This window comes from Salarias fasciatus, chromosome 2 (assembly GCF_902148845.1).
Source record: "Salarias fasciatus chromosome 2, fSalaFa1.1, whole genome shotgun sequence".
Classification (NCBI taxonomy): domain Eukaryota; kingdom Metazoa; phylum Chordata; class Actinopteri; order Blenniiformes; family Blenniidae; genus Salarias; species Salarias fasciatus.
The window spans coordinates 30,729,754-30,795,316 of record NC_043746.1 but is presented as its reverse complement, the minus strand read 5'-3'; the positions used below and the strand labels follow the sequence as shown (position 1 = coordinate 30,795,316).

General features: G+C 46.4%; 2 protein-coding genes across 6 annotated transcripts; both read left to right on the top strand.

Moving 5' to 3' along the window:
• Nucleotides 1-5,999: 5,999 nt before the first annotated feature.
• Nucleotides 6,000-18,191, top strand: LOC115399639 (T-cell leukemia homeobox protein 1-like). Of its 3 annotated transcripts, XM_030107164.1 has the most exons (5): nt 6,001-7,158; nt 13,341-13,553; nt 13,762-13,999; nt 17,469-17,649; nt 17,858-18,191. In XM_030107164.1, the coding sequence occupies exons 1-5, from the start codon at nt 6,651-6,653 to the stop codon at nt 17,867-17,869; spliced, it is 1,152 nt and encodes a 383-aa protein (XP_029963024.1). In that variant the 5' UTR covers nt 6,001-6,650; the 3' UTR covers nt 17,870-18,191. The 3 variants fall into 3 exon arrangements, with proteins under 3 accessions (XP_029963017.1, XP_029963034.1, XP_029963024.1); XM_030107157.1 differs by having other exon boundaries at nt 6,000-7,158; nt 17,469-18,191; XM_030107174.1 differs by lacking the exon at nt 13,341-13,553 and having other exon boundaries at nt 6,000-7,158; nt 17,469-18,191.
• A 3,867-nt stretch (nt 18,192-22,058) lies between these two features.
• LOC115405122 (nucleophosmin-like) lies at nt 22,059-36,463 on the top strand. 3 transcript variants are annotated; one of them, XM_030114597.1, is made up of 11 exons: nt 22,059-22,133; nt 22,877-22,959; nt 23,836-23,955; nt 24,049-24,142; nt 24,325-24,416; nt 25,263-25,315; nt 25,421-25,484; nt 29,649-29,747; nt 34,362-34,451; nt 34,525-34,599; nt 34,800-36,463. In XM_030114597.1, the coding sequence occupies exons 1-11, from the start codon at nt 22,085-22,087 to the stop codon at nt 34,851-34,853; spliced, it is 873 nt and encodes a 290-aa protein (XP_029970457.1). In that variant the 5' UTR covers nt 22,059-22,084; the 3' UTR covers nt 34,854-36,463. The 3 variants fall into 3 exon arrangements, with proteins under 3 accessions (XP_029970457.1, XP_029970450.1, XP_029970466.1); XM_030114590.1 differs by having other exon boundaries at nt 25,260-25,315; XM_030114606.1 differs by lacking the exon at nt 29,649-29,747 and having other exon boundaries at nt 25,260-25,315.
• Nucleotides 36,464-65,563: the final 29,100 nt, after the last annotated feature.

The following is a 65,563-nucleotide window of genomic DNA, read 5'->3' as shown; positions in this document are numbered from 1 at the left end:
CATGAAGTGGAGCTGGTGAATCTTCATCTGGTCCTCGTCGTGGTGGCAGAGGAATTCCCCTCTCCCCTCCTCATGGCTCAATCTGGGGCCTTTTCTCAAGATTTCTAGAGAATCCAGATGTGTGACCACTGTCGTCCTGCAGGTTCCTCCTCACACATCAGGCCAGAATCACTCATTGTGATCATATCTGATATTGTTAATACCTCACTGAAACTCGTCTGCTCTACAGTGCTGCGCTTCGGTCTGGACTCATCTAAATGATTTTGCACTTTGTATTTAATTTTGTAATTTTTCTGATTTTGCATTTTCCTTCATCTATGCTTTTATTTTGTCCTCTTTGTAAACCTGGACTGATGAGTGAGGACTAGGGTCCCTGTGGTTCATCTGTGTTCACCTGTACCCAAAAGGCTCGATAAATATAAGTCTGAAAATAAAAACTTGTATGTTGTTTTACTGAAACATTCAAACTGTGATCGATTACAAAGAAGCTCACAAATATTGTCACATATTTTCATAGACATTAAACAAATTTCTCTCTGGGATTAAAAAGAACCCTTCTTTTTCTATTCTATTCTATTCTATTCTATTCTATTCTATTCTATTCTATTCCAGTCTAGTCTTTTATATTTATCCACCCCATCAGGATAATGATAAAATTGTAAAAAAAAAAAAAAAAAAAAAGAAAAACCTTTCAGCATCATATTGAGGATACACATTTTCTAATATTCTGACTCTGGGGAAAAGTAGATTTGTTTTTCTTTTTTTCATAAGACTTGATTTCATTCTAAATTAAAAAAAATGTGTGGAGGATCTTTAAGTGGTTTCAGCCATATTTTATTTTTCACATCCACAGGAAAAAAAAAATAGAAACGTTTAACTGGTGCAAAAATCCCAGATAAAGAAAGGTGAAGCAAACAATGATAGTATTGAATCAAGCTGTGAAACTCAGATTTTAAAAAGAAAATAGATTAATCTTGAAATTGTTTCCGTTTTAACTTCATTAAAAACCAACAAGAGCCCCGTTAAAAGCTCTTCAATCACAAGCTACAGCAGCAGTCATAGTGAAAAATACAATAAACACAAATAAATAAATAAATAAATAAATAAATAAATAAATAAATAAATAAATAAATAAATGTGTAATCACACTGTATTTCAGGTTGTTGTTTGTGTCACATGTCACCTGACATCACTCTGTGTGTGTTTGTATGTGTGTGTGTGTGTGTGTGGGGGTGGGGGGGGGGGGGGTGGGGGGGGTCTGTCCTCGGGTATTATTTCACTCATCAATTTGAGTGATTCCTTTATCAGACTCCGCTGTCAGAGAAATCATTGAAAAACACAAAGAAGTGACTGAAACTAAGAAAAGCTTTAAAATAGAGATAGAAAATATTAAAATGACTTAAAACTAGGTAGTGGTCTGGATATGAATAAATTATTATTATTATTATTATTATTATTATTATTATTATTATTATTATTATCATCATTATTATTATTATTATTACTATTATTATCATCATCATAATTGTTTTAATTGTCATAATGTTCATTCCTCTCAGTAACTAAACACCTGAACTCTCTTTAAAATGAGAATCATGTAAGTGGAATGTATGCTTTTGCTAAATAGTGCATGTTAAATTTCTTAAACTGAGAAGAAGAAATCCAGATGTTTCCAGGTTATTGTTCCAGGGTCTGGTGGTTTTGGTTTCCGGTCCCGGTGGTCGGTGCGTTCTGCCTCGCTCTGTTTCTTCGCGGGCTTCAGGAACCGGGTCCGCTCAGTTGACTCAAAGCTCTTCCAATAGTTCCGTAATTGGAGTAACGCGCACCCGGGATCGTGCGTAAAACGCGGTTCGTCCTTGAGCGCGCGCCGCGCAGGGTTGGTCGTGGTGGTGTTTAATATTCGCGGGCTCGGAAGGTGGTCCGGGTTATTGTTATTTTCAGTTTCCAGTGCGGACAGATGAATCGTGCTGCTCGGTGCGCGTTTGGCCTTCCGCTTCCTCGTTTTTCCTTTTATTTTAATTCGGTGTCCAGCCCTCCCCCCGCCCCCCGGCGCCCCCCTCAAATAAAAGCTAAATCGGCCGGTAGGTCACTAATATATCGAGGAGGCAACTGTGACAAATTCCTTTTGTCTCCGCTTTGCTGGTACTTTATTACCCAGACGAGCAGCATGGCCTGGAGATAACGATTCATCACGCACAGCCGGCGACCATAGACAACGCCTCTGGGCAAAGTCAGCGAGGGGCTTCATATTGAGAGGGGGAGGAGGGCGTGTGTGTGTGTGTGTGTGTGTGTGTGTGTGTGTGTGTGTGTGTGTGTGTGTGTGTGTGTGTGTGTGTGTGTGTGTGTGTGTGTGTGTGTGTGTGTGCACCTTAATTGGCTGTGCAGTTTTTATTGCATTAGTAAGATTGCTGATTACAACGCTGCACATGAGCATCGACTTACATTCAGAACCTAAACACAAGCCTCCTATTGGCCTAATTTATAACTGGCTTTGTGATGGCGAAGCCATAATGAGTCAGGGATCTTTATTCCAAAAAATTAAACAATTTCAAACCCCTCATGTTCTGCGGCTATAGCTTATTATTAGATGAACTTACTTAATGGTCCTGAGTCGTTACAGCCGTGGATGGAGTAATGCACAGGAAGAAAACAACGAATAACCCCAGAGAAGATCCTTCACAAAGCTTTCAGAGCTCTCAGGCAGCTGATGGTTCCAGCAAATCATCTGTTTGTGCTGAAAAATAGTTTTTAAAGTGAGAAAACGCGAGTGTGTACTCCGGCATTCATGCTGGATATTATGGCGATTAATTACATTCAGGGCTCAATCTGATGGGCTGCAGAAAATTAACTGTCATTAAAAAACAAATTAGTAGCCTATTGATGATTTGGCTGGATAGTAATTTAACCAAGGTGTATTATTCTCCCTCCGCGATGCTAAATGTCATATAACACAATATAATAACCATAAAGCGGCTATATGGAAGGATGGATGGATGGATGGATGAATGGAGGAGGGGAGAGGCTTCAAAAACACAAACCTACACGAAAACACAAACAAGATCACGTGACAGCAGCGGCCCAAAGCCCCACATTGCCTCTTGGAAGCCAGACAAAATAAGAAAACAAATAAATAAATAAAAATCCCTCAAAAATCCCGAAGCCCCCTGAGCTTCATCACAGCGGAGCGGACTGCTGACTGCTGACTGAGCTCTGGCTGTCAGGCTGGATCAGCAGTCCCTGATAATGCTTCTGATTCACACGGTTCCGTTTCACACCTTCATTCATTATCAATAATAAAAATTCTGAATATTTAAATCGAGTTTTTGGTGAAAGTGACCGAACGACCGACTTAGGATTTACGCAAATTTTACGCAAATTCAAAAGAAAAGGAGACAAACGAGGCCGCCTCCCGCTCCTGCTCCACCAGGTCAGGTTTCGGGACATGCTGCTTTAAAACAATGGAGTTTAATACGGATGTTTGATCCTTGGCTGCTCGGATCATGTAATCCATATGTTTGATTTGGCACAGATTGAACGCCGGATGCGTAAAACCTGCTTCCCCAAACCTCTGGGAGATCCCTCCTCCTCCCAATTAAATACCAGAAAACATCCTTCATATGATAGATCCCCAAAAACCTGTCAGATTTAGCCACTATTGATGAGCACGTGGCTGATTGGACTCGATCATTACCAGCAATTTGATATTTTAATGCGTTCCTCGGTATTGATTTGATCTGCAGGGCGAAGTTTGTGCACAAAACAAAAACAGTTGTTTGGCACTGGAGGTGACGCACGAGCGGACACGGCGTCTGTGCAGGGGACAGCACCGACAGAGAGAGATGTGTTCCCCCCAAAGAGCCCCGCGGACATTATTTCCCGTCTTCCTGCCCGTAGATCTCCCCGGTTTTGCATAAACGGCCAATTACCTTGTCAGTAAGCTGATCCGAGGCTGCGCGCATCATCTCCTCTCTATTCATTTGATTGTAACGCGCAAATATAAACAGGCCTAATAGCAGCTCCACGCGCGCCGATCTCGTCCCCGCACCGTTATTGATATGGCCTTGAATTCACACAATTGATTTTTATGCTTCCCTCTAGCCACCTTGTGCAGTTGAGAGATATCTTTATTCGCACGGAAAGTGAAATAAGTGCGTAATAAAACGGTGATATATTAAATTCGTTTTTCCCCGTGTCGCGGTTTTATTATGAGCCATTTTTCATTTTTATTGAATTGAGACCTTCACGATCCGCATCGTGGCTCCGGGCGGAGAAAGGTTAAATAATCTGTGCAAATCAGCAAGGCCACTCTTCACGTTTCCCCCAGCACGTGACTCCAGCAGCTATTTATTTCTTTAATTATCTATCTATCTATCTATCTATCTATCTATCTATCTATCTATCTATCTATTATAGATATATTTGTTGTGGGGTTTTTGTGGATTTTATGAAGGTTTTTTTTGATTTTTTTGATTTTTGTTCACTTTGTTGACCATCATGAGACAGGTTAGTTTCACCCTACTGATGTTTAGCTCCAACAGTAGTCCTTGTCAGGGGTTTTGTTTATTTTTTGTTTACTTCTGAGGATTTTTTTGTTGTTGTTTTTTTTATTGGATTTTTGTTGCTGTTGTTGTTGTTGATTTTTATGTTTTTTGTTTTATTTCTGAGGATGTTTTGTTGATTTTTGTGTGAATTTTTGTGGATTTTTAAAAAGATAAATTGTGTCGTTTATTGTGAGGAGTTTTGTTGATTTGGGGTATTTTTTGTGAATTTTTGTGGATTTTTTGTTGACTTTTTGTCATTTTTGAAGATGGTGTTTGTTGTTTATTAAGAATTGTTTTGTTGGTTTTTATTGATTTTTCGTGTATTTTCAGGATGTTTTTCTTGATTATTGAGGATGCTTTTTGTTGCTGTTTTGTGTATTTTGAGGATGTTTTTCTTGATTATTGAGGATGGTTTTAGTTGCTGTTTTGTGTATTTTTTAGGATTCTCGAGCTCCAGCAGGCCGGACCTCAGCACACTTGTCGTCAGCAGCAGTGGATTTACTGCTTCATCCAGCAGATCATTGCTTCAGAGCTGCTCTCACATTAATCTGGCTCAGCACGTCGTGCACGACACCAGGTATTGATGAAGCCTTTAAATATAAAGGGGTCACGCGCACTCCTGCTGTCCAGCCGGTTAACCCTCATATTGAGAGCTGGTCCGACACTGGGAGCTCCAGGTTTGGGTTGATTGAGCCCAGTGTGTTCATGAAATGCTCCTCTCAGATGTTCATTCTGGAGGCTTTTGGGTTTTTTTTTTTTTTTTTTTTGCATTAAACGTCCAATTCATTCAAAACATGTGTTGATGTATGGTTTCAAAGTATATTTTTGTCCTTGTGTTTTCAGTTTTTTGTTTGTTTTTTTTTTAGTTAAAATTGCAGATTTGCTTTATTTGAAGCAAATGCTCCGTTTTTTTTCCAGTGAAGGAGGGTCTGTCTGCTGAGGAGGCCTTTCAGCAAAAATCCTGATTATCATGCAGAATTTAACAAGTTCGTTGGTGTAAATTTGGATTATAGCAGGAAAATAAAGGAACATGAGAAGATCACTCTCCTAACTCAATTAACGAGTTATTTCAGGAATGTTTTCTTTAAATTTTTTTTTTTTCAAACCTACATTTCTGATATAAATCAGAATAGTTTCATACTCTTTATTGAAGCAACATTAAAATAAAATGCTCAATTTACATGACAGTATAATGTATATAAATGCAAACTGTTGGGAATTCAGCGTGCTTCCGGTCCCATTGGAAGTGTTTTCATGGAGATGAGGCTGCTGGTCACTCCTGACTCAGAACATTAAAAAGCACAAAAAAAACACACAGTTTAGCTCCAGAAGATGTGAAAGCTGCGGCTTCTTTAAGACATCCGAGCAAAACAAGTGTCCTGTAGTGGTGGAGGGAGGGGGCGGGGGGAGGAGGAGGAGGGGAGGGAGGCTGTCTGGAGGACCGAATGGCAGCTTTTACGCAGAGGGTTGTCTCACCTGCTGAAACGCGCTTCGCCATTCAGCGCAGCGGAGCCCGTTTCGCTCTCAGCTCCGGTTGATATCCGCGCCCGCGAGCTGCGCTCCGTTTGTTTGGGTTTGTTTGTTTTTTTTTATTTTTTGCCTCCTGCTTCCTGATGCGACAGGCTCGGCTCTCCCACCATGCCTCCTGCCTGTGGACCGTCTCTGCCAGAGTAGGCGAACAAAGCGCATCAAGTCTCTCCAGAGAGCTGCCTCCCCCCGAAACGGCGGATCTGTGTCAGTAAGTAGGCTGCTGGATAACCACCGGGCCACGGCGGCCGTCCTCCTGGCTGTCCGGCTGCTTTGTGTTCGATTCACCTGGAAAAAAAAAGCGCGCGGTGTTAAAGATGGATTCGCTGGAACGGCTTGTATTTTAGGGAGCTCTGCGACGCGCGGCTGGACAGAAACGATGGCCAGGTTCTGGATAAAGCCGGACACCTTCTCGGTTTCCTGGGAGTAGAGCAGGCCCGTGTCGATGCTCGGCGGCAGAAAGCCTTCCAGCGCACTGCAGCGATCACACACACGCGTTTCATCTCCCGGGGCGTCCGCGGCTGCGTGGCACAAACACGTCCGCGCGGCGCTCAGACGCACTGACACGCCAATTCCACGAGCATGGAGCACACGGGGATCGAGGAGGTGAGCCAGACGCACCAGCAGCAGCATGAGCCCATCAGCTTCGGCATCGACCAGATCCTCAACAGCTCGGACCAGTCCAGCGGCTGCATGCTGCCCAACCGGACCGGCGACCCGGATTACGCGCTGGCCTCCAACGTCTACAGCAACGGCTACGGCGGCGTGTACAACCCGGCCTGCTCCATGGCCGCGGCGGCGGGGCTGGCCGGCTCCTACAACGTCAACATGAACATGAACGTCAGCATGAACATGAACGTCAACGTGAACTCGGGGGCGGCCGGCGGGGTGATCCGCGTGCCGGCGCACAGACCCATGCCCCCGCCGCCGCCCGCCGCCGCCGCCGCGCCTCACCCGCCCTCGTCCGCGCACCCGCCGGGGATCGGACCCGGGATCCCGTCGGTGCCGGGGATGGGCATGGGCAACGCGGCCAACTTCACCTTCCCGTGGATGGAGAGCAGCAGGAGGTTCGCCAAGGACAGGCTGACAGGTAACCGAGCCGCGCGTCACCGGCGACGGTCCAGGCTGCCCGGGCTCCGGTCCGCGGCAGAGAGTAGAGGTGGAGGACAGGCTGCATCTTTAGGCTGTAACCGGTCCGGGAGCACGAGTCTGATAAAGCAGAGCAGAAACTGACAGATGAGTCAGTGTTGAACCGTCAGTCTGATTCACAGAGCGGGACGCAGAAAGGCTTCTGCACGAGGAGCTTCTTCCTCTGCGCGCGACCAGACTGGCAAACCAGGAGTCAGAGTAATAAGAGAGTAATAACAGAAGCCGACAGAACACCTGTTATTATTATGATTGTTATTATTTTTATTTTTATTTTTATTATTATTATTATTATTATTATTATTATTATTATTATTATTATTATATTATTATTATTATTATTATTATTATTATTATTATTATTAATAATATCATTGTTATTATTTTTATTTTTATTATCCAATAGATCTCACTTCAGTCCAGATTTTTCACTCCAAGTTTTCTCTTTTTGAATATCAAATTCCAGTTGAATTACTCAAATAGAACATTCGTTTTCTTTTAATAAGCGACAGGATGCAGCAGCTCAGACAGACAATGTGATGTTAAATTAAATTATTTAAAAATTATAATTCAAACTATTCATTATTCCCAAACATGTTTAAATATCTAAACTGTGTTAAAACAAATAGGCAAAAAAAAAAAAAAAAAATCCCAATAGCTGTTTGATGTTTTTAGATAATATATATAACTATATGTATACATAAACATATACTGTGTTTTAAAAGAGAAATGTCTGCGTAAAATCATTCTAAATCCATTCATAATAATGCAGTCATAATAATATTGCATGAACACACACACACACACACACACACACACACACACACACACACACACACACACACACACACACACACACACACACACACACACAGTATTCCTATTTTCGCCTTCATTTTATTTTCCGTTACAGTAAATGTACATAAACAGTTATTTATCATATATATTTAGAGAAAAAACAAATACACAACTTTATAAAATGAAACAATTCGATTCATTTTGGAGGAAAACAGAAATGTTCCTCAAACTGCTGTAAGGTTTTCCTTTCCGTGCTGAGATTTCTTTGTTTTCTCTCCTCACCTGCTCGTCCTAAAGATGAAAATACAGACCACGGTCTGCTCCCGCTCTCCTCCTCTGCTCACATTAAATATTCACCGTTCAGTTCCTTCTGCCTGATCAATTATTAAGTACCGGGGACGATCTGTCATCTGCAAACAGATCCAGTGTAAATAGGCTTATCAATTCTGCTCATGGCCACCGAGGGCCTCTCCATTCAGTTCTCTCAGCTTTGTGTCGCTGTAATTATTTCACAGCTTATATATTTCCTCAGTATTGATCAGCACACACACACACACACACACACACACACACACACACACACACACACACACACACACACACACACACACAGGTCAGATCGTTGTCTCCTATAAACGATCGTCGTGCCTCCACCTTTAAATCTTCCTCTCCGTTTCTAATTTTGCTCTTTTCCCTCTCAGTTGAAACTGGAGGAGAGAATCGTTGCTGCGCAGCTTCAAAGCAGCTCAAAACGCTCCAGCCTCTCCTCGCATTCATCCCAGTTTGATTGGGACTTTTTTTTATTTATTCTGAGAGAACCCGTGAAGGCGCACAGTGCGCTCGGTGTCTCGTTTCTGCTCTCTGTCACGGATTCGTTATAAATCACAGCAAACTGAAAGAGAATCAGAGGACAGAGATCTTCATCATCTGTAAAGATAATAAGAGTTTATGTACCAGACTGACTGGATGACTCAGTAAATACGTCTTTGTTATTATGATAGAAGACGTAGCAATTTTGGAATAACGAATATTTTCCTTTTGAAAGTATTATTATTATTATTATTATTATTATTATTATTATTATTATTAATAATAATAATAATAATAATAATAATAATAATAATAATAAAAATAATAAAAATAATAATAGTAAGTTAGAGAAGGATATTTTGTCAATATATTTTTCTTGATATTTTCGGCTACACTTATAAATAAATCTTATAAATAAAACTATAAATAAAATTTTCTATTTCCTAAATAAAGAGCAAAAGACATCTAAAGATGGATTAACCCACACTGGTAAATATTCATTCATCATTAATCCGAGCTGACATTGATACAAAGTCGTGTGTTATCTCATATTACAATATTTTAAAGAGCGCGTAAATCTTCTTGTGCCATTTACGCACGAAGTGCTTTATAAAAATCAGAGAAACAGAACATAAATGAGATCCATTTCTCAGGGGATTCTTGTCAGATTAGCAGCACACATCTTCATTTATTTTCAGGAGGAAAATCCTGCTCAACGTGACTTAAAGCTTTGTGGATTCCCCTGAAAAAGCGCAGCAGTTCTGTGCGCAGTGTTCATCAAGCACCGTTTTCTGTAGTTTATTTCTATTTTCGAGTAAACAGCACCAATCAGAAGAACTGGAAACTGATGAGATTAACAGCGTACAGCAGGGTTATGATTATTCCTAAAGAAACGAGAAGAAACGCAGAGATTGACAAATATTTCCAGTTCCGGAGTTAAGCGCTAAAAAACGCTCCTCTTCCTCCTCCTGATCTTCCTCCTCTTCCTGCTGTAGTAACGACCACAGCTCCTACCACTCATAATAATGGCAGCTTAATAATAATGACAGAGGATAATGCAAATCGTTTGGGCATTTTGACAATAAACGCAGCTATATTGCTGCATGTGCAGCTCTATAGGCCGCGCGGCAGCAATAAAAAACATAATTAAAGCTCCGTTTTCCTCCTCGGAGTCTCCGGCCGGGTGTTAACGGCAGGAGGAAGGAGGCCGGCCTGTGGCTGCTGCCCCCCCCCCGTCCGCCCCCCCTGTTGGCTGCGTGTGACACAGAACAGCCTCCCTGCCTTTCGTCCCGTATAGTGTAATAAATAGCAATATATGTTCATGTTATATTTCAATATCCCCTTTAGAAAGCTGCGCGGATATATTTATTAGATTGCTACAGAGGTAATATCCGCAGTGGGGAAGGCAGCCTCTGTCACAGAGAAGTGTTATTAAGTATAAGTGGTTTTATTATGGGAAACATATTCTCCACGGCAGCATTTCATTTTTTGATATGCTTATGCTCGATTGTGTTTCTCAGGCTGCAGATTTAGAATTTACACCCATTTTCTTTTCCAATTTGGAAAGAGGAGATGGCTTTTATTATTATTATTATTATTATTATTATTATTATTATTATTATTATTATTATTATTACTTTCTGTTTAATTGAAGCTATTGATGATTATTCCTCATTGACCCAGGGATTGAAGAAGCTCTGACTTGTTAGCGGGACTGATGCGGAGCAGCAGATTTCTGGCTCCATCAGGAGTCTATTGATTATATTTATCACAGCCTGTTTGGGTTCATTCGGGAGTGAACTGAATGTTTTTCCTGGATTCCGGGTTTTCCCTGAGTGTCCAGTCGGATCCTCTAGAGCCGCTCTGCCGGTGCTCTGTCCACACCGGGCTCGTTCTGCTCTGTATATTTAGCCGTTTCCAGTCCCAGTAAATCAGAGCTGGACGTTAAACCTGACCCGGATCATGTATTCGCCAGCTCTTTGCCGCAGTTGGCGCGCTGCATGTTGGGTTGCCTCTGAACGTGCCTGAATGCGCCTGGTCCATTAGTCCGTCCGCAGATGGCCTGAAATAGCCGCCTAATGCGGTATGATTCAGCCAGACCTGCCCTGCCGCTGGGAGCTGCAGCAGGCCTGCCTGCTCAGCGTGTGTGTGTGTGTGTGTGTGTGTGTGTGTGTGTGTGTGTGTGTGTGTGTGTGTGTGTGTGTGTGTGTGTGTGTGTGTGTGTCATGTTTTAATGTCCAGAGAACCGGCGGTATGAAGCCGCGTGTGAATCGCAGGAGATTTAAAAAAAGGTTCCTGGAAGTCCAGCCGGGTCAAGCAGCGCGGCTCCAGGAGCATCATGGGGATTTTGTCATTATAAAGTCATGATTAAATACCAGCGACGCCTGTCCGAGTCCCAGCAGGAATATTAGCAGGGTACAATTACCACTTTTATTATTATTGAGCATTAGAGCAGCACATAATGTGAAAGCTGATAATGATGCTATCAGAGTATCACCGCACAAGATTAGAAATAATAATAAAACCAACCCGGAGTCGTGCCGGTCACTATAAATCCCGCGCAAAAGGCAATAAGACGCGGCACGTTCTGATTCCGGGCTCCAAATCGGCGCCGTTAATTCCGCGTGACCCAGTGAAGCAGCGCGCGGCAGCCATTCAGCCGCGCTTTACGCACCGGCGGCCGCTCGCGCTCAGCACCACCGGGGGACACCGGCGGCGCGTAATGGCTCCACGTTCCCCTCTCCATCCAAATTGTGCGTGTCTGCAGCGCGCCAAATGAATTTCCAGGTCGCCGAGAGTCTGCGGGCCTGGAGGGGAAACTGCTGCTGCTCCATATTCAGAGCGGCTCTGACAAAACAACAGCAAATAATCAGCCTGTACGACAGGAGCGCGCGCACGCACACACTCACTCACACACACTCCCATTCCGCCTCAGAATGATAATGTGGCTGGCAGTGGATCCATGGCCAACGATCTCATTACACTTATTGATCTTCTGTTTACCCACGGCTGACAAAATAGACAGGATTCATAGATATTTCATGATGCAGGAGATCAGCTGATAGCAATACCTGGACTGAGGGCTGAGGGAGCACGAGGAGGACGCTCAGAGGGTGAGACAGTCTGACAGGGTGACGGAGTGACAGGATGACAGAGTGAGAGAGTGCGGCAGGAAAAGAGGAAACGGAAAATGTGGAGTGAAGTCTCTTCCTCCTGAAATCATTTGCTCAGAGAAAAACCGACCAGCCTCCATCAGAAGTGAGAGGATTTATTAGTTTTGTTGATTTAATCGCAGCCGCTGAGGACCTGAGTGGAAAACTCTCATCATCTCAATGTATGGAGGAGAAGCAGATGACTGACGCTTCAGGTCACACAAACACCGATTTAACCCTTCAGCCCCGAGGTTCCTCTGACTGCTTCTGAAACACAGGAAGTGCATCGAATCCCCGATCTGATCGACGCACTGAGGAGCCGCGCCCTGGAGTCCAGGCTGACCTGCTCCACGCTCCTGCAGGGGAACCGCTGCTCCACCTGTTGAGCTCAAACTGCATGAAGCTGCTGGGAGAATGATCCAGACCCTGATCCAGACCCTGATCCAGACCCAGACCCTGATCCAGACCCTGATCCAGACCCAGATCCAGACCCTGATCTAGACCCTGTCCCAGACCCAGACCCAGACCCAGACCCAGATCCAGACCCTGACCCAGATCCAGATCCAGACCCTGATCTAGACCCTGTCCCAGACCCAGACCCAGACCCAGATCCAGACCCAGACCCTGACCCAGATCCAGACCCAGACCCAGACCCTGACCCAGACCCTGACCCTGATCTAGACCCTGTCCCTGACCCAGACCCTGACCCAGATCCAGATCCAGACCCTGATCTAGACCCTGTCCCAGACCCAGACCCAGATCCAGACCCTGACCCAGACCCAGACCCTGTCCCTGACCCAGACCCTGATCCAGACCCAGACCCTGTCCCTGACCCAGACCCTGATCCAGACCCAGACCCTGTCCCTGACCCAGACCCTGATCCTGACCCTGACCCTGACCCAGACCCAGACCCAGACCCTGTCCCTGACCCTGATCCTGATCCAGACCCAGACCCTGACCCAGACCCAGACCCAGACCCTGATCCTGACCCAGACCCAGACCCAGACCCTGACCCAGACCCAGACCCAGACCCAGACCCTGACCCAGACCCAGACCCAGACCCTGACCCAGACCCAGACCCTGATCTAGACCCTGATCCAGATCCAGACCCAGACCCTGATCCAGATCCAGATCCAGACCCAGAGGTGTGTCTGATGGACCCTCCTCGGCCCCCGCCGGTCTCTGATGCTTTCATGAATGGAAACATGAGCCTCTGGATCGGAACATGTCCAAACAGCGTTAGAGCCGCTGTCTCGCCGTCCAGGCCTCCCTCATGTGATTATGTGCTGCTCGGGTCCGCCGGGCGCCGCCGCCGCCGCCGCCGCGCTCCAGATGTGGGACCTCACTGTGTCTCCCTTTCCTTTAGGGGAGCAGGCAGAGGAGAGCCGAGCCGGGGAGGCCGCGGGGGGCCCGGGGGCCGCCGGGTCCCTCTGCCCTCTCCCCAAGGGAGACATCGGCAGGGTCCCAGTCTGGAGCACAGTGGAGACGTTAGCCAAATGCTATTACCCCGAGCTGGCTCACCTGCGGGACGGCACTGGCCTCCTCGCTGACTATGCTTTTCCAAAGGGCGCCTGCCCAGGTGAGTCAGTCCACCTGAGACTCAGGAAACCTGTGTGTGTGTGTGTGTGTGTGTGTGTGTGTGTGTGTGTGTGTGTGTGTGTGTGTGTGTGTTTTCTGACTCCTCCAACTCTCCAGAGTTCTGGAGAGTTCAGAGCCTGGAGGCTAAAGCCGGTTTGCCACAGCGATGCTAACAGACGTCCTGTCCTCCTGTCCTCCTGTTCCCCCAGCCGCCCTCTCGCCCTTCTCCGTCACCCGCCGCATCGGACACCCCTACCAGAACCGGACGCCGCCCAAGAGGAAAAAGCCGCGCACCTCCTTCAGCCGGGTGCAGATCTGCGAGCTGGAGAAGCGCTTCCACCGGCAGAAGTACCTGGCCTCCGCCGAGCGCGCCACGCTGGCCAAGGCCCTGAAGATGACCGACGCCCAGGTCAAGACCTGGTTCCAGAACAGACGGACCAAGTGGCGGTAAGGCGGCGGCGGCGGCGGTGTGGGGGAGGAGGGAGGAAGTGTCTGCTCAGTTCAGTTCAGCTTTATTTACATAGCGTCAAGTACAACATATCATCTCAGAGAAAACCCAGCAGATCCTCCTGAGCACGACGAGGCGGAGGAGAGGAGCTTCACAGGCTAAGAGGAGGATGTTTACTTCTCTCCTGCTGGTTCTCCTCAGAACTCTTGAATTTTGAACCAGCTGAAGACTTTTGCTCCACTTGTTGGTTCCTGATAACAGGAGTTACAGTAGTTTACGCTGAAGGAACAAATGAAGCATTAATTTCTCAGCATGGCAAACCTGTTTAATGTGGGAGTTAAAGGTCAAAGGTCACTCCCAGGTTCCTCTCAGTGTTACTGGAGGTTAAAGGAAAACCATCCAGGGTCAGTATTCTTTTAGATCATCCCTCTCTCAGGTGTTTTGGGCCAAATGTAATAACTTCTGCTTGATCTGAATTTAGGAGAAAATTTGGACTCATCCAGGTTTTTATGTCTTCAAGACAAACTTCGAGCTTCTCCCGGCTCTGAGAGCAGGTGGAGAGACGGTACAGAGGGCGGAGGTTCAGTCTGCATGAAATCCACAGCTCTGGCTCCATCCACACACACACACACACACACACACACACTCTCACATACACACACTTATTCTGCTGAGCTGAGCTGCCAGTCCAGACCGGTTCACTTGACCAAGCACAATCAGTCTCCTGAAAGGCCTTTTAGAAACATGCTGTCCAAAGCAATACTGACACACACACACACACACACACACACACACACACACACACACACACACACACACACACACACACACACACACACACTTCATTGTAACTGTTGTTGATAGCCATTTGGAAGTCAATGAGGAGGAAATGGGATTAGCGGCCCTGCCCTCAGTTAAAAGGAGCAGGACACATATTTCAAACGCAAATTACAATCAGCTAAACTCATTACCTTAAAGGTTTTAATGTTTCAGAGCTCCTAAAGCTTTTTAAAAGCTTTCCGCCATGACTTCAGGCCGAGATAACAGCGGAGAAAAGCATCTTTTAGTGCATATGTTTTTAGTAATAATACTTAATAAGTTCTCCAAAATGTTTGTTCAGGATTAAATTCAGACATATTTAATTTTACATTCAATACAAACTTGAGTGTAAACTTCTCCTCCAGCTCATGTAATAAATATCGGCTGTGCCTGAGCGGGAGTAACGGGGGAATTGGTTAACTGCTTTCCCCGGTTTCCTCGTTTTGCTGAGATTTATGCGGCGTGCGTGCGGCGTGCGGCCGACAGGACGAGCGTGAGGGATGTCTCTGCGTGACGAGCACGCTCCAAACAAGGCGGTGATCGAATCAGCAGCCGGGGAATGAGATTATCATAATGCTGTTAACAGTAATGTGTGGCTAATGGATGGAGGGTGCTGTGCATGAAGGAGTGCTTCAGAGGTGTGTTCTGCTACCTGGCGCCTCCTCCTCCTCCTCCTCCTCCTCCTCCTCCTCCTCCTCCTCCTCCTCCTCCTCCACCCTCCACACTGACAGCAGCAGCAGCATTCATGACAGGAAAACGACATCTATCAATTATTACACAGACTGAAAGAGAAGAATAGTTTCTCAAATTTAAATCCAAAGAAAAAAAATCTCATTTCTTACAGAGCAGAAGGTAAACAGAACACTGATGCTGCATTCATCACTTCATCTGCCCTGATTTTCAAAATAAAAGCCTTCTCACTACAAAGATATGATCAATAAATGATCATGATCAAATAAAATGTCATCTTATAACAGAGAAGCTATTCATCAAAGGTTGGAGGAGAAGTGTGTGTGTGTGTGTGTGTTGTGTATTGAGGTCTTTGCATATTTATATATCTTATATCTTATAAAGATGAAAAACTAAACTCATACCGGATTGTGAAGCCATGAATTATTTTTTCTTTAAAATGACACTTCAATAAAATCAAATAAAACTATGAATATTGAAGGAGAAGAGGTGATGAATACACACACACCTAAATGCACAATATTGTGTTTTCCTCTCCATAAAGTGTACAACATTCCTATTTACAGCATAAACAGATACAAATACACAACTTTACTGTAGAAACAAAATAAAAGCCTCAATGAGTTCAGAGCAAAGCCTGTGAAACACCACGACTGGACATGGCTTTTCTTCAGTTAAACTAATAATCTGAACCTAGATATATATATATAAACATGAACTTTTTTTGTTTGACAGTCCAAATTCAATCAATCTTTCAATTAATTGTCCATCAGCACATTCTCACTGTATTTATGTATTTATTTATTACTGGTAGTCCAAATGAGCTCAGTTTTATAGAATCGAATGAAACAGAAAAGAAGAATAGAATAGAATAGAATAGAATAGAATAGAATAGAATAGAATAGAATAAAGCAAAAGAGAATACAACAGAATACAATAAACTAGAATACATTAGAGCAGAACAGACCAGAGTGGAGTTCCTTTGTTCGCTCTGGAGGGAAGCTGTTGACTCCTGAATAAATTCCCTCCGAGGAGACGTGTCGAACACGGTGGAGGCGTCTCGACAGCGAGCAGGATGTCGCTTCTCTGCCAGCGTGCGTTATTGTCGAAACAGGAAACAGTTTTCACCTGCAGGCAGGAGGCGAACAAGCCGCCACTCAGCCAGGTGATCAGGAACCTGGCAGCTGCTCAGAACGCTGCAGCTGGAAGACACACACACACACACACACACACACACACACACACACACACACACACACACACACAAACTCAAAATACAGTCCTGATCCACGGATCAGTGGACTTCACTGACTGACATTACACACCACCGGGTCACATTTGATGTTAGAGACGTTCATCGTGGAGTGATCTTAGAGAAGCACACGGAGCATCTTTAAAACTCGTTGATTCCATCAGGAAATGAGAAATCCTGCAGGAAAAATTTAAAATATGCTTTTTGCTATTATTGCTGTTCAAAGGTTAAAATGTATAAAGGTGTGCATAATGAATAATAAATAATAAATACATTATTTTTTTTTACAGTCCATTAAGAATGAGTTGAATTATATAATCCTTTATTGTGGAACATTCTTGGTTGAAGCAGCATCAAGAATACCAGGAATGATACTGAATATCCTGGCTGGGACGATCTGCTTATTTCCTGATTAGATTTTTTTTAGGATTTTTTTGGGGCGACGGTTCAGTTTAAATTGCGATTCTGATGATTTTCTTTTTCACTTTTAATTCACTGCATTTTTCAACTCAGCTCAACATAAAAGTAGAATGGAGTTTTTAAAGTTTTTGGAGTGGAAAAAAAACTATTTTTGAACAAAACAAATCAATTCCGTGTTTTTTTTTCCACCCTGACTGAGTAGCAGGTTCCTGAACCCTGCCTGTGTGTGTGTGTGTGTGTGAGCGCGGTGTGTGTGTCCTGACGGCCTGTCCCGCTCCCCCCTGCAGGCGGCAGACGGCGGAGGAGCGCGAGGCGGAGCGGCAGCAGGCCAACCGGCTGATGCTGCAGCTGCAGCAGGAGGCCTTCCAGAAGACGCTGAGCCAGCCGCTGCAGCCCGACCCGCTCTGCCTGCACAACTCCTCCCTGTACGCCCTGCAGAACCTGCAGCCCTGGGCCGAGGACAATAAGGTGACCTCCGTCACCTCCCTGGCGTCTGTCGTGTGAGGGCGAGTGTGTGTGAGGCTGTGTGTGTGTGTGTGTGTGTGTGTCGGGAGGGACAGCTGTCTGTTCTGGACTCCACCGCTCAGGAGCTGTGTATCAAGTCTTCAACTGTGATCTTGAAATGTGTGTGTCGAGCCATTTCCTGCCTCACACCCCGTTTCCGCTTTCCCTCCAGCTGTCGGTCTAAAAGAGCGGAGGGCGGGGGCCAAATGGACACCCCCTGTACATGCCCGCCTATCAAGACTGTCCCCCTTTATGCCTCTGGATCCCCCCAAGGCGGCAGAGACTCTCGGCCGATAGCGGCTCCAATAAAAGACCTCCTCCTGTTTTTCGCTTTTGACTTTGTACAATGTAGTAAATGCATGTTTCAAGCCTTTTCTGTGTGCTCTTGAGGTTCCGTCGACGTGCGCCGCAGCGTTCACGTGCTAGAGGACTGGCGGAAGCCACAGATTCCCTCTCATGTTGAATTTAAAGTGTTTTATATTAAATGATATTGTGACTTTTTGAAAAGATGACAAACCTCCCTGTTTTCCTTGACTGTGTTTTCCTCTTTATTGTTGCGCCGCTCGCTGTTTGTCACCGATATGAAAACCAGACGGGGATGCTTTATGATTTTAGGAGTAGTTATCCTCCCGGGAGGCCGCTGTGATTACAGCATTAAAGTTTCAAACCACCCAAAGGTGAGCAGGACGACAGGCCAATACCTCTTCTGTCCATAAAAACTGATGATCCAGCTGCTGCGAGGGAGCAGCCAGCTCAGCAGAACGCTCCGGGCGGAGCAGGAGGCGGCCGGGGCAGGACGGCGGTTGATCCGGCTCCGGTGGTCCACTCCCTCCTGAAACAGATTAAAGCAGTTCAGCAGATTTATTCTGACAGACGTCCTTTATCTGTGACACAAACGTCACATTTCAGGGAGAGAGCCGGCGTTTCATCAACCCCAGAGCTGTGGGAGGGGCTGAAGGCCTTGCTCAGGGGCTCACGGCGGGATTCAAACCAGCAGACGCCCGGTTCCTCAGGTCTCCGTTCACAGGACGACGCAGCGAGGCAACCGGCGGACAGAAGGGATACGACCTGACGGGGGCGGGGCTCCACCCCGGGGGGCTGACACACCTCCACAGACCTGACGGGGGCGGGGCTCCACCCCGGGGGGGCCGACACACCTCCACAGACCTGACGGGGGCGGGGCTCCACCCCGGGGGGTGGAACACACCTCCACAGACCTGACGGGGGTCGGGACCGCCTGGGACCGAGGCGGAGGTGACTCAGGGCCACGGAGACTCCAGACGCTGGTAAACATCTGCTATCACCACATCCAGCCGCCTTATCGCCAAGTCAAAACATCCAGGCTCTGTCTGCAGACCAGGAACTCCATCCAGGGCCCCTGCTCGGAAATGAGCCTTCAACACCTCAACGTCACGGGAGACCGGCCCCGGAGAGTCCTGGACCCTGGAGAGCCCTGAGACCCTGGAGAGCCCTGAGACCCTGGGACCCCTGGACCATGGAGAACCCTGAGATGGTGGAGAGTTCTGGGACTCTGGCCCTGCCTCCGTCAGGAACAGGGAATGTAGCTCCACCTTGTTGGTCTTGGCTGCACCTTCAACTGACAGCGTACAGCGATGGGCTGATAACGCACAGAGGCAACATCTTGAGTCTGGACCCGGTTCCCAGGTTGACGGTCTGGTCTGGTGTGCCGATGCAGTCAGCCTCGCCGGGCCGGAGCGCCGCTGGGGCGGCGGCGGCGGCGTGGAGAGCTTTCTTCAGGCCGTCGTGCCTGGCTGGGATCCTGTCAGTAACAGGCCGTTCTCCAGGTGACGCCCCCCCCCCCCCCCCCCCCTCTGGCCCCCCCTCTGCCCCCCCCAGCCCCCACTTCCTCCTGCAGCCTTTCATCTGTCTGTCTCGGAGGCCTGGGAGACGTGACTTGGCCCGTTTGAGAGAAATTCCTCCTTCACTGTTTTCTAAACGCTGCATTGTGTTTCGCTACAGGTGCTTCGAGATGTTTTTCTGCTCTGCTGTCAGGGATCCCCCCCCCTCCCCCCCCTCCCCCCCCACCCCCCCCCCCCCCCCCCCCCCCCCCCTCCGTCCTTATCCAATAAAATGTCACCACACAAGATGAACAAGCGCTAGAGACTCCGGCTGTATCGGACTTCCTATCAGGCACTTTGTTTAGCAGCAGCATGGAGGAACCTCTTCAGCTCATCCGCGGCGTGGCGTTCAGCGTCACGCTCCGCCTGCCGCCGCCAGCTGGGCCCATCCTGAGAGCCGCCGACCGGGGGGATACCGGGAGGCTGCCAGGGGGCTGCCGGGGGGCTACTGAGAGGCTACCAGGGGGCTACCAGGGGCCTACCGGGGGGCTGCCAGGGGGCTCCTGGTCCATGTTCTGCTGAGGTCCAGTGAGAACCGAGGCCTGTGTTGGACCGGGTGGTCGGGGCTTTACTCTGATCATTACACGGTCTCTGGCCGCTCAGTGCTCTTCCTCCTGGTCTGTTGGATCTCTGGGGCTGAAATCATGAAAGGGCTCCTCGTCTCTCTGCTGTGGTGTGATTCATTCTGGTTCTGAGGACCAGCTGAGATTCATAGGGTTTTAATCCAAATCATGTCTGTTTCACATCCAACCAAGTGGCTCCAGCAGACTCGATACCTTTCTTAAATAAATCGAAACCATTTCGAGTCGTATCTGGATGAACTTTAATGTAAGATAGAATGAAAAACATAACCTCCAGTCCTCCGCCTGACATGAACCCAGAAGTCTGCACTGATTCTGTCTGATCAGAACACGGCTTTAAATAAACTTGTTTTGGATTCAGAAGGTGAACAATATGAAAACGAAGGGGTCAAAATGATAATGTGATCAACAGGAACTCCCAGAATTCCTCCCCCTCGGTAATGTGTGTGAAGGCGTGGAGTGGGTCCGTGTGCGTCCTGCGGCGTCCGCCATGAGAACGGATCGGAGACGTGCCCTGGAAGTATATGACACATTAAAGCTTTCTCAAGCTCCCAGTCATGCATGAAGAGGACTCATTCCTTCGGCCTGATACCGGCGTTGCTCAATACACACACGTTACTGCTGCTCCACACACACATTTCACACTCACTCGCTCACATCTCACATCTCGTGTTTACGCTGCTTGTCGTTTCTTGCAACAGAAATGGGCTGCAGACGAGCAGGAGGAGTCATGTCGGAGGCATTTTCCTGCCAGCCGGTGCAGACTGAAGGCTGGACGCTCAGACTGAAACACTCATTTAGGAGCATCGGAACAAAAACAGAAGTTTTTATCAGACAGGAAAGAAAAGAATCAATCATTTAACCTAACCTTTCTTTAGAGGTCACGAATCAAATGACTGAATCTTAAAAAGAGTGTTTTTTTCAATGCACATAAAATCATTTATAGCTTTCTAACTAACACAAACAAGTTGCATCATAAAATTATTAAGTGCATTTTGTAAAGTTTCATTTTGGTTAATGCCTCCCATAAACTCTAACTATTCTCCGTTTTATCATCAATATTTTTAACATCCACAGAGGACTCTTCATCCTGCAGTGGCCTCCAGGGCCGCACTTTTAATATCACTGACCAAAGGCCTCTTTTATTTAGTCCAAACAGCATATTGGGCAGCAGGCATCAGGGAGAACAGCCCACTCTTATTATGAATCCTGGAAAGATTATTGAGGAATTAGGGAAATGTGGGCTCTCAAAGTAATACTCCCGAGAGTGTGTTTCTCAACTTTTTATCTCCGATCTTATCCTGTTCAGAAGGTCGTCATTCTCTGCATGTTCTTCATATTTATGTGTCTGTCTTTCTGTTTATCTGTCTGGCTTAAAACCTGCAGCACACACATGTGGATACTTCTGAGACATTTTGAAGGATGATTAAAACATTATGACTACGTTATGAAGCATTTCCCACATAAATTGTGTGTGAATTTTCCTCTCACATTTATCACAAATACCTTCAGTATTATAATAATTAATGCTATTATAATTTTATCTTTAACTCCGCCCTGTAATTAGTATTTTTTTTTTAATCACATCTTTTCTGTACTAATATGAGGCATTGCAAATAAAAAAAAAAGTTAATTAAATTACCTATTCAATTTTATCATGTGTGATTTGAAATGTAACTTTTGTTTTCTATTTATATTGTGAATAATTCTGCTGTGGGATCAATAAAATATATCTTTTTTTTATTCTATTCTGTTCTACTGCTTGCCGACGTCTGTATTATCATAATGTGTATTCCCACACCGCCATCTAGCGGCCATTTAGTGGAAACCATATTTCTGTTTATCCCGCCCATCCTTCATTCTCATTGGCTAAATGTTTATGTGACGTATCAGCTCTCCATTGGCCCAATCGAGTGTCGGTCGCCGCAGTTGACGGAAGTGTGACCACCCATTTCAAAGATGGAGGACGGAACGTCAGCTTTGGGCAGACCGCAGATGTATTTGTTCGGTGAGCCCGTCTCTTCCGATTAAACTCACTTTTCGATGTTCGCACAGTCACGTTCAGCGCCGTGTTTCATGGATAAATAAGCTGTGGGCACGTTGAAGGTGGATAATCAGCGCGCGAGCAGCTCAACACTGCGCGCCTTTTGTTAGCTAGCTGCACCAGTCCGATATCACTGCACATTAACCCACGTTAAAACATCACGTTTATGCACTTTTATTGGAGATAGGATCAGATTTATGTGTTCTCCACAAGCACTACGATGATAATAAGTTAGTAGTTGAGCTGAGAGGAGGAACGAGAGAGGTCAGATTGATGTTTATATGCATTTATTTATACAATATGACTACACATTTATACGGTCTAACGTTGTATCTGCACAGATTCATACGATATACACATTTAAACAGATTCATACTGTAAAACTACATCACTATACATCACAATAACATCAGATTTACAAATTACACATGACATGTATGTTCTCCAGAAATACTATTGCTATTAAAACTAACGAATTGAGCTGAGAGGAGGAAATGTCAGGTTTATCCATATTTATACAATAAAACTACACATTTATACAGATTTACATGATATAACATCACATTTATACTGATTTAAACAGTATAACATCACATTTATACATAGTTATAAGATGTAACTACACATCTCAGAGTTATACAACATAACTTGACGTTTCTGTGTTGTCCACCAACACTGTGAGGATTTAAACGGTGTGTTTTCTTCAGGTTGTACCCTGACATCGGACAAACGGGAGTCCAAGGTGGACGTAGAGGACGATGATACGGAGCAGCAGCTGTCGCTCAAAGCAGTAAGCAGCCTTAAAACTATGCTTATCCTGCGGCTGAACTGTGGTTATCTACTCTATACTCTAGTCTAGAAATGTACTTCTTATTGACTTTAGCAGTAAGGAACTTGACTGTCACCGACAGCTATACAGCTGTACAGCGGATTTAAACTGTCTTTTCCTCTACAGTGTGACAGACACAGAGAGAATAATGCCCAGCTTACACAAATTAACAAGAGGAGACGTCAGTGTTACAATAAGAAGCTATACAGAGGTCAGAGTTCAGGGGAGGTTAAACGTTTCCACAATAAATGAACAGTAAATGTCACCAAAGCAGATAAAGTGGACTCATGCACCACCTAGTGGTGCTGTGCAGTACTGCTGAGCAGGAGTGAAGTGTTCAGTGGTGTTATTTATTCACTGCTGTGATTATTCATTAATGTCTGACTTGGAAGATCATTTGAGGACTTGAGGAATCATTCACTAGACTGCAGAGAGAACCTGTGTGACGGGGTCAAAGTGCTCCTGGACAGTGGTGGCCCACCCTGAGAGAGGAGGGGGCCACGTGAACAGTGTTGCCGTTCGACTACTGGGCTTCCTCCTTCAAAGAGAGAAGAAACTCATCAGGAGTTACAGCAGCACACACTTGTCAAAACATGAAGCTTCCTGAGCTGTATTTCAACTCCTGAAAATCCTCTAAAGGCAGGACAAAATCTGGACTGAGTCTTTAAACTTAGAGCCGACTCAGGCACACATGTCCTCCTTCAGCTGAATCCAGATCCAGCAGGTTCCTCTGAATGAGATGAAAACAGTGAATTTCTACCCAGAAACAGCATCGTTTGCTGAGACTCGTCTTCAGGTGGCGTTGAAGGTGACAGATTTCCCGGCGGTGTCTTCCAGGTGTGTCTTGGAGCCGATGCGGAGGATAAGTTCCACATGGTGGAGGTGGAAGGACTGACTTTCGACGGGAAGACCACCAAAGTGCCTCTGGTCGCCCTGAGACCGTCTGTGCTGCCGTCTGTGAGTCAACAGCTGCACTTCCTGTGCTCTGAGTTCAGAACCGTCTGAACCAGTCTATCCTGGTCTCTGTGCTCTCCTTTGTTTATTGATCAGATGACTCTGGGCGGGTTCGAGATCACGCCTCCGGTCACCTTCCGTCTTCAGGCCGGATCCGGACCGGTTCACATCAGTGGACAGCATTTTGTCAGTGAGTATCAATACCTTGATTGGTAAAAATGTTTCATTGATCAATATACTTCCACTTTGGGAGCATCTCCCCATTAGAAATGTATCAAAGTAAACATTTCCTGAGCCAAATGGAAAGTCCTGCATCTCCAGGACTGAGATGATCTCCTGTTAATCTGGACTAAAGCCAGGGTTCCTCTGCAGGTGTGAAAGAGTCCGATGATGAAGAAGAGGAAAACAACACATCTCCGGTGAAACGACCTTCCAGCCTGATGTCGGGGAAAAAGCTTCCCATGGTAATCAGATTACTTTACCCTTCCTAGAGTTTCACAGAAAAAAAGTTTTTTTAGTGACGTTCTGATCCGTCTCAGTGACATCAGGACCGTTTGACCCACTGAAGAAGACAAGGAAAAGCTGAGTCAGCGGCTCACAACGTGTCCTCTCAGAGGGACATGCTGTCTTCATGGAACCTGAGCTGAAGCTGAGACTCTCTGGTCTCCCTGGTCTCTCCAGGCGGCGCTCAATCAACTAGGGCTGGACGATTATGGCAAAAATAATAATCACGATTATGTTGATAGATATTGAAATCACGATTAATAACCACGATTATTCATAATTCCAAAACTTGAGTATTTATTAAATAACAAAAGAGGGGTTGGCTGCATAGTTAAAAACTCCCTGTAGTTAACTTCCTACAGGTTTTTGGCAAAGAAGACGAGTCTGTTCACCTGGTCTGGCTTCAGCGACTAATGAAGGCAGGTGACAACATTTCCACCTGCGCTGAAAACCCGCTCTGATGCAGCACTTGTGGCAGGATGCTGGATGTCCGACGAGTTGAAGCCAAAATGCTTCCAGATGACTGAAGTAGTCCTACCTTTCTTGTCAACTAAAGGCTCCTTTTCTGCCATGTTTGTAAACCGCTTCCTTCACGTGTCGCAGCGTGCACAAGGTGCATTCATGGTACTTTGGCAGCGTAGGAAATTACAAACACGCCGTGCGGCTAATTAATCGTTTTTCTCCGATTATAACATTTTTATGATCGTGAGTAACCAAAATCGAAATCAAGATTAAAATTCAATTAATCGTCCAGCCTTACCATCAACCCTGACAGCGTTTCTGACTTTTCTTGTTTCTTACAGAAGAAACTGAAGATGGAGTCCGATGAAGAGGAAGACGACAGCGATGATGACGACAAGTAGGCTTTTCTTTATTCGAACTTTAAACTCATGGTGCCTGCACAGGAAGCTGGTTTGGGTTTTGGGACCCGGTCACGCTGACAGACGTCTCTCTGTCTTTATAGTGACGACGACAGCAACGGAAACGAAGCCAAGCCCCAGAAAGGCTCTGGGAAAACGCTCCAGAGAGTAAGTCTGGGTTTCAGTTCTCTAAAACGGCGATGATGGGGGCAGGGTACAGGCGTCTTCCTGCAGGGGGCGCTACAGCTTCTCTATGAACAGGAGCTATAATATATAGAGATATGGACAATAAGTTTTAGTGCAACAGAATGAGTGGACAATAAAGTGTCCAGGATTGATTGTGAGGGTTATAAAGTCACCTTGATTGCAGGATCTAATGTCCAGGGTTATTTCAGATATTCTACACAGTAGATTTGTACAGTCTGACAGCGGCGGGGATGGAGGACCTGCTCTGTCCTGCATGAGGGTGTCTCAGTCGGCTGAGCTCCTCTACTGTCCGGTGCAGTGGCTGAGAGCTGCTGTCCATCATGGACGTGAGGTTGGCCAACATCCTCCCTTCACCCAGAGTCCAGTGGGCAGCCCAGGACCGAGCTGGCCCTCCGGTCCCTGCTCCTGATGTATTCAGCATGTATTCATGATGATGAGAGCATTGTGCGTTTGCTGCGTGTCAGACTTGTCAATGCACTGAGTGTGGTGACATGGTATTTTTAATTCTGAATTGGTTCATTCTGAATTAAGTAATTCAGAATTATATTCATGGGCTTGGAGTTTTCATGGGAAAAATGAAGAATTAAATCCCCTCTCACGTCAGGGTCTGCGAAGCGTTTTGATTGGACGTGGCGGGCGTGACGTGCTGACGTCTCCCGGAAGTAAACTGCGTTTTTCTCTTCTTTCTTGCTCGATAAACTTTGAAACTCTGAATAAAGTTTTCAGGTGTTTAGAGCTGAATTAGGGTTTATTCAGATTTATAGAAGAATATAAAGTCCCATATAAACGTATGGATTGTATTTATTTTTATGTTTGCTGGTGAAGTAATCTAAAAGTAATCTGGTACATTACTTTATTTCAGTCATTAGAGTAAGTTACCGATTCCATTTTTAGACAGGTAACTTGTAATTGTACCGGATTTAAAGTAACCCACCCGGGTTTTGGGTGTGTTTTCACATGACGACGGTGCTGAGAGTCAAAGAAAACACAAGTTTTTGCGACCTGTTCCCAAGGTGGAACTTTCTGGAAACACTGTTGCTGCACATTCGCTCCAGGGCCGCAGTAAACAGTCGCTCTGCACATGCTCAGTAGATGGACAATGACAGGAGTGCTTTCCTCCAGAGTGCCATGACTCTGATAGTGCAGACAATACTTGTCCTGGTCCTGGTCCTGGTCCTGGTCCCGGTCCTGGCTCTGGTCCTGGTCCTGGTCCACGGTCTCCTTCATCTTCTCCAGTGGAGCAGTGCTGGCTGGCCACCAGGTGTCAGGGCCGCTGCTCAGTCTCTTCCCTCTCTTCAGGCTTGCGAGAGGAATTTGTCAGCGTCTGCCCGCTTCCTCCGTGTTCCCACCTCGTCATTTAGCCCTCCACAGACGCCGTCGTGGCGTGGCAACAGTCGATGTGAGCCGGCCCGACCCATCGCTGCACCCTCTGACCGTCCGGCTCTTCGCATGAGACCAAACATGAAGCCTCTTCATCCTGCTCGCTCATGTCCCCACCTGTTTTCCAGGAGCAAAACACAGGGTCTGCCTGGTGTAATGATCGCATTTCTCCTCTGTAATCTGCTTGAATTCTCACCGTCTCACACACATACTCACACACACACACACACACACACACACATACACACACACACACGCAGTGTACATGCTTATTTGACTGCGTGCATGCACACAGTCTGTAGACATTAACAGTACATCTCTAATGCATGAAACATATCTGCAGAGGAGTAAATGCTGCGTACAGTTACACACACACACACTCACACACACACTCACACACACACACACACACACACTTCAGTTATGGGAAACATCTTCAGCTCTCTCTCTGAAAGGCTGCATATCTTTGTCCCTCAGTCATCCCACTGTTAATATGATTGCTCCTTTTTATCGTTCTCATGCTATTTTAGCTGTGCACCTGGCTCTCTCCTTTGAACACTTGTTTTTGCGTGTTACCACAATCGCTCGCAAGCGTGCGTGCGTGCGTGTGTGTGTGTGTGCGTGTGCCTCATTTGTACGACGATGTCTGTTTGTGATTTCTTTTTTTTTTTCCTTCTTCTTCTTCTTAAGCACGCTATCCCAGTGCGAACTGTGCCAGGCGAAAGATCAAAGCGGGGCAGATGCACATACCTGCGACGTGATCGCCGATGCGCCCCTCGGGGTTACACGACAGCTGAGAATTTCTGTCACCTGTTCATTGGTTTTGTTGTCTTCCACTGTTCTGCCGCTCCGCTCGCTTCTCTCCCATCCCTGATCTCAGTCCGTCTCTGCAGCGCCGTCGATGCCTCGTCTCGTTGTTTGATCATGAAAAGTTCAAGAAAGGAGAGCTGGGAACATTTAGAGTTACAGGACAGAGTTGAATGTCAGGCTTCAGTAGTTTAAGGTACTTTAGGTCCTGGATCATCAGGTTTCTACCATTAAACAGTGTTTTCAGGACCTGGATCGTCAGGTTTCTCGTGTTTAACAGAGTTTTTAGGTTATTGATAGTCAGTTTTCTACAGTTAAACAGTGTTTTTAGGTCCTGGATTGTCGGTTTTCTACAGTTAAACAGTGTTTTAGGTCCTGGATCGTCGGTTTTCTATAGTGAAGGTGTTTTTAGGTCCGGGATCATTGGTTTTCTACAGTTAAACAGTGTTTTTAGGTCCTGGATCGTCAGTTTTCTACTGTTAACATTTCAGAGATTGACGCTGAACTTGGTATCAAGCTCTCTTTTTTGTTTGGCTCATTAAATTAGTTTTGTAAATCTGGTCTTTGGCCTTCTGGCGGTGTTCTTGAGCTCTTCATTTGAAGCTTTTTGCTGCATTTTGCCAGAGATTGTTTAGACGGATGAAACTTTACACTGAAAAAGAAACTGCTGGTTTGAGTGCTCAGATAGTAGAATGTAAAAACCAATGAAGCTCCTTGAAACTCAGCTTCAGCTGGTTGACTCTGGAACTTTCAGAGGTCAGAGCTTCTTGTGGTGAACGTTGGAGAGTTTTGCACGTGGTGTGCAGCCGAGCAGCCGTTGAGCCTCAATAAGAGAAGAAGGTAAACATTAAGCGGAATTACAAGAGAGCGATTGAGGCTGTTTATTTGTTAATTATGTGCAGTTAGGTGTTAAAGTAGTCACATAAACAGGCGACTAGCAGACAGGTGTCTAATTTTTGTGGTGGATGTGAGTACTTGTGCTCCTTGATCATGTCTCCATTCGAATGCCACATGAAGTGCATCACCCAACACAAGCCGCTGCTTGTACTTCAGCTCCGCTTGCTGATTGCTGTGCAGCCTGTGTTCTGGGAGAAACTCCTGCTGGACGGTTTCCTGATCTTCCGTCTCGCCTGGCATTGTGTCTGTTGATTCTCTGCTCCTCGGTAATGGCTCCGTCCATTAGAGGAATGTTCTTCACAGCGCTACGCGTCTGAGGTCCGTCGTCAGACCGGAGACTTCAGGGTCTGCTGTAGAAGAAAAGAATCGCAGAAATAAGATCATAACAGCTCCTGCTGAGTGTTTGAGTGTCCCGGCGCAGTGGTGTTTCACAGACATCGCATGGTTAATTGCCTTGTGGTCCATTCCAAGCTGAATACAAATGATTACGTCGCCAAAAAACAAAAAAAAAACACAAGAAGAAGAAAGGGTTGGAGCTCAGGAAGTGCACGTGTTTGCCTCGGCTATTACAAGGTAATTACAGCAGTGACTGACAGAAATGGAAGGCTAACAATGACAGGATGTCAGGACGCCTCACAGAGTTTGGATGAACGGCTCTGAAGACCTTCGGGGAACGCGTGAATTAATACATCCAGCAGTGATCTGCAGCTCTCACAAAGCCCCGGTTTGATCAGAGAAAACATCCACAGTTTGCTCATTTTCTGAACGGAAACAACTGAATGACACGAATTAGCTGCAGATCAATGAGATGGCCTATAAATGAAAGTTTCTCTGAATTAAAGAAGATGAAAGGTTTGGGAGTAAATCCCATCCCACTGTTCATCACAGAAACACGGCTGAACGTCGGTGAACAGAAGAGCGAGCGCCCCCATATGTCAGTTAGAACCTGTCGATATCTGTCTGTTGATCAGCTCCGAGTTTCTGTTCAGATCACCAGAACGTTTCCTGCTTCTGACTCTGGACCTTGTTGGTTTCCTTCAGAGCTCCGAGTCTTCGGCCAAAAAGTCCAGACAGACTCCCGGGAAGCAGAACGGCCCGGCGGGGAAGCCATCGGGATCAGCGGGCCAGCCGCAGGTCAAGGTGAGGAGACGGCGATAAAACTCGACACGTAGAGTTTGACTCCAGTGAGACCCGGCAGAAGAGGCTGTGACAACCTGCTCCGTTCGGGGGTTCAGAGCACTTCCAGCAGCGTCCGGCCTCCAGGTGATCCCGAGCGCCGACGCCAGACGGAGCCTGAGCGCTATCGGCCGAGCGGGGTAATTGTTTGCATTGATTGTCATTAAAGCCTTTGCGGGGAAAGCGCTGGGAGGGCCTCGCCATTCCACAGCGCAGGAATGTGATAAATGCACGTTGCAATTAGCTCAACCTGATAGTTAATTTCTCAGGTGGAATGTTCCTGGACGGCCCAAGCTTGAACTCTGTCTGTGTTTAAGCAAACACACCTGACCTCTAAAGGGGCTTTCCCGGGGCCAGGTTTAAACCCGCGACCCCTCGGCTTGACCCCCACGTCTTGGGTTGCAGCCGGCTTTGATGCTCCTCGCCCCCCCGCGGCTCACACGCATATCAGGAAAGGACAAATTGGCCAGCTCCTCTGCAAGTTTACACTTCTCCCTAAAAGGCCCAGATTACAGATAAATCCTATTGTCCGGCCCACAATGGCGACAGAAACGCCGCTTTGACAAGACTCTGCAGGCCGCACGGCGAAGACGGAGAGAGGCTGGGATCTCCTCAGGAACTCACCTGCATGTAGAGGAAGTGTGGCAGCTGACATGTGGCTCCCATCATACATCAGGCTGTTTTCTCACAGTCGACACAAACAGGGACTGCAGGTATCAGAGCGAGAAAGCTCTATTGATCCTCCCGGGGAAGGGATTTCTCTCCAGCTGTCCACCTTAAGCAACAGGAAGTGGAACCTGCAAACCCAAGTCTGCTTCTCTGATGACTGAGATCAGAATCATGAGTGTTTCAGACACTTGAACCTTCTTGATCCTGAGATCTTTACTCGGCATTAAGTTTAATTCCAAATAAACCGGCGGGTTTATTCTCAGTGAGTGTGGTTACACGGGTGTTTGTAAATCAGAATTGGTTTATTCTGAACAAAGCAGTTCAGAGTTATATTCATAATCTTAGTGTTTACATGGGGAAAAATGGAGGATTAAATAATCTTTAACGCCGGGGGGCTGTGAAGCGTTCTGATTGGACGGGGCGGCCGTGACATATTGACGTCTCCTGAAAGTAAACAAAGGTTTTTGCCGGCGATTTTTCTCTTCTTTCTCTCTCAATTAACTTTGATGCTAAAGCTTTGTTTTGCTCCTGTTGTATAAATCCCATAAATCCTATAAACCGTCTCTGTACGAGTCCAACCGCGGGCCGCCATCTTGGAATATTGCATCATCACAACTACCGGCACTTCTATCCAATGTGTAACCGGTTACACATGACGTCATAGATTTGTCTTTTTCTATTGCAGTTGTGCTATATGACCAGTAGAGGGCTCTGTCTCCATCGAAATACCCTGCCTCATAATCCCATTAAGTCCAAAACATTCCTCTAGTTATCAGACATAAGGGCCGTTTCAGCTGTTAAGTTGATGATATGTTCACTAAGTGTCTTGTCACATTTCTTTGATTTGTTTTACATAAAATCCCACTTATTAGCTTTTGAACCGCTAGCGGTAGCTCGCTAGCGAGCGTTAGCATTGATGCTAGCAGCAGTGTCTCTCCCTCCATCTTGTTGGGGTGTTTCCATGGCGGCTGGTCTCTCGTAGACCCCGTACTGCTGCTGTAAACCAGCTTTTCCTGACACAGCCTCCACCCTGCAGCAGCTCCAGTTAGAGAAGCTAAACACAGCGTTCCGCTCGCTGTTAGCTGCCTTTGCGTCCACGAGTCAACTTGAAAACAACACTGACTGTAGGTTTTTTTTTTTAAAACGTGAACATCGCTCCACATGTATCTATACTGTATGTAGCCTGGCATGCCAGACTGACTTCATGTGTTCCACACAAATAAAGACATTTCCCCGTGTTTCCCCGTGTATCCCTGAGCGTGGAGAGACAGTCTGGCGTGCCAGGCTATACTGGATGTGGATAACCGCACTAGAGGGAACATGCCACGCCTTATTTACATATAATCCCGCTCCTGAAGGAGAATAAACTGGACGGTTTATTCAGATTTTAAAAAAATTCGGAACAAAGTTTTCAAGGTGTTCACATTGTCATTTTCCAGCAGAATAAAGCTTTATTCTGATTAGACAGGATTAAATTGTCTCATGTAAACGCATTGAATCAAGGCAGAATTTTGAGTCCAAATGGCAATCTGACTCAATCTGAGGCAATCTGAGGCTATTTGAGGCTGGGATTGAGTCAGATTTTGTCAGATTCCCTTAGATTACCTAAGATTACCTCAGATTGAATCATTGCCTCCCATTACCTTGATTACCTTGGATTGATTCGGGTTGCCTCAGATTGCTTTGGATTGATCAGATTTACACTGGATTGATTCAGATTACTTCAAATTACCTCAGATTACCTCGGACTGCCTCAGATTGCCTCAGTGCTGGTTGGCTCCGGTGAGTTCTGCAGTCTGTTGAAGTGCTGATGAGCTTCATCCAGCGGAGCCTCATCGCTCCAGTTGAGATTCCTAACCTTTGAACTGCTCCCATTCCCACTCTGCTCCCTGACAACCGTTGCCGTCGGCGACCTCCTCACACCCCTCACTTCCTGAACACACCTTCTCCCAATTGCTCTCATTAGCAGCGTTTGATGTCTGGCGCTGCCTGCGCTTCCAGATGCCCCTGAGGAACGAGGAAGCGGGCGTGGATGTCTGTTTCTTCCCTTCCTAAATGCCAGTGACTGGTCGTTAGCCGGGGCCCGTCAGATGTGCTGCCAGCACCGCCGTGCGCCACGAGAACCCGCTAACTCCGACTCGTTCTGATTCCGAAGCGCCTTCGTCCCGCAGCTGGCGTGTTTTGATTGACGGCCGCGGAGCCGCCGATGCCTCGGAGCGCACGCCACGGTCGTAAAGCCGCCAGGCTCCTCAGCCCGATCCCAGAAGGCGGTGACTCATCGTGACGTGCGCCGCGGCAGGTGCCGGTCCTCTTCATGCGTTTGATGGCTTTGCGGTTCGGACGTGAGCGTGCGTGTGCACGTCCGGGGTCTCGGGGTGAGTCACGGCTCCCGGCGGCCTGGACGTCTCTGCAGACACCGGCCTCGCAGCGTGTCATTCCAACAAAATGACAATTGCTATGCTATCCCCGGACTGGATGAGCAAAAGGTGTCGCAACCATGTGTTTGCTGAGGATTGAAGGCGAGAGGCTGCATCAGATGATAGCGTGCTTGTGATTAAGTTCCACGTCTCAGGGCATCTGTAATCAGCGTCTGGCCCAGATGAAAAAGCTCGCTGGCTTAGTGTGTTTATCAGCTGTTTCAGGTCCACAGCTGTCCTCTGGAAGTGGAGAGCTGCCCGTAAATAATAAATACGTAGAGCGTTTGTCTGGCTGCGAGCCAGAGGAATTTTTTTTGTGGTGTGTCGTGTTTGCATCATGGTTTTTTGTCGGTTGTGTGTCTTTTGATCCCTCCTATTAAACACAGATCAGGGACAAGGACACGGACCGGTTTTTGACTTTGGGAGAAAACTGATTTTTCTGAAGAGGATTCAGTGACTGAACCGTTTCAGATCGATCGTTTAATGACTGTATCCCTTTAACTGTCTGACGTGGTTTTGAGAAGACTGGTTGTGACAGAAATCATCCAGAAAGTTCCCCGGCTCAACCTCCAGACCACTATAAGACCCCGAGTCTCTGCGGTCTCTGGTCTGAGGGACCAGTCCTGGTCCGCCGGCCAGACGTTTTGGCAGTAGGAAGTGGGTGATTTGAGGCAGTGTGGATTAGAAGTGTCGTTCTGACAGAACATGTTGTTTCCAGTAGAATCTGGACCAGATCGGTCGTCCTGAGGTGGAAATCGGCACAAACTGATCGGCAGAGTGATTTGTGGACGACTACATGTAGTTATTTGTAACCTGTGGGTGAGAATCTGTTGCAGGTTTTGCTCCTGCTGTCTTTCCAAAGCGTGTCTGGCGATCAATGAAACCCTACAATTTCCCCGGATTCCTCCCCGGCTCCACGTGTAGCGACAGGCTCGGCGGCTTGTGTAACACACCGCCACAGCGCGCGGCGTGTGTGTCGGGATGGTGTCACCTCCGGGTCTCTGCAGCCACCTCAACACACCTGAACAGCTCAGTCCGTCGTTTCCCCAGAAGAAGAAGGTGAACACGCACAGGAAGTGCTTTCTTATCCGCAGTCTTTCATTTGAAATCAGCTGAGTTCAGGCGGCTGCACTTTGACCTCTCGGTGTCGGAGTTTTCCAGCAGCGTAGAGAGCGTCTGATGAGGAGTGGGCGAGGATTGCTCATCGGGGATCAGGGCTTGCCCTCTCCTGCTTGCAAACAATAAAAAGATAATTTGTACCTGATGTATTTGTAAAGAGAGATGTTGTAATTAGGCTAGAATTTGTTGTCCCTGCTGACGCTTTCATCTCCGTCCAGCTGGTCTGGCCACGCCAAGCCTGTAAACACAGACCCAGACTAAATGGGTCACGACAGGCCGGAGAGCGGAGCGGCCTGCCGGGCGGGCGCCGCGGCCCGCCGTCTCCGCGCATTTCATATACCGATCAGAGTTTCTCCTCTGGTTGATTCTCCAGACGCCCGGCCCAGTTAAAACCAAAAGCCCGGCCGGACCGTCCAAGTCTGTGAGCGACGTTCGGCTCAAGCTGTCAGCAGCGGCCAAGGAGGTGAGGCCGCCGCCTCGTCCCACCTGAATCCGTCCCAGGTAGCATCTGTTCTAACCCCTGTCTGTCTCTCCAGGGGAAACCTCTACCCAAGACGGAGCAGAAGTTTGAGAATTATGTCCGCAGCTCATTTAAGATCTCAGACAAATCAGTAAGTCATCGTACTTATTCCTTACTTTAAATTCCGACGAAAGCTGGAATTGTTTTAATCTGGGGTGTGACGAGATCTTGCAAGATTACAGGCGCAATAAATAAGAAAGCCCTCGCCACTCCCCAGCAGCCCCGTGTAATCGCCGTGTGTCCTCCTGTCCAGCAGGGCTGACCGTGTCTCTCCCCGTCTCTCCCCCTCAGGTCATCAAGGATCTCTGGAGTTTTGTTCAAACGCTGAAGACTGAGAAGAAGTAGCGGCTGCACACGAAGCATTTGTATGTTTTGCATCCTGCGAGACGTCTAAAGGCACACTCGGTCAGATGTCCTCCTCGGCCTCGGCCCGTCGGCCTCAGCTGTCACCACCGCAGCCACTTCCTGCAGAGAGGAGGGGGAATCTGCTCCTCCGCTGAATGTGCCTTTAAACGTCCACCGTAGAGTTAGAGGATTCAGACTCCCGTTTTGTGTGAATTTGAACCGGTTGCTTGTTTTTCCAGCATCTTTTATTTTCTTATTGTAGTTTTACTTCCGTTCTTGAGTAGACCTTAGATGTACGACGTTCTTTCTCTTGTCTTTTTTTTTTTTTTTTTAACTGAGCAGTAAATCAAGTGTTATCAGTTCGACGTGAAAGGAAGAGCCAGTCGTGTTAATTGAGCAGTTCTACATCAGAAACGTGTTCTTGCGTCCCTGAACCGGAGCGTTATCGTCTTTTAAAAGCTTCCTGAACACATGTGCCCATCCCTCCGTACGAGCAGCCTGCCAGCGGCACACATCATGGATTCATATCAGGACCATTAACACCTGTTACGAGAGCAAAAGGTATTCATTAGACCGGCTGCAGCTGAAAATCATCTGGAGAACCGGCCCGCAGGATCACGAGCTCCATAAAAGCGGCACAGATGCCGCGGCCGCGTCCTCTTCCCAACACATTAGGCATCACATCCAGAAAGCCGTAAACAAGGTGAACACATTAATTCCAGGAGTGTCTTTACGAGCTGGCTCCGTCCTCCACCGGCGCACTAAACAGATTAGAGGCGTGTGATGAAGGCGGCGCGGCGTCATCGTCAGGTAGACGTCGGAGCGAGCGACGTCACCCTGACTGGAACCACATGGAGGACTCTCCTCTAATTGGTTGCACTCATGTATATCAGTGCGCTGATGATAAAAAGCTCGCCGCCGCTCTGAGCTCTCAACGTGTTTATGGTGCTGTAGAAAGCCTGCAAGCAGCTGAGCAGCACCGTTAACCCATCGCTGTCCGGACCCGGACCCGGACCCGGACCTGGACCTGGACCCGGCTCTACACGGGTCCCAGCCTTTATTTCAAGTCACTGTAAAGTTTCTGCTCCTTTTTACTTCCAGTATTTTCGAACGTGTTTTTTATTTTTTTCCAATGTGAATAAACTCCTTGCTTTTGTTGGAAGGTGCGGCAGCTAAACTATTAAAGTTAACAGTTCTGTTTATTCTCTCCTGTGCAGCTCGTGTCCTGTTTGTCACCCTGATTAAAGACATCTGTTTTGTTTGTTTGCTTCAGATGTTATTCTAACATGAATCGTTGAAAATATCACTATAAAACATCTTAACTCATCTGGATTGAGATGTTGTGAGATCAGATTGAAGAGATTCTGTGGTTTATCCGGCTTCATTGATCCAGAACCTGCAGATCGTCCTGCGTTTTTCACCCTGTCTGCTTTAATCTGGGACTGACTCATTTAAACTGACGGCACATGTTCCCTCAAAACGTTTCCTCTCAGTCATGAATAAATGTGTTAAGGTGTTTTATCCGTCCAAACATTCAAGGCTGCCGATGGTGAATATCAGTGCTTTCTTTCCTTTGGGTTGCTGACATGAATAAAATGCTCCTCTCTGGTTTCGAGTGAGTGTTTCCCTCATTCTGTTCTCGGCGGTTCCTTCCTGAGGGTTCTAAATGGCGCCACGTTCTTGAAGATCGTGTCTTTGTGGGATGAGACCATGAAAAGTTTTCCTGGATGATTAAAGTTTGCAGAAATAAGAGATTTGGTTTAGTAACAGTTGATCTACTCTAGGGCTGGGTACCATTAGATATTTTTCGGGTACAAGTACTTTTTCGATGCCTCACGTACGATACCGGTTCCTGAACGGTACTTTTTCGGTACCTGCCTTCACGGCGCACAGACGACGCCATGGCTGCATTTGCACTTCATGCCACTAGGTGTGCTGTTTGCATGTTCAACCTTATTTTACACAGACACCACAGAGGAAGAAGGGCGCTGCAGCCGCTGTAGGCTCTCTGAAAGCAACAGTCAAGCAAGAGCAAGAGTCTGAAGGGTCTGCGCTTGGTGAGTTTCTAACAGGAAAAGACGTTTTCGCGTGTCTTTGCGTGTAGAGAAGCTAGAGCTAAAGAGCTAAAGCTTACATATTTGTTTTGAAGCGCTGATTGGTTGAAGTACGCTGTCAGTCAAAGTCCACAGGGGGAGAGGCGGGATTTTCAGTGAAACAGAGTGTTTTCTCTTCCGGGTTTCAGAATTAGCCCCAGAAAGTCTTTTACTTAACACAAAATGACTTTTCCTTAGCGCCAAAAATAAACTATTACCATGTTAATGCCATTTCTAGGGTTTGGACTAGCTAAAAAAGCATGAGACAGCCCCTTTAAGAACCAAAACTGATACCCGTACGCACATCTCTTGTTCGGTACCAGTATATGCCGAAGTTTTTCGGTCGGTACCACTGAGGTACCGTTAAACGGTACCCAGCCCTAGTCTCCACTGACCTCTGACCTTTGTCTCAGTTGATGTCCAACAAGAACCTGAACTTGCCTCAAAAGGAGAGTCAACCACTGCCGATGGATCATGTGGTACATGGACACAACACTCTGAGCTCTGCTGCTCATCCCACAGATGCACGTCCGGCCCGTCAGTGTCCTTTAGACCAGCGCTGGGGACAATATGTTTACATCACCTTCACTTTACCCCAGGTGAAAATGTGCAGCGTTCCTTTGCATCTCATTAGCTTCCAGTCAATTAATGTTAAATCTTTAACTAAAGCATTTAAACCATTGACTACAGCATTAAAACCACTAACCACATCAACAAAATCATTAACTACAACATTAAAACCATGAACTACATCATGAAAAACCATTACAGGAACCAACCATGAATACATTTAAGTCAGTTTTTCCACTTTGATCACTTTGAGCCGAAATCATGCAAGCTGGACTGTGACTTTGGTACTTTGCGGATATTTCACCAAAAACTGCTCAAACTGTGACTGTTGAAGCATATCTATGATGGATCTACAATGTATAAACATGTACATATGTAATTATACTGTCACATGCATGCCATTACACTTTAAAACGTATGTAATTACGCTGTAACACGCATGTAATCACAATAATGCATGAACTTACTCTTTAAAATGCATATAATTACACTAACATGACAGGTTAGTTTTACCCTACTATTGATGTGTTGTTGCAATAGTAATCCTTTGAAACGCATGTAATTACATTGTAACACATATGTAATTATATTACCACATGAAATCACTTTAAAATGAATGTAATTACGCAGTAACACGCATGTAATTACACTGTAACGCGCATGTAATTACACTTTGAAACCATGTAATTATGTTGTAATACGCATATAATTACACTCACATGTAATTACACTGTAACACACATGTAATTACACTTTAAAACGCATGTAATTACACTGCAACACGCATGTAATTACACTCATGCATGAAATTACTCTTTAAAATGAATGTAATTACACTAACGCTCATGTAATTACTCTTTGGAATACATGTAATTACGCTGTAACACATAATTGCGCTAGTGCATAAAATTACTTTTTGAAATTCATATAATTACACTAACGCGCATGTAATTACTCTTGGAAATGCATGTAATTATGCTGTAACCCGCAAGTAATTACATTATTGCATGAAATCACACTTTAAAACAAATGTAATTATGCTGTAACATGCATGTAATCACACTAACGCATGAAATTACATTTTGAAACACATAATTATGCCGTAACACGCATGTAATTACACTCACGCATGAAATTACTCTTTAAAACACATGTAATTACACTGTAACGCGCATGTAATTACACTTTGAAACCATGTAATTATGTTGTAATATGCATATAATTACACTCACATACATGTAATTACACTGTAAGGCGCATGTAATTACACTTTGAAACACATGTAATTACGCTGCAACACGCATGTAATTACACTCACGCATGAAATTACTCTTTAAAACACATGTAATTACACTGTAATGCGCATGTAATTACACTTTGAAACATGTAATTATGCTGTAACGTGCATGTAATTTCACTTTGAAACCAGGCAATTATGTTGTAATATGCATATAATTACACTCACACATACATGTAATTACACTGTAATGCGCATGTAATTACACTTTGAAACACATGTAATTACACTGTAACGCGCATGTAATTACACTTTGAAACCATGTAATTATGTTGTAATATGCATATAATTACACTCACACATACATGTAATTACACTGTAATGCGCATGTAATTACACTTTGAAACACATGTAATTATGCTGTAACACGCATGTAATTACACTCACACATACATGTAATTACACTGTAAGGCGCATGTAATTACACTTTGAAACACATATAATTACGCTGTAACACATAATTGCACTAGTGCATAAAATTACTTTTTAAAATGCATATAATTACACTAACGCGCATGTAATTACTCTTGGAAATGCATGTAATTATGCGGTAACATGCAAGTAATTACATTATTGCATGAAATCACACTTTAAAACGAATGTAATTATGCTGTAACACGCATGTAATCACACTACCGCATGAAATTACACTTTGAAACATGTAATGACGCTGTAACACGCATATAATTACACCAGTGCATGAAAATACTCTTTAAAATGCATAAAATTACACTAACGCGCATGTAATTACACTTTGAAACGCATGTAATTATGCTGTAACACGCACGTAATCATACTAATGCTTGAAATTACACTTGAAAACGTTTTCATGTCTGTTTTACGCGCTTTTGTTAAATCTTGTGCAGCGGCAGTTCCTCGCGCTGCCCGGGAACTTCCTCTGGTTGCTCCCTCTGTCGCAGACATGCCTGCCTCGCACACTCAGACTTATTGGAAAACAAACACACTCAGACATGCTGCTTTCAGCTCAGTGCAGCGAACTCACTTACGCTCACTTCTATGAGAGGAGGTGCCACTCCTCTTTATTTTTCAGTTACCAAACGGAAATTAGCACCAATCAACACATCATGCAAAGATCGTCTATTGCAACACAGCGACAGATATCGCACCAACAGCTTTTATCCTTGTAATCCCGTATGAGTGCCGTAAAGCAGGTTTGTTCTCGCGAGATGTAGTCGGGTTCGCTCCTCTGAAATTGCAAGCGCTGTTTTCAGGACACAGACCCCGGGGCAAGTGGAGGGACAGGCGAATCACTGTGACAAGTCTTTGTTTACCCCCACAGGGATTCTGAAACACATTTATTGAGGTAAAAAAAGTTGCATAGTTCTGCTTTAAACCATGAACTACAGCAATAAAACCACTAATTACATGAACAAAAACATTCACTACAGCATTAAAACAATTAACTACAGGATTGATTAGTCTAATGAGAGGCAATGAGCTGCTCCGTCCTTTTATGGACTCTAACTTTACATTTTATTGTCTCCAGAAAGAGACGTTGGCTTCCATATCGATTCCCCACCGTGGAGTCAAAGAAAGACTCAGACTCATGAAAGACTCTTCATTCATCAGATGCTTTGTGTTTTCTCCACTGGGTGGCGCTGAACACTCCCCTCCAGAGACTCGCTCCTTAATGGTATTTGTTGATGAAGGCCTCTACCTGGAGTGTGAGTCAGGCGTTACTTCACCGCCAGCTGAGCGCTTTTTGCCCCGAGCCTCCAGGAAGTGAGGCGCAGCGGCGGGATGACGCACAGCTTCCAGCTCGCTGAGGAGACGGTGGAGACAATCTGTACCCCCAGTGGCTGGAGCCCAGTCCAGGGTCTGACTGCACCAGCCAGGAGGCACACACACACACACATTACACACACACACACACCCGTCACAAAAAACAGCAACAGAAACCCAGAATGTTGAGCTGTTCTCTTCTGGACCTGTGGATTCCAACGTTCCGTGACATTCCGATCCTCAAACAAATACATCTGGAGAGAGAACCGTTCGAGACAGAGAAAAAATAATTGAGCATTGTGAGCACCACAGAGAAAATACCTACATTTTGATGTTTAATTTGTTAAGATTGAGCCAGAGGTGGGGGTTTTGACCAGCCACATTACAACTTTGGAAGACCAACAAAAGAAGTTGAACTCTCAGCTCAAACAGAAGGACGTCAAACTGAAAGACAAGGAGCAGCAGATTCAAGCCTTGCAAAACAGTCTGAAGTCTCAAATGGACGAGACTAAGAGGCTGAAGAAGCTGCTGGAAGTCCAGTGGTGTGAGCTGGAGGAGCAGCGGGATCACCTGGCCGGCTGTGAGACCAACTCTCCCTCCCTGGAAGAAGAGGCGCATCGGCTCAGAGCTGCCTTAGAAATGGAGGAGGCAGCGGCAGAGAATCTGAGAAAGCAGCTTCAAGACAAGACGGACGAGGTCACAGCCGTCAGGACCGACCTGGAGAGTCTGAAGGTCACTCAGCTGCAGGAGGCAGAAAGAGAGAGATCTGCCCTGCAGTCCGAGTACCAGCAGACAGTCAACCAGCTCAGGTCAGAGGTCGTCACCCTGAACCAGGAAGTCTGCTCACTCCAGCAAGCCCTTGAAAATTCCACCAAGGAGCGGCAGGTGGAGAGAGAGCAGACGGCTGCAGCAATGAGAGCTCAGGACGAGGAGACCCGGAACAAGCTGAGTCTCCTCACCGACAAGATCTCCACCCTGACTGAAGAGAACGCTCACTCTGTGGCGACGCTCCAAAGGCTGAGGGCCGAAATGATCCAGACTGAGGCCGAGTTGACCAAAAATTGTGACGTCCTCCAAAAAGTGCTGCGGGCTGAGACCCTGGCCAAAGAGGAACTGCTGGAACAGTCCACAAAGGCAGAAGAGGCCTTCTTCACTCAGGAGGAGAGATGGATGGACCAGTTCAACAACACCACTGCAGAAATCCAGCATTTCCTCCAGAGGATCTCTGAACTGGACCGGCTGGCCGCCATGACGGACAGACAGAAGGCCAAGACGAAGAAAGCAGAGAAGAAAGCCAGAAAAGAAGCTGCCAAACAGGAGGAGAAAGACAAGAAGAAGAGGAAGGTTTTGGGGGGATACGATGACCCGAAGCATTCACCCAGCATTCTGTGAAATGCCTCATCATCTTTTGCACATGTGATGGAAAGTTAAAATGTGTTCAGAAGGAACACAAAAAGTCATTTTAAGTTCATTTAAGTTGACTAGAAGCAGCAAAGCTGTAATTTGAGTTAACTCTGTTAGGAGAACTGATGTATTTCAGTTAAAACCTCTTCTCTGATGTTAAAAAAAAGAGTTGAAATGAGAGGAACACAGATGGCATTTTTAGAAAAATCCATCCATCCATCCATCCATTTTCTTTGCCGCTTCTCCCTTTCGGGGTCGCAGGTGGCTGGAGCCAATCCCAGCTGCTGCGGGCGAGGGCAGGGTACACCCTGGACAGGTCGCCAGTCTGTCACAGGGCTGACATAGACAGACAGACAGACAACCATGCACACTCACATTCACACCTAGGGGCAATTTAGGGTGATCAATTAACCTGACATGCATGTTTTTGGACCGTGGGAGGAAGCCGGAGTACCCGGAGGGAACCCACGCGCACACGGGGAGAACATGCAAACTCCACACAGAAAGGCCCCGAGCCCCGGCCGGTATTTGAACCCAGGACCTTCTTGCTGTGAGGCAAGAGCGCTAACCACCGCGCCACCGTGCGGCCTTTTTTTTAGAAAAATAACATCCTTATTTGTACATGTAGAAATAAATAACAATGAAAAACACACTGAATAATGTATGAACGTTTGATCATTAAAAAAATTTTGCAAAAAAAAAAAACTTGACAGAAAACCTTCCAAATAATACTTCTGAATGCATTAAATTTAACACTAAATAAACATTTCTGGCTTAAACTTTGAGCAACTACTTTAAATTTAACACTGGAAATGTGAATGATACATTTTGCCCAAATAAATGTTAGCGTCCAAAGAATCAGAATTCATAATTATACTTGGAACCTAAAAAAAGGTACATTAAAGGAAAAAAGTGTCCATTTAAGATGCAAAACAATAAAGTTCTCAATCAAAAAAAAAGTTCACTGTATATCTGCATCAAAAAGTCCCTCTTTAAAGTGCAGCATAAAACAAACAAAAAAAGGAGGGTCACTCAAACTCCCTTCAACCCTTCACTGAGGCGTCTCTGACCTTCAGATCATGTATTTTGGAGGATGTTCTTTTGTTCGCATCCTCCTGGTTAAGGAAGATCTTCTGAAATGCCTCGTGGGTGTACTTCAGCTTCTTTGGGTAACATAGTTCCAGGGCATAGACGAGGCCCGTAAGGTTCAGCTGGCACAAGCCTGAGCGACGCTGGAAATCCCAGAAGGTACCTCAGCTCCCTCTATGGCAATTCCAACTTGCGTCTGGCCTTCACTTCCTCCTTTGCTCACCACAAAGATGCTGAGGATAAATGTTGTGATGGCATCCTGGACATCCACAGCATCATCTTCATCATCATCATCATTTACCTGCAAAATACGTCGAAGAAAACAGAACCAACATTGTCAATGAAAGGATGCACACATTTCTTTGTCAAATGTTTTATCAGCCAGGAGAAGCAGGTGACTTTTTTCACTGTATTGACTAACAGTAAAACACCATAAATAAAACAGTCCCTGTGAATCTACACCGATATATTTCACCTACAGTAAACATCTTTGTGTGTGGTTGTTGTGTTCCGTTCTAGCCACAGAACATTGTGTTTCCTATTGAGACTCGGTGCACTTTGAGTAGTTCCAGCAGCTTTAGGAAGACCCTATTGGAATGTTATGGACAGAATCTTCAGGACCCAATGCTGTTGTCCTACAGCAAATTAGATATGAACTAATGTTATGTGCATATATCATATAGCTCCAACATGAACTCATTTGTGAATAGTTCTCAGCACATGCCTCATTTAACATGCCAAAGGTTGTATCAAGTTTCGTTCCCACAGCTCCCTCCTTCCTCCTCTACAAGCTCAACAGTTTCGGTGAGCACCGATCCAAGCAATGGCTTCAGTGTGATCCTCCGAAATTCTTCTCCAATCTAAGAAAGACCAAGACGGAACATGGAAACAATCATCACCACACAGAAATAATTCCAGAAAAACAGGGAAAGAAGACAAGTAACACAACGCTGAAAGCAACACAATGGTTTCAAATAGGGATGAGCGGGTACACCACTATCTGTATCGGTTTACCCAGAGGGGGCGTGGCCTAGACAGGAAGTGGACGTGGTTTAGCTGGAAATGGGGTGGGGCAGAAGTTGATACACTATTTTAAGTCTGAAATTGATATGGATTGCTCAGAAGTTGCTATATGTATTGTTTATTTGAAAACTATTTACAGAACAGTCTCAATGATGCAATGTTTTACTTGTTTGTTTTAGTCAGAACATGAATATTTTTTAGTTATATAAATGATTATTTATTCACACAACAGCCTCAGAACTAAGATCTGAGTATTTTTAAGTGTATGAAAGGATTTATATAACAGCTTCATGAATGAGATGTGTTGTTTTTGATCACAATAGTAATCAAACTATTTACAGAAAGTGCATGAATTTATAGAATGCATGGAGTAAGAGATTCTGAACAAGCCACGCAAGAGTTGTCATAATTCTCAAAGTCAAAGTAATATATATATATATATATATATATATATATATATATATATATATATATATATATATATATATATATTTTTTTTTTTTTTTTTGCATTCTTTCCCAGCTTAAAATTAAACAATGTTGTTTAAGGTGTGTGTGCATGTGTGTATGACTAAGTCACGGTGAGAGGGACAGACGTTGTTCTACTGACCATATAGTCCTTTGCTGCTTTTCAGATCTCCATTTACTTTAATGAAGACTAGTTCTTCCACATGGCCAGGGTCTAGGCGTGCACGCTGTGGACTGACCACATTTCAGTGGTCCAGTGCAAATCTTGTCAAATTGCGCTGGAGCTGGGCTGACCAGTGTTTCACTGGGTCCTCAGTAAGGCAAATGTCCCCATCTGCCAGGTCGGCCTCCACATCATCTGATGGCAAATGTGTTCTCAGTGGAGTAGCCGATTTCTTTTCCTGCAGAAAGGACAGGAAAGGACGTGCAGTTCCACCTTGTTTTTATAACTGTTATGACAGTGTGCTGCGGGAGGTTCAACTGTGTTTGCAGCTCATGTAGTCTGTTGTTGGCTTTGCTTGGTCATGAATATAGCCAGAGATGCTCCTGGCTTTGGAAAGAAGGGATTCCACAGTCCTGTCATTCTCTAGTGCCTTAATCACCACCAAGTGAAGCGGATGGGACACACACCGGATATGGCCAAATTCACTCAAAGCCTTCACCATGTTGGCCGCATTACCAAACACAACAAACTTCACTTTAAGAGGCTGTCCAACAGACTCTTGCCACTCTCTCATTTTTTTCTTTCAGACAGCACAGAATGTTGCTGGCTGTGTGCTCGACGTCCAGCACGCCAACATTTAGCAGACCAGGTTTCCTCTGCGCTGATGATTCCCCTGGACGTTCACACCGGTGCCCAGTCAAACAGAGGTAAGCATGGGCATCGTGGCTGCTGGTCCAGAGATCGGTGGTGAGGTTGATAACCCCTCCATCAGCTGCCTTGAGTGACTGGACCAGCTCTCCTCTTATCGCCTCATACAACTCAGGCCCTGCAGTCCTACTGAAATGGAGCCTTGACGGAATCTGACGCCTGGGTTCTGAAAAGGCAACGAGAGAGTTGAAACCTCTCCTCTCCAGCGCTGAAAAAGGCTCAAGAGATGATGATGTTGTATTGTAATGTTTTGGATCTCTACCTCTGCATATTTTGGACTTGCAAAGCTTACACATGGCTTTGCAGGGATCAGATTCACAAACAGTAAAACCGTTCCATACAGCAGAGACCTGTTTGGTTGTTGGTGGAGGACCTCCATCACCAGACGCAATGCTGGACTCAGCGGGGCCAAGATGGCTGTTAGCACTGCTGCTATTGCCAGGGATATTGCCTGGTTCAGTGTCAGCTGAAGTACCCTCTGCAGCACTCACTGTATAAGAGAGACAGGCAGGCTGCTGTGTGTTCAGCTGTGAGTACTGTGTATGTGTGTAAGTGGTCTGTAAAACTGCTTATTTTTTAATGATCTGGGTGAACTTGGTGATTTATGCAAACATCCAGTGATGGCAAATGTGGAAATAATATGTCAACTTCATTCACTTCTTAATGTTCTGAAAGCAGTGTATTCAATACGAGCAATTTTTACGAACTGACTTTCTGTCACCAGCCAAATAATGGCAAGCACGGCTTTAAAAGAAAAACAAAAAAAATAAAAGACGGGAGCGGAGGCAGTGACCGAAGCGAGACGAGTCGTTTGCGGACAATGCTCAGGCTATTCTCGGATTAAACAACAGCGAAATTAAACAATACTAAATGTTATTGTTTCAATGGCCTCAAGTTTATGAAGTAGGGTGAAGTGTGAGAGTGAGTGGTTGGTGGTGGTCGGAGGAGCTGACAGTGCGAATGAGCAGCCCTGCTTCCATCAGTCTACCCCAGGGCAGCTGTGGCTACATATGTAGTTGACCACCATTGTTGAGTCTTTTTCTATTTTTAGCGACACAAATAACCAGGAGTCGGCAGATTACGTTTCAGTCACTTTACTTGAGTTTTTCTAGAAGAACCGCGAACCTCAAACACACAGGCGCATGACAGTGACGTCACCAACCATTCCAATGCAACAAATGAAGTCATCCTTTCTGTTCAATACACTACAACCATCGAGTTTGGGAATGAATGAATAATGCAATCGTAAAGTGTCTTTGAGTGCCTAGAAAAGTGCTATATACAGGCAATGCATTATTAATATTATGCACTAAGCACATGCTAACTAATAGCATCTAACCGACGCTTTGAAAAAAGTTTCAGCTTACCTTCTTGACTTCTACTCACTCAAAACGTCTCACTTTTGAATCACCGCAGGGCCATTGGCAGTCTTCTTCTTCTTCTTCCTTGATGTTTAACGGCAGCTTGCAACCCATTGGTTGTATTACCTGTATTACCGCCATCTGCTGGTCATTGTTTCTCTATCTTATAACATTCTTGTATTTTCCCCCTCAGTGTCATTTCTTTTAGGAATCTGATCAGATGTCCTCCACCTCTTCCCCATGTCAATATTCCCTTCACTCCTCCCCCTTCCATTCCCTCTCGCCATAATCCTGCCATCATTTCTCTCTTTCTTGGTGATGTTTAGCATCATGGGTATTGTGGTATTTGATGTTAAGAAAAAACGAATGAAATACAGTAAAGACAACATGATTGTGTTTTGTTGTGTGGATGAACTTAAAAAGATTGGCTGACATTACTTAAATAATAAATGTTCCACAAAAAATCACCAAGACTTGCTTTTTGAATAAATAATTGTGACCTAAATACTAGATATATTTGAGTAAGCATACAAACTGGATTTTTATTGTTGATTTCACAAATTCAGTTAAGTAAAATTTACACATCATCAGATTAATTTTTCTCAGTGCAATTGAGACCGGATTCCCGCCCTCACCTGTATAACCTTCCCCAGAGCTACGACGGGCCGACTGGCCTCAAACACCCGCTGGGCCATGCTCGCCGCCTCCTCCAGACGATAAACACAAGATAATATACTACGTACATGTTGCAGTTGTGCAGTTGATGGAGTTGTCATTGATGGAGTATACAGACAAGTAAGAAAGGTTTTGTAACTGCATGTCGTTGGTTTGACTATGATGAGTCTTTTGTCTGGTTTGCTTCAGCAATGAGAAACACACCAAGGTGTCTGCACCATTCAAACCCACATCACCAAGAAATGCCCCCCCCCCCCCCCCCCCTCATCCTTTAAAAAGCTCTTGGAGCACTACTACGCTATTTGACTGTTTCACTCAAATATTTATAACTAACCTCGACAAAATTCTCAACAACTAAATTGTTTCAAAGACGGTTCATTGATTGGTTCCTTGCTATACTTACTGCAACTTGGCCTCATTGAAGGTGGTGCAGTCGTGAGTGCTCTGTCCTCACACTTTAAATCTTCCCATGAACCTATGGGGTCTGGCTCCGCCCCCTCCCTGTGGATTTAGCATCCTGCGTGTCTCCCAGAGGGTCCTGGGTTCAAATATGGCCCGGGGCCTCCTGTGTGGAGTTGGCATGTTCTCCCTGTGTGTGTGTGCGTGAGTTCCCTCCTGGTACTCCGGCTTCCTGCCATGGTCTAAAAACGTGTGTGTCAACCAGTAGCCTCCAGGTGAGTGTGGTTGTGTGTCCTGATGTGACGGACTGGCCTTGACCTGTCTGGGGTGGAGTCTCTTTGTCTGGTGCAGGGCAGACTGACACCACCCTCACCCAGAAGGAGCTGGGATGGGCTCTGGTGACGCTGAGCAGGATCATAGAAAGTCAAGGAATTAAAAATAAATCTGATGAGTGGTACGTTTATTAGTTTTAGTAGAAACAATTAATAAGCATTCACCCACAAAATGAGTTGACGATGAAATGAAATTGTGCTTATTTAACCTGGTACAGAAGGTTTTCTTGTGTTTCTGCTAAATGACTTTAACTTTTTGTTTTAACCCTCACTATTAAGTTGAAACAATGGAATGCTATTTATTGGTAGAAGTTTACAGAAGTTGTAGAAGTTACAAGGTACAAGTTAAATCAACTCAACTTAATAACCAGTGTTAAGACAACTAGAGCACTGCAATAAAATCAACTTGATGAACTTAATTTCCTGAGTTGGAACAAAGATATTCTTGCATTTTCAAGACAGAACTTTAATTTCCAGGTTGAATCAACGTGGAATGTGTCAGAGTGTGTGTGCATATGGTTGTCTGGTGACCTGCCTTGTGTGCCTTGCTCATAAGTTAGCTGGGATTGGCGACAGCAGCTTGCAGCGTTGAACGGAGTAAGTGGTATAAAAGAGGATCGAAAACAAATTCTTCTTCTTTGTTTCTATTCTTTTTTTATTCTTTCGATTGACTAAACATTAGCGAGTAGTCCTCAGTTGACTTGTTTCAGTGGCTAGCACTCGGAAAGCTCAAGTTCAGGAGACTTTCTATTTTTAATTCACAAAATAGAACATCCAGCTACATTCTCAGCACACTTAGAAAGTAGCTGAACTTAAGACTAATGGCTGCATTTACTTCCCATTTATAGGTACAAAGGGTTTTTAAGCGAGCTCAACTTGTGACATTTTACAGTGTAAAAGACATTAAAACAGATTAATCTATGAGCAGGAATCTGCCCCCAGGATTATGGGTTCTGGATTAGTGGATGGTTCCGTGTTCTGACTGCTTTGTCCAGAATGCAGCTGAACGCCACGCAGTCATTGAGAACCTGAGACTTGGTACTGATCCAGTCCAGAGAGAAGAGGAGGGAGTCCAGCCCTTTAAAAAAAATAATATTTCTTTCTGTTGGATTTTACTCCATTGAACTTTTACCAGTTGACTGCTTTATGCTTTGTTTTTCTTACATAATTTGCTGAAATAGTGTCCTAAAACTCTGTCATCCAGCAGCTTTGGTGCTGACACTGCCCGGCTAGCAATGGCTGCTACTTTTTGCTAAAATACAATCCTCGAGCTAGAAACAGTGAATGTATTGAAACGGCTCCGCCGCTGTCTTCATCGTCCTATTGACCAAACTAAACCACTCCTGCACATCGTTTTCACAACTTTTCTTAAACAGTCTTTGAGTCACAAGTTAACTTAACAAGCGTGTCTCAAACAGACGAAGCCAGAGAACATGCAAACTTCGCCAAAAACACCTTGAATAAATCGGACCTGTTCTTTAGTTTAGATGTTAGTGTGGAGCCAGAACATAGCCTGCTCCGGAGCTGGGAAACTGTTCAGAGGAAGTTCCTGTTCCCTCAGACCCTCCACCAGTCAACCAGTCCAGTCAGAGGTGAAGTCCTGACATGTGCAGCAGGTGTGTCGCCACCTGTACAACCATCCAGGTGTCCCGCTGTCATGCCCCCCCCCACCCCCATGTGAGGACGGTGTGTTTGTGCTCACGCTGCAGGTGTGTGTGTGTGTGTGTGTGTGTGTGTGTCCGGTCCTGGCAGGCCGTTGTGGTGCAGGAAGGGGATCAGCTCAGTAATCGCTCATCCACGGTGAATCACTCGTTCAGGGGAAGTTAGCTCCGACAACACGTCGTTTACATGTTCGAGCAACTTTCAGGACACAAACAGCAGCAACCAGACATCAGTCATCAAATGACAGAGGAGAAAACAGCCCGGCGTTCCACTGCTCCACTGTTCTGCTCGTCCAAACAATCTGCTGCAATATCAGAGAACCGTTCTTCTTTTATTGTAGAGAGAATTAAAGAGTTGTGTGAGACGAGCCAGAGCATGAAGTCACAACATGTTCTTCAAATGACTAATAACGCAGAATAATGTGAAAAACATGTGGCTGGACGATCATGTGAACTGTGGAGGGAACACGAGAACCTGCTTCAGGGACGTTCTGTCGAGACCTTACATAAGAAACAGAAAAACACACTTTAATATACTGTATGCTTTAAAAATGAGGAACGTCCAACCATTCCATCAAGAGCCACGACTCTGAAATACACACACACACACACACACACACACACACACACACACACACACACACACATTTAGTGGCAGTTTTTATGCTGTGAGAATGAATTAGAGCATTTAGAGAAAACCCTGGAAAACATGCAAACTCACGGTCCCGTCTGTGAAGTTGTGTGTCCGTACAGCAGTTGATTCAATAAAGATATTCAAACTAAACTCAGCTGAATTTGTTGTTTCTTGTTTCTCGGCTTCAGCTCAGCTCGCTCTGTTCCATCAGGATTCAGCCTGAATCCTGCCTTTCACCACAGCTCTCACTTTTCTCCAGGTCAAAGGTCGAAGGTCACTTGGTCTTCAGTCATCTTGGAAATATGTTCAGATGTTCCTGAAGAAACAAATGCAGCCTTTAATCGGGAGATTCGTGCTTGTCACCGGCTCATCAGCGTCTCCGTCAGCGAGACGTGTAGCAGCTAGCATCAATTAAAGTGCAGTCGCTGGTGTTTCTGCCAACACCGCTCCTCGGTGTGTCTGAGCGCCGCAGACACGTTGGAAGTGTCAGGATATCTTTGTGAAAGACCAGGCCGCCTCTCTTTTCCATGAGGCCGAGGCGGTGATTATGCAAGCCGCCGTACGGCGCTCTTCAGAGCGCCCCGGGGGAACGCTAACACGACTGTCAGGCGGACGAACCGCGGCGGCCAAGCCTGTTCTCTCACAGCTGCAGTTTTGATAGCTAAAAGCAGAGATGGCAAGAGGAGCTGCTCTAATTACTGCGTCTTTTAGGCTTCCAGGCCGCCTTTAACAAAGCAGCTCTTTTTTTCCCTGTCAAGCGCTGACAACATGTGCACGTACGGGAAAAACGAACACTTTTAATTGACTTTTTAAAAACATGAAAAGAGCCGATCAGTCCGGCACACGGTCCGATCCCCTCCCTCCTGGTGCCATTTATGTTTTTATATTTTTATGCTTCAACACCAACTGCCCAAATCAAACCGTCACTATTTCCTGAAACTCCTGTTGATGACAGGAGGAGGGAGTTTCACCCGCACGAGCATTAGCACTAGCCTGTACCTACAGCGGCCGTGATGCTAAGAGCTGGTTGATCTCTTTGCGCTGTGAGAACAGGAAGCTGCTTCCTTCTTCACTTCCTCCAGTAAATCAGGTCTCGTCTGTCTCATGTACCTAAAGGTTTCGTCCTCCGTCTGGTGGCTCATGTCTCCGTTTCCACCCTCCTTCCTCCTTCCTCCTCACGAGCCACAGCGAGGTGTGATTATAAAGATGTGTGTGTGTGTGTGTGTGTGTGTGTGTGTGTGTGTGTGTGTGTGTGTCGGTAGGCATTGTGTCCTCCATGGTGGACACTCTCAGGACTGTCACAGTGTCATCAGGACGGGTTGGACTTGAACAGCAGCTCAGATTTGGTCTTTAAAAGTGGAAAATAGAAATGATGTGTTTTCACAGCCGCTGTGGTCTGAGTGCACTTCAGTGACACCAAGTGGTCGAACAGTGTAACGGCGACTGGTGGGCTTTGGACAAGAGTCGCTCCTACTGGCAGTGGAATATTGATTATTTGTGCACAATCAAACTGAAATTTAAAGATTAACAGATTGTACTATTTAAATTCTGGTGTCGTTTTCTGACTTCACTGAGTCAAATCTCCAGAATGTTGATGACAACTTGAGAAAATAATCATGATTTAAAAGAAAGAAAAAAACTACTGAGTGATCCACACTTTCATTCATCCATTCATCTACCCATCCATAGAACCATCTACCCATCTATCGAACCATCCATCCATCCATCATCCATTCATCAACCAACCACCCATCCTTCCATCCGTCATCCCTCTCTCTGTCCCTCCCTCGTCTGCTCCGTCTCCACCCACCCCAACCCCCACCCCCACCCCACCCCACCCCACCCCCAGCCCTGGATTGTTTTGACCTTTGCTCTGAGGAAATCAGGCCGTCTGTTCTGGAAGTGACAGGTTGGCACATCACCTGGAAACAAGCAAATAAACGAGCAGAGAGAAAAATATCAAGGGAACATTTCAGGCATTCACAGAGAGCTTTCAGCCTGGAACAATGACTTCGCCCCGGGGGGAAAAGTGATCATGCTGGTATGTTTATATTAGACGGAAAGGAAGCCATCATTGTCATCACCAGCGATTTTCTCTTTCACAGCACGACTCTGACAGTTGACTGTATCTTAATAACAATTCCTTCTATGTATAAGTCAATTGTCAAGGACGATGCGCTTATGTAAACATGTTTTTTCACTCAGCCTTTTTTGCCTGTCAGGATTCGTTGACTCCTTGACATCGTTACTGAACGCTGTGAAGGCAGAACTGCTATTTATAACTGGTTCTTCCTCGGTGTCGGTGCGCTGGTTGTCTTTGCGCCACATTCCCGTTGTTTCTGCACAGAACCGCTCCCGCTCCGGGGGGGGGGGGGGGGGGGGTCGGGTGGAGCAGTGTGAGGCTTTTTCATTCAGGGATTCAGCCAAACAGACATCAAGGGGAGGTGATTGTGTGAATTAGAGGAAGAGGTGGGGGAGTTCATCATCTGTCTTCCCGTAAGCAAGCCCGGCATAGTAAAACACAGCCCAGTTGATACAGCAATAGGACATGCGGTTATTAATACAGAAGAGGGAGGTGCGCTCACCTCGACAAGCGCCAACACGCGAGCACATTACCTCCACTGCTGCTATGGCAAAGATGTGAGCCGCATTCCTCTGCCCACAAACTGAATGCAGTCAAGAGGCTCTGAGAGCAGCTCCCTCAGCTCTGGAGGAATTTCAGGGAAAATCACCGTGTCGCCTCATATCCCACCTTTACAAACACGTGGGACCGTCCTGGCCTCTCCATATCTGCTCTCTGGATTACAGTGAAGACACTGATCAGAATATACTCAGAGTACTGACTGTATATGAGTTCACTTTATATATAACAATGGCTAAATCACAAAAGTACCGTATGAGGAACTTACTAGTTATTTACATCACATGTTGTGTCACTTTGCTATGTTATTAAAGGTATAGTTCAAATTGTGATGTCCTCCCTCACTGTGTCCTGTGTAGATAATGGTCACAGTCATGTTAGCATTAGCTGAGCTGGGAGCACGGTGTGGGCCAGTGAATTTACATCAGTCAGTGGGAGGAAGATGCTCTATAATCTGATTGTTAGAGGAAGACACGCTATAATATGGATGTTAGAGGGAAGAAGATGCTCTAAATTCTAAATGTTAGCACCTGCTAACATCCACATTGTAAAAGTGTCATATAAACACCTGAGCAGATCCGCTTCACTCAGAGCAGATTATATTTAGGATGTGATTATACGAGGTAGTCCAAGCTGATAAATAATCCGCTTGTGCCTCATACAAACAGCAGCAGGGGGTGGATTGTGTTGTACAGGAGGATTATTCATTCTGCAAATGCAGATCTCTCTTAAAAATGGACAGCGAAGGGGCCTATTTGCAGAGGTGGGAGATTGGAGCCTGATCAAGTCATCTTCATGCCATGTTTTTGCTCTGACTATGTACCACAGACAACCTGATGAGCAGGGTTGATTAGATTCACCTGGTGTGGTACATGGTCAGAGCAAAAACATGGCATGGAGATGACTTGATCAGGCTCCAATCTCCCACCTCTGCCTATTTGATGAGCAGTGTCAGCTCATTCCACAGCGTAGGGCCGCTACAGAAAAAGCTCTGTCCCCTCTGAGCCTCCGTCTGGACCTGGGTACCTCCAGGAGCAGCTGATCAGCTGACCTGAGGCGCTGAGCTGGAGTGTAGGGGTGAAGCAGCTCAGAGAGGTAAGGCCGGGCGAGACCATTCAGGGATTTAAAAACAAATAAAAGAATCTTAAAATGGACTCTAAAGGTCAGAGGTCACCAGTGGAGGGAGGTCAGGATGGGACTGATGTGTTCCCTCTTACACACCCCACCTGGTAGCCGCGCTGCAGCGTTTTGAACCAACTGGAGACGTGCGAGGGACGACTGGCTGACTCCAACATAGATTGCATTACAGTGATCCAGTCAAGATGTAATTAAGGCAGGTCTTAAAGTGTTCACGTGCAATAATAGTCTTCTCTTTAGCCAGCTTCCTGAGGTGGAAGAAGCTGGATTGAACCACTGTGTTTATCTGTGAATCGAGTTTAAAATCACCATCTGTCTTCAAACCCAGGTTTAAAACAGTCGCCTTCACATGTGGAGTCAAGGGGCCCATGTCAGCAGGTGGAGGATGGAGACCAAACACAATCACCTCGGTCTTTTTGTCATTAAACTTTAGAAAGTTCAGGGCCATCCGGGCTTTAATGTCCTCAAGGCATCGTAGTAGAGGCGTTCACGAGAAGCTTCTTTCTTCTTTAATAGGCCATAGATCTGGCTGATGTCTGCATAGCAGTGGAATGAGATGCCGTGCCTTCTCAGGATGGACCCCAGTGGTAATAAATAAAGCGAGAAAAGCAGTGGCCCTAAGACTGAGCCCTGTGGAACCCCATAAGACAGAGGAGAGGAGGAGGATTCAAGCACACATAGCTCTGTCTGTCAGGTAGGACCCGAACCACTGAAGTTCAGGACCACTGATGCTGACCAAGTGTCGCAGTCAGGATATCAAGATGCTGTGATCCACTGTGTCAAACGCTGCAGTCAGGTCCAGCAGAATAAGAACCACATGCTCACCAGCATGGAGATGTTGTTAAAAACCCTGAGTAAAACTGAGTTGGTGCTCTGCATGGGTTTACCAGGGGTTGTACCACTGCATGTTTAAAATGTACAGGGACAACACCAGAGTACAGACTGCTGTTAGTAATAGCAAGGACAAGCCGACCAATGCTGGGAAAATGTCTTTAAAAAGATGAGGAGGAATGGCATCTTGAGGGAAACCTGAGGGCTTAATGTGGACAGCCACATCCACTAAAGATGAAATGTCACTCACTCAAACTCATCAAATACACCAGGACCCCAGAACAGAGCCAGAGGGTCAGAGTCAGGGGTCAAAATCAGGGCCATAGTGGAAACAACCTCATCAATAAAATCATGAAGGAAGTTCTCACAGGTTTCAAGAGAAGATTCTAAACAGACTGCAGGGTGTTGAGAAGAGACTCTGTGGTTCTGCAAAGCACACATGGGTCGCGCCAGTTCTCCATAATAATGTCTGACAAGTAGACAAGTAGTTCTCTTTTAGCACCTTGAACAGTGGGCTGATATCGAAGCCAGCGGTCCTTTAAGATTTGAAATGAAACATGCAGCTTGTCCTTAATCCAGCTGCGCTCAGCTCTATGGTTCTCCCTTCTGGCAGAATGAGTTCTCTCAGAACTCAGGTTTGGCCTTTGGCTGCCTGGTTTTTAATGGAGCCAGAGTCCAGGACTGTTTGGCAGAAGCAGTGTAACCATGAGCTGAGGTCCGCTGTGCCAGCGGGTTCAGGGGGCACAGAGGGGCTGATTGAAGGCAGCAGAGAAAAGACCAGCGGTGGAAGAGTTAAAACTCTGACAGCGCCGAGCAGGAAGGCAGCTTTTAACTGGAACACAATACAAACCGACTTCAAACAACACCGGCAGATGACCAGAGAACACACTGTCTCATATCTCCAGGTTTACAACAGAAAAACCACAGCAGAGAAGGAGATCTAGTGTGTTTGCATGTTTGTGTGTGGAGGCAGACACAGACTGAATGAGACTGAGAGAGTCAGAGAGTCAAAAAGTCCTTCACCATCTGGACATGCTCCCCGCCAGAAGTCAGAGGATTCATTGATGAAGTCCTTGTTGTATTTGGGCTGTCTGTAGATGACAGCGCACAGCACCCGGTTAGAGCGACCCAGCTTCAAAGAAGTCAGTTCGAAGGTGGAGAAAGAGGACGATAAAGCGCACTTACAGTCAAAGTCATTCTTATAAACAGTCGCCGTCTCACCTCCACGGCTCGACGTCCTCAGGAGCTGAAGAATGGGCAGCCCGCTGGTTCAAGTTCCTTAAAAGCACCGCACTCCCCTGCCGTGCTGACCTACCTGGGGAGTTCCTCTGAACTCTTGAAGCTTCAGACTGTTCATAGCCGTCCGCGGTGGGACATCCTTCTGCGGAGTTTGGTGGGAATCAGGCACAGCTGGGAGCATTCATGAGACTATCGTGGGCACAATCCAGCAATTCCTCAGTGACGTTCCCGTTGGAGGACGACGGGACTGTGACGTTCTCCAGCTTCACACACTCTTCAGCTGCATGGAGAATCAGATGAGCCAAGTTCCCTGTGATCAGGCTGCTTCGGGGGTCTGGGTGTGCCAGAAGGGACTGTCATGCACATAATTACACAGAATTACAAAAACGAAAACTATATTGAGAAGAAAGTGTGAAAGGTTTGAGGACAATGGAGACAATATAATGAGCTTCATGGAAGTTTTGCCGTCATGACTGAAGGTGGGAAAGAAAATCTGGAAGAGAAACTCTTCCTGGATGTCATGAAGTCAGACCACAGTTCAAAGGCCACTGACTTGTTAGTGGGTCAAACAAACAACAGCACCAACTAGTGGACCAGCGTGTGAACTGCATCATTTTCAGTCTTTGTTGTTTCCATGGAAACACACACTGTTTTCCAAACTTGCTCTGTAAATGTAAAACTTCTCTAAATGAAAATGTAAAAACTATGATTTAAGGCGTTAACGGGTCTCACAGTCAGTTCTGATGGTCGGATCAGGATTAAGCAGACAGACGGACAGAAGGACGCTGAGGAAGCAGTCGGTGTGACGGTTCTCTCTGTTCCTCATTCAGGATGTCATCCGCCTCGAGGATGAGACTGAAACGACCTCTGGGAGGAAGGAGAAGCTCAGCCTGGGTGTAGCGGCCTCTCAGGTTCACATGACGGATTCAGGTTCACGTATTTCACAGCTATCAGTCCTGGATCAGTCCTGGATGACTCCCGGTCCGGGATCATTCTTGGATCAGTTCTTGATTGATTCTGGATCAGTCCTGGTCATGGGTAAGTCCAGCTCCTGCAGACGCATCACTAGCGTGACGCATGGCACGCAGTTGCATGGGGGCACATAAGAGGGAGGAAAAAAAAGTGTGAACGGGCCCTTAATGTATGGTTAACCAAGGCTGATTTTATGTCACAACATAATATTTAAAATTTTCTGTGATCAATTATCCTGTGCTAATTTTATGGGAGGGGCGGTGGGAGCAGGAGCCTCCCAGTGTGCCCTGAGTGGGCAAGGGTACAGGAAGAAAGACAGGTCACAGGTCACACGGTAAACAAAACAGTGGAGAAGCAGAGACAGAAAAGTGGCTTTCAGAAGAGAAAAATAAGTGAAGCCAAACAAGAAAAAAGAGCAAAGCTCCTCAAAATAACTGGTTTCTTTATAAAGAAAGACGCTAACAGTTTCAATGCGGCCGAGGGGGCCGCGGGGGGACAAGAAGATGAGGAAGAGATGCCGATCACCACCAGCAGAGGCTCAGCCTCACGTCACCCGGACCCTGATAGACGAATTTACAGAGAGAAAAGCCAGGAAGGTGCAACTGTAAGGTCAGCAGAGACAGGCAGGGCTGTTGTGTATTTAAATGATCCAGAGCTTCTAATCTGTTGTTCTGGTGTGCCGTCACCACACTGTGTTAGGAAGCTGAGCTGCAATGCTCATCCTCTTTTCTTTTTTCTTCTCTTTTTCACACAAGAGCATTTCTAATGACTGACAGATATTTGACTTTTATGGGCGTTTTTTTACCTTCACCTGAGAGTGTTTTTTTTTTTTTTTTGTCTGAAAAATGTAAAATTTCTGGCATTGGAGGCACATATAAGAATTCTGCATGAGGGCCCAGTGCTAGGTAAATCCGCCACTCTGGTCCTGGATCAGTAATGGATCAGTCCTGGACCTTTATCAGTCCTGGATCAGTCCTGGATCAGTCCTTGATCCGTGCTTAATCAAACCAAGATGGGTCCTGGATCAGTCCTGGTGCTGGATCAGTCCTGGATCAGTCCTGGTCCAGTTGCACAGACCAGTCTCACTCCCAGCTCTGTGTTTCAACAAGCCTTCAGTCCTGAGCTTCAGGAAGCTGTGAGGCTGCTCCTCACATCCGGGACCCACTGAAAACCAGGACCAGGTTTTCAGCTTCTTCACACTGCTGCTGGCTTCATCCACCTTCTGGACTGCTTCATCCACCCAAGGCCTCGGGGTCCAGCTGATGGATCTCAGAGCTCAAAATAAACTCAAAAATCTGCTTTTACTCCAGAAAATGAATCCATGAAAGGATCCACTGAACTGACCGCCTGTACAGCAGGACAGAAGAGTCACAGTGCAGTAAAGCCAGGCTGCGAGAAGGTCAGTAGAATGACTGATGGCTGCTGCTGCTGGTAATGTGTACAGTATATTATGATTTGATTTATTTATTCACAAAATGCTTATAAAGAAAACACTTTTAAATGAAACAAATTACACTAAAACTAAATCATACATGAAGGAAAAGGAGGATGAAGAAGTAAAAACAGTGTATTGTTCTCTGTGGATTCAGATTAGAAAAATGACAAACAGCTCCAACTAGTGGACCATCATGAGAACTGCATGGTTGTCAGTGTTTTGTGGTTGTGTTGTTTTGTTGCTGTGTAAAGGTGAAACTTTTCTGAAGCAGAAACAGAAACACGTGTCGTCGTGTGGACGGAGCCTCAGAGTCATTCTCTCATCTTGACTATGAATCCAGAGTTCTGTGGAGAAAGTCTGAGTGACGTTCCACTGAGATCAGCTGCTGTCAGAACCTCATCACTGCTTTATGAACTAAGAACACGTTCATCCACCAGGTATCGGTACTCAGGTTCCGCTAAAATGAGACTTTTTCTTCCTTTAACTGAATAAATCTGACAAAGTGCATCACGTCCATTCTGCTCCATGCAGCACTGAAAGTCTTATTACTGTCATTCTGAGTCGAGGAGAGAAGCTAATCTGTTGTGACATGAAGAAAGTTACAGAAATCTAATGTTGTGCTTGATTATCAGAGACAGACTCAACCTGGATGAACGTCTAATCATCAGGATTGATCCAGAATCCTGATCCAGCCTTCATCCTGACGCCACATTAATCATCTTTCATTTTATCTCTCGCTCCGCTGCGAGTCGAGGCGATGCATCGCATACTTGTTTGAAGGAAACTGCGTAGGCAAGAGAGAAAGACCAGCGGCCCTATCGGGGACGGGCGGGTGTGGACGGCTCCGGCCGTCTTCCAGTGGGTGGAGGTACCAGCCGTACGGCTTACATCTGGAACGGCCACATTCTTCCTTCTTTTCTAAATAACATCTGCAGCTGAAGCCCAGACAGGTAGTTAGGGCTGATTGGTCACGGATGGATTTTCTCTCCCTTTCTTTCTCTGCTACAAAGCCCGGCGGCTCGAGTTTCACTGATTACCGAGTCTGAATGGCGGCTTGTGTATTGTCAGAACAAAGAGGCGAGCGCCTCTGAAGAGGTGCGAGACGGGGGAATGGATTGGGCTCGGCCATCAGGAATCAGGACGAGGCCAGCGGGGCGGAGCGGAGCGCAGACCTGGAGGGCTTCAGGACGGGCGCTCCAACACGCCCTGGAGCGCAGCGGCGTTTTCACACCATCCCCGACACACACATGAACCCGGGATCATCCCCGACACACACCTGAACCCGGGGCCGGCGTTCACGCTGCTATCGGATGAAGAAGTGGGACTTTCTGCCCGCTCGACTCTTCCGGTCACATTTCTACCAACAGAAACCACCTTTCCCCAAAACTCAGGCAGCATCCAGTCCACAGCTGCTGCTTCTCCACAGTACATTATAAATCATCCATTCAGAGTCATAATGATGGAGAAGCATCTTGGCCCTGTGACAGACTGGTCCCCGGTCCAGGGTGGACCCTGTCCTCGCTCAAAGCAGCTGGGATTGGCCCCAGATTCTCAGGTAACGTCAGACAGACCAGTGAAGGTAAACATGACGAGGTGGATCGGTGCAGGAGACGAGACACGTCGGCCTGAAGAAGCACGCTGCCGTGGATGTTTCAGGACCTCAGGGGATTTTCAGTCAGTGATCGAACTGGAGAAGCTGCAAGGACACTAATTCTGCAACTTGAACTCTGCAAACAACCTCAAAGAGCCAGTGCAGGAAAGAGATTCTAATCTGGACATGCAGATAATTTCACTGTCACTCATACTGAACCGGCTCACGTGGATCACAGTGAAGCCAGAATTAATCAGTTCATCCGCTCCGATCTGCAGATTCACTCATGAAAACTATACTTTCTCTTTTAACCCCTTCATTTTCCTGATAGATTATACAATGACAGAGAACAGTCTGATGATTAAACCTGTAAAAGATCTTGACGGGGCTTAGTGGCCCCTCAACTCTGCCTCCAAATGAAGTAATAGATGGTGAATGGATGGGTGGATGGCTGGCCAACTGACTGATTATTTTTGGTGTTTATTATCAAGCTATAAATGATTTTTAGGTGATTAAAGTGAAAACAGTCACATGACGTCTGGATCTAGACTGACCCGGTCTGACCAGGACTGATGAGGCCAGAATGAAGATCAAAACCTCTCCAGACTGACCAGTAATCAGATCCTGACAGGTTTGGGCTTTGAACCCTCGCTCAGTAGTTCTCACCCTGGATCACACTCCTGGTGGGCTCCAACATCCTCCTCACTCAACAGCTCCACCTTTTCAAAGCTGCTCTCTTAATTGACTTTGAGCCTTCAGCTCATTAATGTCGCCCGCAGACCTCCATCCATCAAGGCGGAGGGTCCGTTTAAAGCCAGCAGGGCGCCTGCCAGTGTTCAACCGCCCTCCAGTGATCACACCTCCGAACGGCTCCCAGCTCCCAGCCGCTCTCCGAGTCCCTCGCCGATTTGATGCCACGTCACAAACAAGCAGAGCTTTAACTTGATAGCTGTGGCAGTAATGTGGTCGATCAGCTCAGCTGACAAAAACACCCTTACATCACTTCAACTCCCCAAACCTTCAGCGCGCTCCGCCCAGCTCTGCAGGCCCATTATGTCACTGAAACACTCGCATTGTTCAGCTGAGGCCTGAGCAGAAACAAGACTTTGTGATTAGCTCTGCTCGTCCAAGGGAGTTGACATTTATCTGTCAGACACGAGCCAGGAACTGAGAACGCATGACGCCGCCGCCGTGGCTGTTGTTCAGTCGCAGCCCGGTGACACATTCTGGCACTTCCTCTGCAGTGAGCAGCGTCCAGACAACCCGTCCAAGTATGAATAGTTCAGTGAAGACTCTGAGATGTATGCAGTCACACGGCGGCGGTGCACACGTCTGAAACCAGCGGCAGGAACAGCTTTAAAGTCCCTGCTGGATGGAGACAAAGTCCCAGGCCGCTGCTGGACATGTGCTGCTCACCCCCCCCTCCAGAGTCTCCCCCTAGACCTAAAGGGGCCCTAATGACTCCGAGCAAACAGCGTGTGACGGCGGACAAATTACTGGGACACTTCCTGCTTCTCTCTCCTCGCTCGTCCTCAGGTGAGACTTGAAAGGTCTCGTGGGGGGGGGGGGGGGGTTGGCAGCGGCTCGCCGCGCTCACCCTCCTCTGGCTCCGCCCCCCTCTGGCTCCTTTCTCCGTCACCCTCCGCTGTGTCAAGGTGTCACGACCCCGTTACGACCTGGACCCACGTTAGCTATTAGACCTCCACAGATCAGCTGTGTGTGTGTGTGTGTGTGTGTGTGTGTGTGTGTGTGTACTAATGGGGTGAGGCTGACTCTGGGGGAGATGAGAGGAAGAGGGCCGTCCCATTGAGGTCTCACATGCTTGTCGGTCTGTGACTTGTGGTTTGAAAGAGGCTTCTGGGTGGCTCTCTCTGAGCCAGTGGTCACCGTCGGCATCAATCGCTTCACCTTGGGAGCTGAATGGGACACATGCCCCCCCCCCCCCTCCACACCGCACCGCTACCGGCCCCCCCTTCTTCCCCTTAAGTCAATATGTCCGTGTCAGAGATGAAAGTGCAGGGTGGGAGGGACGCCGGGGGGGTCCTGACACTAATGTAGTACATTGGGCTTCACTTACTGATCTGCCAAGTTCTTTTGTCAGGCCTTAAATGGCCGCTGGGCCGCTTTGAAGCGCCGAGCGCTCGCCCGCCCTCCGACGCCTCCTCCTTTTGCTTCAATGAGATATCCTGGCTGACATTCCCACAGTCCCATCGCCGCAGACAGACACGCATAGCTGCATGGCAGCAGAGGTTCAAATTCAAAGGCCTGAAAGGACTGGGACTCATCTGAAGCCGGAGCTGCCGCGAGCTTTATGTCGGTGAAACCGAGGCAGCGAACGGCGAGGAGAACCGGACCGGCAGGCTGCTGCTGCTGCTGCACTCTGCTGCTCTCCATGTAACCGCTCCACCCTGCATGCTGCCCCTCCAGAGCAGCTCTGAGTCCATCTGCTTCAGTCTTCTGTCTGGGTTTATTTCACTGTTTACCAAGCAGCTCTCTCCATGTTAGTCTTCATATGCGACACTTTGCCAGTGAGAAGTGATCCTACAGTATCTGGTTTAATCAGAACATCCACAAGAGGGACAGAAAGTCCAGCGTCATCTCCAGTTACATTGTGTTGGGTTTTGTTTTTAAAACATCCAAGCATCCTGTGTCAGAGCTACACGTGAGGTTTTTAACAAATCAAATCGTTTGTAAATCCGTGGAAAATTCAGCCAATAATTCTACTTTAAGATGGAGGAGAAGCCCTGACCTCCATCCACTTTCCTGCACTGCTGCTCCTCTGACCCCCTCTCCAAGATGGCGGATCGTAGCCACGTCTCTCCACACGCAACCGGGCGTCTATGTGTGTGACGTCTGTGGGTGTACCGTCAGTCAGCTGTTAGCTTAGCTGCTAGCTGCTTTGGGAGATCGCCTCTTCCTCTAACATCATTGAGTGGGACGCCGTCTCACGCTGGACGCCTTGGACAGAGCAGGACGGGCCGCCAGTGAAGGACAGTGTGACTCTGGAGTGAAGGACCCTGCTGACGGCTCTGCTCTGGGCACCGCTGGTGCGTTCAAGTTCCAAAGTAAAAATCACCTTCTTCTTTTCAGATCTGAAGCCTCATTAATTCATGTGAAATTGTTGATAAAAATGCTTCCTTCAGAAATAAGTTATTTAAACAGACTTGATTGATATCAGAAGGAAGATTTCCACATTTCATTTGGTTTAAGCTTTATTTTGAAAATGTAAACTGATTTATTTGATTTGTGCTTTGTATCATTTTACAGTTTTCACACTGTCATGGTGAAATAGTTCAATAAACACTTTGTAAAAGACTTCAGTCGCTCTTTTCACTTCTCGGTTCAGGATTATGAATTAGGGGGCGGCTGTGGTTCAGTGGGGGAGAGCAGACGTCCCACAATCAGGAGGATGTATAGTTCGATTCCTGTCTCTCCCTATCTGCATGCCGAAGTGTCCTTGGGCAAGACACTGAACTGCCGCCTCTACAGGTGTGTGTGTGTGTGTGTGTGTGTGTGTGTGTGTGTGTGTGTGTGTGTGTGTGTGTGTGTGTGTCCAAAGACCAGGGTGAGAGGAAGCACCAGATGAGGGCAACGCGCCAGAGAGGCAGAGCAGAGGAACCTGGACCAGGTCCTCCAGAGGAGACATTCAAAACTTATAAATAAATTCATTCATGTCAAAGAATCCTACTGACTGAGTATCAGTGGAGACTGAATTGGTGATCAAGTGTTGTGCTTTCAGAAAAACATCAGTTCATTGATCGTTGAAATCAAACCGTTCCAGCACTTTATCCAGAAAAACCAGCTGACTATGGAAAGCCTTCTCTGCATCCGGCCTGTTCGGGGATGTGTGCTTCTCCTGATGTGATGCTGTGTTTGCCGACCCTTTATGACCCCAGTCTGATCCTCATTGGCCCAGTTTACATGGGTGTTCTGTCAGTCCGATTGAAAACAACCGTGTTAAACACGCGTGTATACATGGAGGACATACAAAGCGATCCACCATGAATCCTGGTTGACCAGGGCCCTGGGTGACGAGGATTATACAGCGTCTAATCCCCCATTTATTTCGATCCACTGTCAGGCAGCGTTTATATGAGACACGGAGCGGATTGTCGATCGGTGTACACCACCTCGTACAATCGGATCCAAAATACAATCCACTCCGAGTGAAGCGGATCCACTCGGGTGTTTACATGACACATTTACAATCCGATTATACGGGGCCCATGTAAACATGTCTAGTGATTTATGGATCAGAAACTCATTCTGCTGCAGACCAGGGGTGTCAAACATAAGGCCCGAGGGCCAGAACCGGCCCACGGGAAGCTCCAATCTGATCAAACTACCAAGCAAACAGTAAAAATGTCCAGATTTCTTCAGAGCAGCAAAACAGCTCAACACTGAGACCTGAGCTGAGTTATCGGCGATGCCGCCATGACAGTTAGCTAACTGGATGCTATCAAGCTAGCCTCAGAGCCATGCTGTCAGGGGGGGTTTGGAAAAACACCCACAATGCAACAGCTGCAGGAGAAGTTCAGAGGGGGCTTCAGACTCATGAAAGGCCCTCAGAGAGCTTCCTCCATCTAGAAACAGGTTCTCATGCAGGCGGCCTCGTGCACGCCTCCTGCCTCGCTCTGACACTTCCTCTGGTATAACATGGAGCTGAAGAGGCGGCGAGCGACCCCACGCTGCCGCTCCGTCAGTCACTGTCAGAGAAGCCTCCACCAGAGCCCTGACTTCATGAGGAACCGATCTACCTGGATAATTACTGTTTGCTCCATCTTGCTGTGATTTCCCTCCCCGAGGCAGACAAGCATAAATTAGTCATGCTTTAAATGACATTACACATCAGAGGGGATGATTACAGAGTCCTGTGGTTTTCAGGATCAAGGCAACAAGCCTCCCATCACTGCATGAACCCACATCCACTCACTTTATCTCCACATACCGACACTTTGTCATGTCACAAACACTCATTTCTTCGAACAGATGAACACTGATTTCTCCTTTTTAGTTGCTTTTTATTGTGATTTCCAGGCTAAACTCAGCAGGAGGAGGCTGAAAAGACCCCATGTGAAATTATTTATGGAATGATTTGTGAATCTCAATGGGGCAGGAACCCTGTGGATCCAGTTTTAATAACACAATGACTTTTCTTCTTCTCCTCTCTTTCTAAATGCCAACAGAGATGTGGGGTCGCTTTACAGCTGCAGCTCTGGAGCGCTCCTAAACACGTTCACACCTC

Coding starts and splice junctions, on each gene's coding strand:
- LOC115405122 (XM_030114590.1), top strand. CDS start 22,085: ATGGAGGACGGAACGTCAGCTTTGGGCAGACCGCAGATGTATTTGTTC. Junction 25,316..25,420: donor GACAGCGATGATGACGACAA/GTAGGCTTTTCT, acceptor CTGTCTTTATAG/TGACGACGACAGCAACGGAA. Junction 29,748..34,361: donor CGGGCCAGCCGCAGGTCAAG/GTGAGGAGACGG, acceptor TTGATTCTCCAG/ACGCCCGGCCCAGTTAAAAC.
- LOC115399639 (XM_030107157.1), top strand. CDS start 6,651: ATGGAGCACACGGGGATCGAGGAGGTGAGCCAGACGCACCAGCAGCAG. Junction 13,554..13,761: donor TCCAAAGGGCGCCTGCCCAG/GTGAGTCAGTCC, acceptor CTGTTCCCCCAG/CCGCCCTCTCGCCCTTCTCC. Junction 14,000..17,468: donor AACAGACGGACCAAGTGGCG/GTAAGGCGGCGG, acceptor TCCCCCCTGCAG/GCGGCAGACGGCGGAGGAGC.